The sequence below is a fragment of the Arachis stenosperma genome, chromosome 5 (genome assembly GCF_014773155.1).
Source record: "Arachis stenosperma cultivar V10309 chromosome 5, arast.V10309.gnm1.PFL2, whole genome shotgun sequence".
NCBI classification, from domain to species: Eukaryota; Viridiplantae; Streptophyta; class Magnoliopsida; order Fabales; family Fabaceae; genus Arachis; species Arachis stenosperma.
Window position 1 is genome coordinate 111497683 of NC_080381.1, and position 66408 is coordinate 111564090.

A 66408-nucleotide genomic window follows, 5' to 3' on the forward strand; every position below is an offset into this window, starting at 1 on the left:
GCATTTCTTTATGTATAGTTGTGTTTTGGAGGAGCTAAGGGTGAGAGTTCCTTTCAGTGATTTTGAGTGTAAAGTTTTGAAGCAGTTGAACTGTGCGCCCTCATAGCTTCATCCCAATGGTTAGGCCTTCCTGCGGGCGTTTGAGATTCTTATGGAATATTTGGAAGAGAAACCGTCAGTAGAGTTATTTTTCTCACTGTTTCAGGTGAAGGGTGTTTGGAAGGGTGGCTGGGTGAATTTGAACAGCTCTCCGGGGTTTGCTTTGTTCAAGTTGTACAAATCGTCTTTTAAGAATTTTAAAGAAATGTACCTTAAGGTCAGTAGCTGTGAGGATGATTTTCCATTCTATGTGGATGAGCATCTGGGGAAAAATTTCCTCTCTGGTGGTGTTCAGAGCCTCAAAATATTTTAGGGCCTGAGATTATAAGTCTGAAAGATGAGTGCATAATTGAGTTTTTAACTGAAGGGGTTGATCGAAAGGAGTTGATTTCTGTTTATGATCTCCTGCAGTGGGAGGAGAATAAGGCTGCTGTGATAGATTATCTGGGTAAGATTTTGAATTGTGAATGTTGTGCCATATTTGAGGTTTTTTGAGTAGGTTTATATTTTCTTTGTTTTTCAAGTGGTAAATACCCTGGTATATCTGCGGCGAGTTTGAGGTCTCGGGTGAAGAGTAAAGGGTTGGAGAAAGAAGTATTTTCGTCAAAGGCGGACAAGGTCGACGCTGGTGAGGTTGATCAGCCAAGGCCAGGAAGGAGGAAAGTTATTGCTAAGAAGAGAAAAGGTGATCTGGTTGATTTGTCCAATGTTTTTGATGATGAGAAAGATGATGTTCCAATGGAGGAGGTTCATAAGTTTTGTGATAACCAAAAGAAGTTGCATGGTTTTGTTGAGCGGAGTGAGGGGTCATCGCTTTGGGGAAAGGATTATCCTTTTATGATTACTGCTGATGAAGTTTGCCAAACCCTTGCCGATGTTAATTTGGCTGAAGAGGTGGGGGATGTGGCAGTTGATCAGTATATGCAGGTAATCTTTTACCTTTTATTTGATAATATTGTGGGTGATCACGTTTTAATTCTGTGTTTGTTTGTTGAAGGTTGTGGGTCTGAGGCTGGCCAGTTTAGGGCGGAGCTGAGAGAAGAAACATCGTCAAGTAGCCGAGCAAAAGCCAGACTTGGAGGAACAATTGAGGCTGAAGGCTGCCAAGGTTTCAGATTTGGAGAGTAAGCTAGCTCGGGTTGAGAAAGATTTAAAATTGATGAAGGAAAATTATGCCAAAGAGGTGTTAAAAAGAAGGAAGCGGATTTGTCTAGTATGAGTGCTCGGGTAGTGGAGTTGACTGCAGAATTGAAAAGCTTAGAAAAGAGCAAGGAGACAGCGATCCTGGACTCCTTCATTGAGGGATTCGAAAGAGCTTCTCTACAAGCCAGGTTCTTGGCTCCTAATGTTGATCTTGATCAGATGGACCCTGGTAAGATTGTTCGTGATGGGGTTATGGTTGAAGATGATGGTGCTGAAGAGGAGGAGGATGAAAATAGTTGATTTAGTGTGTATGTTTGGTTAAAACATGTATTTTGTTGGGTTACTTTGCTCCTGTAGTGAGCTTTTGACTGTGCTGTCTATGAAACAGTTTTATTTCGTTTTTGGTTATGTTGACTTTGATGAAAACATATATATTGATAGGTGGATTTTGCGTAGTTTCTGATTGGCGTTTATTCCGAATGATATGGCTTTCGATTAGTATCGAATGTTTTGTATGGTAGATAAATTTTGAATGATTGCGTGTTAAGCATAATTGGAAAATTTTTGGGAAAGTTTGAAATATCGGTTTCCAATTTGGATGGGAGTTTTGTGTGAATGATTGGATTCCTATGTAGATCGAGTATGTATAAAAATTTTGTTTTTTGATGATCGACTTCTGAAGTAGATCGAATAGACTGTGTTGGCGGATTCCGATTTAAAGTCGGTAGTCGTTTTGACTGAGTGATAGATTTCGTTCAGATTTGACTGATTGCGTCCGAGTTAGTCGGATTTCGTTTTAGGTCGGCAGTCAGATTGATTGTTTGATTCCGAGTTAATGGGATTCCGTTTTAAGGTCGGCAGTCGGATTGACTGTTTGCTTCCGAGTTAATCGGATACCGTTTTAAGGTCGGTAGTCGGATTGACTGTTTGCTTCCGAGTTAATCGGATTTCGTGTTAAGGTCGGCAGTCGGTTTGACTGATAGGTTCCGAATGACCTATTTTATTATTTGATCAGTGTTAATAGTATCTGATTGGTCGGACTGATAGTATAGGTGGAAATGATATGTATATTAAATGAAATGGAAACTATGAAATGGAAAAAATATTGATGTGATAAAGTAGGGGATCTACTTATTAAAGAACCCTTGATGTCTAGGGCCCAGGTAGGCTAGCCTCGTTAAAACCTCTCCAAGCAAAACCCTTGTGGGAAAAATCTTGGCAGTAGGAAAAATAGTACCCGCCTGTCCCTGGTATTAGCTGTAATATAACTTTAAGGAAGATACATTCCAAGTGCTAGGGAGATCTTTACCCTCTAGTGTTTGTAGTCGATAAGCTCCATTGCCGATTACTTCTATGACGCGGTAAGGGCCTTCCCAATTAGCTGCTAGTTTGCCATGTGTTGTTGGTTTCCTAGTTTGTTCTGTTTTTCGTAGTACGAGGTCGTGGACTTGGAAAGACCTTAGTTGAGTTTGTTTGTCATATCTTCGGGCAATGTGCTATTGCATGGCTAAATGTTTGATTGCTGTGGATGACCTTATTTCTTCAATAAGATCAAGTTCGGTTTGCCTGGCTATGTCTTGTGTAGTTTGGTCGGCCAACGCTGTGCGTAGTGAGGATTGGGAGATCTCCACAGGTATCATTGCGTCTGAGCCGTAGACTAAGCGAAAAGGTGTCTCCTTTGTGGTTGAGTGTATTGTTGTATTGTATCCCCATAGGATTTCTGAGATAAGCTCGGCCCAAAGGCCTTTTGCATCGCCCAGCTTCTTTCTTAGAGCATGTAATATTACTTTATTTGCGGCTTCAGCTAGCCCATTTGTTTGTGGGTGCTCTACTGATGAGAAATGGTGTTTGATTTTCAAGTTCTGCAAGAAAGATGTAAATTTTTGATTGGCAAACTGGCGACCATTATCGGTGATAATGTGCCGGGGAATGCCGAATCGACAAATAATATATTTCCAAACAAAAGAAAGCATTTGTTGTGATGTAATTTTGGCTAGAGGTTGTGCCTCTATCCATTTGGAGAAATAATCAATTGCTACCACAAGGAATTTAACCTGACCTGCTACTGTGGGGAAAGGTCCGAGGATATCTATACCCCATTGGTTGAACGGCCAACTAACCTCAGAGCAGTGTAGGGGTTTAGCCGGGAGATGTGTAATCGGACCGTGTTTTTTGCAACTGTTATAGCTTCGAACTTTTGCTTGGGAATCTTGTCGTATTGTCGGCCAATATAATCCAGCTCTGAGGATTTTTGAATACAGACTTTGGGCTCTGAGGTGTGTACCACAAATCCCTTCATGTGCCTCTGCAAGTGCAAGCTCGGCTTCTGATCTGCAAAGACACTTGCGTAATGGATGGGAGAATCCCCGTCTATATAGGCAATTATTATAAATTGTAAAAAAGGAGGCTTGTCGGCGGAAATGGCGAGCATTTTCGACGTCGCCTGGCAAGACCCCTGTCTGGAGATATTGTATGTATGGGGATCTCCAATCTGCTTCCTGTGTTATACTTAAGACATGCGTTAGTTCAATGCTTGGATTGAGTAGTGTTGACTGATAAAGCGATGACCTATTTGGTTGAGTACTGGCGAGCTTAGACAGAATGTCAGCTCGGCCATTGCTCTCCCTTGGTATGTGCTGTATTTCATATTTGGTAAATTTTGAAAGTAAATTATGTACGACATCCAGGTATTTAGAGAGTAAGGGGTCCTTTACTTGGTATAGGTTGTTTACCTGTTGGACGACAAGTAAGGAGTCGCAATATACCTTAAGTTCGGTGATGTTAAGGTCGGCAGCGAGTCTAAGGCCGGCAATTAATGCTTCATACTCACTTTGATTGTTGCTCGCTTTAAATGAGAAGTTGAGGGAATGTTCGATGACGTTGGCGTGGCCATCATCAAGTATAATACCTGCGCTACACCCGTGAGGGTTGGAGGACCCGTCGACGTATAACGACCATTCGATGTAATCTTCAGTTATATTTAGTACTGAGAACTCGACAATAAAGTGGCCAGAAACTGTGATTTGATGGATGCTCGGCCTTCGTACTTGATATCGAATTCCGATAGTTCCACCGACCATTTGACTAGTCGGCCAGCCAGTTCAGGCTTCTGCAGCACTTGTCGCAAATGTTGATATGTTCTAACATGGATTTCATGGCTCTGAAAGTATGGTCAGAGTCTTCTGGCTGAGAAGACAAGCGCGAGTGCCATCTTCTCAATGCTCGGGTAACGAAGCTCGGCGTTCTATAAGGTCTTGCTGGTGAAATAGATTGGGAATTGTTTCTTCTCCCTTTCTGCAACAAGAGCAGAGCTTATAGTCCAGTTAGTGACAGACAAATATAAGAATAGTGGCTCCCCTTGTAGGGGTGTGTGTAAAATTGGTGGTTTTGAAAGAGTTTCTTTTAAAGTTGTAAATGCTTGTTCACATTCATCAGTCCATTGGAAAGCTTTTTTTGTTTTTAAAGTTTGGAAAAAACATGAAGATTTAGAAGCTAGGCAAGGTAAGAATCTAGAAAGTGCAGCAAGTCTCCCTGTTAACCGCTGGACTTCCTTGATGGTTTGTGGGCTTGTCATGTCTACAATAGCGCGGCATTTTTCAGGATTTACCTCAATACCTCGGCTAGTGAGCATGAAGCCGAGGAATTTACCACTTTGAACCCCAAATGTACACTTTTCGAGATTCAACCGCATGTTGTATTTTCTTAGCTGTCCGAAGATTTCTGTGAGGTCGTCAAGGTGGTTATTGCCGATCTTTGTCTTGGTGACCATATCGTCTACGTAGACTTCGATGTTCCTGCCGAGTTGTTTGGTGAAGACTTTGTCCATCAGACGCTGGTATGTCGCACCTGCATTCTTAAGGCCAAATGGCATGACTTTATAACAATAGTTTCCATGTTCAGTAATAAAGGCCGTCTTATTTTGGTCGGATGGGTGCATTTGGATCTGGTTATAACCATAATAGGCATCCATGAAGCTGAGTTTTGCAAAACCAGAGGCATTATCAACTAAACAATCAATAGAGGGTAAAGGGTATGAATCTTTGGGGCATGCTTTGTTGAGATCGGTGAAATCAACACACATGCGCCATTTATCGTTATGTTTTTTAACCATGACGATGTTCGCCAGCCATGTTGTAAATCTGATTTCTCGGATGAAGCCCGCGTTGGTGAGCTTCTTGGTTTCTTCTAGGGAAGCTTGCTTTCGGTCGTGCCCGAGATTTCTCTTTTTCTGTGCTACAGGTCGGATAGATGGGTCTAATGCTAACTTGTGTGATATGATGGATGGATCGATGCCTGGCATATCAGCTGGGGTCCACGCAAACAAGTCGGCATTTTGTTGTAACAATGCTCGGAATGAAGATTTTTCTTTTGAAGATAATGTTGAGCCGACGTATGTGAACTTATCCGTGTTTTCTGTGAAGTAGATTTTATCTAGGTCTTCTGTTGGAGTCGGCCTTTCCAGTGTTCCTGCTCTAGGATCAAGGTCGGCCAGCATGTGTTGGTTGTTCGTGTTGCCGATATTGTGGACATGGGCTTTTGTGTGACGGTGAGGTCTTTTGAGACTATTGTTGTAGCACTTCCTGGCCTCTCGGGCATCACTATGAATGGTTGCAATTGTGTTGTCCTGCAAAGGGAACTTAACACAAAGATGAATTGTAGATACTATAGCGCCGAACCTATTTAAGAAAGGTCAGCCAAGTATAATATTATAGAGACTGAAGCAATCAACAACTAAGTATTGAATGTCTGAAGTTTTTGACGAAGGGAACTTACCGAGTGTGGTTTGTAACCACACAGAGCCCATAATCGGGACTCGCTCACCTGAGAATCCTACCAAGTCACCAGTGGAAGGTTGGATGATGTTATCGCTCAGTTTCATTTTCTGGAAAGTCGAGTAAAAGAGAACGTCGGCGCTGCTGCCTGGGTCGAGCAACACTTTTTTAATTAGGAGATCTCCGAGCTGTAGGGAGATTACAACGGGATCATCCAGATTTGCTACGCTGTTGTCATGATCGGCTGTCTGGAATGTTATCTGTGGAGATGTGGGCGGCGACTGTTGTTGACTTTGATCGGCGTTGATGGAAAAGATAGCTCGGTAAGATCTTTTCCTTGCCGAACTTGTGGCTCCTCCACCTGCAAAACCTCCGAAAATACAGTTAATTGTACGTGTTGGTAGTTCAGGATGATTATTGTTCGTCGGTCTCTATCTCGGTTATGTTGTGTAGCCGAGCTTTGGTCTCCTGGAGCAGGTGCTCGCCGCTGCATGTGGCCACTGATAAATTTGTCCAGATGACCTTGCCGAGCTAATCGCTCCAGCAGGTCTTTGGCGATGACGCAGTCGTTGGTATTGTGTCCGTGCTTCTGGTGGAAAGAGCAGTATTTTGATCGGTCAGTGCCTTTTGAATCTGGGTAATTGCCAGCTTTTCGTAGTGGCTTGATTAATTTTGAATTCAAGATCTCCTTGATGATGTCATCGCGCTTGGTGTTGAATTTGGTGTAGGTCTCATATCGTGGGATTGGTTTGAAATTCTTCTTGCTGTCCCTCGGTTTGTCGTCGTCTTTATAGTGAGGTTTTTCTATTTTTCGAGTTGGTCGGAGCTCTTTGATGTCAATCTGTCCTTTAGCTTTTTCACGGTATTCGGCCATAGTTTTTGGTTTGGCCACAGCAATAGTCTCCTGGAACTTTCCTGGTCTTAATCCACTTTTTATGGCGTGTAGTTCTACCTCCGGGTGGAGGTCGGGTATACTTATGGCTATTTTTGTGAAGCGTGTCATGTAGTCCTTGAGGCTTTCATGCTGGCCTTGCTTGACTATGTTCAAGTAATCGGAATCATGTAGGTAGATGGCTGATCCAGCAAAGTGCTCCTCAAAGGGCCTTGATATATCTCAAAATCGAGAAATGGAACCTGCAGGCAAAGAACAAAACCAATCAAGTGCAGGACCGTCTAAGTAAGATGGAAAACAACGACATAAAACTTTATCAGATGCACCGTTTACTATCATTATGGAGGTGAAATTTTTGATGTATTTCTTCGGATCGCCTAATCCATCATAGGGAGTTAGGGTGGTTGATAGAGTAAACCTTCGGGGTAGCACGAAGTTCATTACTTCTGCCGTGAATGGTCCAGGGGAGCTTTCCTGATCGTCATTTTCTATGTTTTTCTGAGCTTCCCCATTGTGTTCGGGCTGTTCCTCTTCTTGTCGAGTAGTGTCTGAGACATGTGTTGGCCCTGACTGCTGCTCGGCTTCTTTCGTCCGTTCTTGTTGGTCATTATTTTCGGTCACTGATGAGCGGATAATTTGTACATTTTTTGGCATTATTTTTAGTATGTTTTAGTTAGTTTTTATTATATTTTTATTAGTTTTTAGTTAAAATTCACTTTTCTGGACTTTACTATGAGTTTGTGTGTTTTTCTGTGATTTCAGGTATTTTCTGGCTGAAATTGAGGGACTTGAGCAAAAATCTGATTCAGAGACTGAAAAGGACTGCAGATGCTATTGGATTCTGACCTCCTTGCACTCGAAGTAAATTTTCTGGAGCTACAGAAGCCCAATTGACGCGCTCTCAACGGCGTTGAAAAGTAGACATCCTGGGCTTTCCAGCAATGTATAATAGTCCATACTTTGCCCGAGATTTGATGGCCCAAACCGGCGTTTTAAATCAGCTCAAAACTGCCCGGCGTTAAACGCCGGAACTGGCACAAGAATGAGAGTTAAACGCCCAAACTGGCACAGAAGCTGGCGTTTAACTCCAAGAAGAGTCTCTACACGAAAATGCTTCAATGCTCAGCCCAAGCACACACCAAGTGGGCCCGGAAGTGGATTTTTCTGTCATTTACTCATTTTTGTAAACCTTAGGCTACTAGTTCTTTATAAATAAGACCTTTTGCTATTGTATTTTCATCTTCAGATCTTTGAATCTTTGGATCCTTGATCATTTTGAGTCTTTTGATCATGTATTGGGAGGCTGGCCATTCGGCCATGCCTAGACCTTGTTCTTATGTATTTTCAACGGTGGAGTTTCTACACACCATAGATTAAGGTGTGGAGCTCTGCTGTACCTCGAGTATTAATGCAATTACTATTGTTCTTCTATTCAATTCAGCTTGTTCTTATTCCAAGATATTCATTCGCACTCAAGAACTTGATGAATGTGATGATTATGTGACGCTCATCATCATTCTCACTTATGAACGCGTGCCTGACAACCACTCCCGTTCTACAAGCAAACAAGGCTTGAATGTTTATCTCTTGGATTCTTTAATCGGAATCTTCGTGGTATAAGCTAGAATTGATGGCGGCATTCAAGAGAATTCGGAAGGTCTAAACCTTGTCTGTGGTATTCTGAGTAGGATTCAATGATTGAATGACTGTGACGAGCTTCAAACTCCTGAAGGCTGGGCGTTAGTGACAGACGCAAAAGAATCACTGGATTCTATTCCAACCTGATTGAGAACCGACAGATGATTAGCCGTGCCGTGACAGGGTGCGTTGAACATTTTCACTGAGAGGACGGGACTGTAGCCACTGACAACGGTGATGCCCAACATACAGCTTGCCATGGAAAGGAGTAAGAAGGATTGGATGAAGACAGTAGGAAAGCAGAGAGACGGAAGGGACAAAGCATCTCCATACACTTATCTGAAGTTCTCACCAATGAATTACATAAGTATCTCTATCCTTGTTTTATGCTTTATTCATATATCATCCATAACCATTTGAATCTGCCTGACTGAGATTTACAAGGTGACCATAGCTTGCTTCATACCAACAATCTCCGTGGGATCGACCCTTACTCGCGTAAGGTTTATTACTTGGACGACCCAGTGCACTTGCTGGTTAGTTGTGCGAAGTTGTGTTTATACCATGGTAGTGAGCACCAAGTTTTTGGATTCATTATCGGGGATTAATTGAGTTGTGAAAAGTAGTGATCACAATTTCGTGCACCAAGTTTTTGGCGCCGTTGCCGGGGATTGTTGAGTTTGGACAACTGACGGTTCATCTTGTTGCTTAGATTATGTATTTATCTTCAGAGTTCTTAAGAATGAATTCTAGTGTTTCAAGGTGATGTTCTTATCATCACCAAAGCTAATTGATTCTCATCAATTTAGCTCTTGAATGCAATGTCCTGCTGAAGCTTGGCTAGCCATATCTAATTTCTTTAGACTGAAGCTTTAGACTAACATTGCATGATTCCTGGATTTCTCATTAAGAATTTTGATACCTTTATGTTCTTTTCCACTTAATTTTCGAAAAATCCAAAAAAAAAATTTCAAAATCATAAAAACCAAAAATGTTTTATGTTTCTTGCATTTATTCATGTGTCTTAACTGATCTTCAAGTTGTTCTTGATGATTTCCTTATTCTGATCTTTAAATTCTCTTGTCTTGTGTGTTTTGTTGTTTCTCATATGCATTCTCATTTTGTTAGTGTCAATAGTATACAAACTTCTAAGTTTGGTGTCTTGCATGCATTGTTTATTTGATCTTAGTCTCATTTTGATTATTTCTCATTATTAAAAATCCAAAAAATTTTTAATTTGTGTCTTTTCAAGTCAATAATACAGAGAATTGAAGATTCAGAACATACAGCAGAGGAATTACACAAAAAAAGGCTCGGCGTTCAAAACACCCAGTGAAGAAGGCAAACTGGCGTTTAAACGCCAGCCAGGGTGCCTGGCTGCGCGTTTAACGCCCAAAAGGGTAGTACTTTGGGCGTTAAACGCCAGAATGTGCACCATTCTGAGCGTTTAACGCCAGGATGGCACAAGAGGGAAGATTCTGTTTTCAATTCAAATTTTTTCAAGTTTTCAAAATCTTTTCAAAATCAAATCTTTTTCAAATCAAATCTTTTCAATCAAATCTTTTTCAAAATCAATTTCTTTCCATTTTCAAAAATACTTGCTATCAATTAATGGTTTGATTCAACATTTCAAGTATGTTGCCTTTTCTGTTGAGAAAGGTTTAATGTTTGAATCATATCTTTTCTTGTTAGCCAAGTCATTAATTTTTAAAATCAAATCTTTTTAAATTGTTTTTCAAATCATATATTCTCAATCACATCTTTTTAAAACCAAAACTTTTCAATCATATCTTTTAATCACATCTTTTTCAAAATAGTTTTCAATCAAATCTTTTTGATTTCTAATTTCAAAATCTTTTTCAAAAATCACTTGATTTCTTTTCCACTCTTGGTTTTCAAAAATCAATTAGTGTTTTTCAAAATATTTTCAAAATCTTTTACTTAATTTTCGAAAATTTCTTCCCCTCTTCTCACATCCTTCTATTTATGGACTAACACTATTCCTCAGGGAACAATTCGAACTCCATCTCTCTTGATAAGTTCGAATTCTTTTACCTTCTTCCTTCTATTTTTCATTTTCTCTGACACCTCAAGGAATCTCTATACTGTGACATAGAGGATTCCATATTTTCTTGTTCTCTTCTTTTTCATATGAGCAGGAGCAAAGAAAAAAGCATTCTTGTTGAGGCTGATCCTGAACCTGAAAGGACCTTGAAGCGAAAGCTAAGAGAAGCTAAGGCACAACTCTCTGTAGAGGACCTAACAGAAATCTTCAAAGAAGAAGAACCCATGGCAGCCGAAAACAACAACAATGCCAACAATGCAAGGAAGGTGCTGGGTGACTTTACTGCACCTACTCCCGACTTCTATGGGAGAAGCATCTCTATCCCTGCCATTGGAGCAAACAACTTTGAGCTTAAGCCTCAATTAGTTTCTCTAATGCAACAGAATTGCAAGTTCCATGGACTTCCATTGGAAGATCCTCATCAGTTTTCAGCTGAATTCTTGCAAATCTGTGACACTGTCAAGACTAATGGGGTTGACCCTGAGGTCTACAGACTTATGCTATTCCCTTTTGCTGTAAGAGACAGAGCTAGGATATGGTTAGACTCACAACCTAAAGAAAGCCTGAACTCTTGGGAAAAGCTAGTCAATGCCTTCTTGGCAAAGTTCTTTCCACCTCAAAAATTGAGTAAGCTTAGAGTGGAAGTCCAAACCTTCAGACAGAAGGAAGGAGAATCCCTCTATAAAGCTTGGGAAAGATACAAACAATTGATCAGAAAGTGTCCCTCTGACATGCTTTCTGAATGGAGCATCATAGGTATCTTCTATGATGGTCTGTCTGAACTATCCAAAATGTCTTTAGATAGCTCTGCTGGAGGATCTCTTCATCTGAAGAAGACACCTGCAGAAGTTCAAGAACTAATTGAAATGGTTGCAAATAACCAATTCATGTACACTTCTGAAAGGAATCCTGTGAACAATGGGACAAATCAGAAGAAAGGAGTTCTTGAGATTGATACTCTGAATGCCATATTGGCTCAGAACAAGATATTGACTCAGCAAGTCAATTTGATTTCTCAAAGTCTGTATGGAATGCAAAATACACCAAGCAGTACTAAGGATGCTTCATCTGAAGAAGAAGCTTATGATCCTGAGAACCCTTCAATTGAAGAGGTGAATTACCTGGGAGAACCCTATGGAAACACCTATAATTCTTCATGGAGAAATCATCCCAATTTCTCATGGAAGGATCAACAGAGACCTCAATAAGGTTTCAACAACAATAATGGTGGAAGAAACAGGTTTAGGAATGGCAAGCCTTTTCCATCATCTTCTCAGCAACAGACAGAGAATTCTAAGTAGAACAACTCTGACTTAGCAACCATGGTCTCTGATCTGATCAAAACCACTCAAAGTTTCATGACTGAGACAAGGTCCTCCATTAGAAACTTGGAGGCACAAGTGGGACAGCTGAGCAAGAAAATTACTGAACTCCCTCCTAGTACTCTTCCAAGAAATACAGAAGAAAATCCAAAAGGAGAAGTACAAGGCCATCAACATGGCCGAATTTGGAGAGGATGGAGAGGTAGTGAACGCCACTGAGGAAGACCTCAATGGACGTCCACTGGCCTCCAATGAGTTCCCTAATGAGGAACCATGGGAATCTGAGGCTCACACTGAGACCATAGAGATTCCAATAGATTTACTTCTGCCATTCATGAGCTCTGATGAGTATTCTTCCTCTGAAGAGGATGAGTATGTCACTGAAGAGCAAGTTGCTAAATACCTTGGAGCAATCATGAAGCTAAATGACAAGTTATTTGGTAATGAGACTTGGGAGAACGAACCTCCTTTGCTCACCAAAGAACTGAATGACTTATCTAGGCAAAAATTACCTCAAAAGAGATAAGATCCTGGAAAGTTTTCAATACCTTGTACCATAGTCACCATGACCTTTAAGAAGGCTCTGTGTGACCTAGGATCAAGTGTAAACCTCATGCCTCTCTCTATAATGGAGAAGTTAGGGATCTTTGAGGTACAAGCTGCAAGAATCTGACTAGAGATGGCAGACAATTCAAGAAAACAAGCTTATGGACTTGTAGAGGATGTTCTGGTAAAGATTGAAGACCATTACATCCCTACTGATTTCATAGTCCTAGAGACTGGGAAGTGCATGGATGAATCCATCATCCTTGGCAGACCCTTCCTAGCCACAGCAAAGGCTGTGATTGATGTGGACAGAGGAGAATTGATCATTCAAGTGAATGAAGAATCCTTTGTGTTTAAGGCTCAAGGATATCCCTCTGTCACAATGGAGAGGAAGCATGAAGAGCTTCTCTCAAAACAGAGCCAAACAGAGCCCCCACAGTCAAACTCTAAGTTTGGTATTGGGAGGCCACAACCAACTTCTAAGTTTGGTGTTGAACCCCCACATTCAAACTCTAAGTTTGGTGTTGGGAGGTTCCAACATTGCTCTGAGTATCTATAAGGCTCCATGAGAGCCCACTGTCAAGCTACTGACATTAAAGAAGCACTTGTTGGGAGGCAACCCAATGTTATATTTAATCTATTTTCCTTTGTTATTTTATGTTTTCTGTAGGTTGATGATCATGAGAAGTCACAAAATCAATTGAAAAAGCAAAAACAGAATAAAAAATAGAAAGAAAAATAGCACACCCTGGAGGAGAACTTGCTGGCGTTTAAACGCCAGTGAAGCTAGCAAATGGGCGTTTAACGCCCAGTCTGGCACCATTCTGGGCGTTTAACGCCAGAAAGGGGCACCAGACTGGCGTTAAACGCCAGAAAAGGGTAAGAAGCTGGCGTTAAACGCCAGAAATGGGCACCAGCCCGGCGTTTAACGCCAAAATTGGCACAGAGAGCAATTTTGCTCGCTGCTTGGTGCAGGGATGACTTTTCCTTGACACCTCAAGATCTGTGGACCCCACAGGATCCCCACATACCCCACCACCCTCTCTCTTCTTCTTCACCCATTCACCAATCACCTCAACACCTCTTCCCCAAAAACCCTTCACCTATCAAGTCCCATCTTTCTCTTCACCACTCACATCCATCCTTCATAAAACCTCACCTACCTTACCATTCAAATTTAAACCACTTTCCCTTCCAAGCCCACCCTCCCATAGCCGAAACCTACCCCTCTCTTCACCCTATATAAACCCATCTTCACTCCTTCATTTTCACACAACCTAAACACTACTTCTCCCCCTTTTGGCCGAACCACAAAGCCACCTCCATCTCCTCTATTTCTTCTTCTTCTACTCTCTTCTTTCTTCTTTTGCTCGAGGACGAGCAAATCTTTTAAGTTTGGTGTGGTAAAAGCATTGCTTTTTGTTTTTCCATAACCATTTATGGCATCCAAGGCCGGAGAAACCTCTAGAAAGAGGAAAGGGAAGGCAAAAGCTTTCACCTCCGAGTCATGGGAGATGGAGAGATTCATCTCAGGGGTGCATCAAGACCTTGTGGCCTTGAAGAAGGTGATCCCCGAGGTCCCTTTCAAACTCAAAAAGAGTGAATATCCGGAGATCCGACATGAGATCCGAAGAAGAGGTTGGGAAGTTCTTACCAACCCCATTCAACAAGTCGGAATCTTAATGGTTCAAGAGTTCTATGCCAATGCATGGATCACCAAGAACCATGATCAAAGTGTGAATCCAGACCCAAAGAATTGGCTTACAATGGTTCGGGGGAAATACTTAGATTTTAGTCTGGAAAATGTAAGGTTGGCATTCAACTTGCCCATGATGCAAGGAGATGAACACCCTTACACTAGAAGGGTCAACTTTGATCAAAGGTTGGACCAAGTCCTCATAGACATCTGTGAAGAGGGCGCCCAATGGAAGAGAGATTCAAGAGGGAAGCCGGTTCAATTGAGAAGGCATGACCTCAAGCCCGTGGCTAGGGGATGGTTGGAATTTATCCAACGCTCAATCATTCCCACTAGCAACCGGTCTGAAGTTACTCTAGACCGGGCCATCATGATTCATAGCATCATGATTGGAGAAGAAGTAGAAGTTCATGAGGTTATAGCCCAAGAACTTTATATGGTGGCGGAGAAGTCCTCTACCTTGGCAAGGTTAGCCTTTCCTCATCTCATTTGTCACCTCTGTTATTCAGTTGGAGTTGACATAGAGGGAGACATCCCCATTGATGAGGACAAGCCCATCACTAAGAAAAAGATAGAGCAAACAAGAGATCCCACTCATCATGAAATCCCTGAGATGCCTCAAGGGATGCACTTTCCTCCACAAAACTATTGGGAGCAAATCAACACCTCCCTAGGAGAATTGGGTTCCAACATGGGACAACTAAGGGTGGAGCACCAAGAACATTCCATCCTTCTCCATGAAATTAGAGAAGATCAAAGAATCATGAGAGAGGAGCAACAAAGGCAAGGAAGAGATATTGAGGAGCTCAAGCACTCCATAAGATCTTCAAGAGGAAGAACAAGCCGCCATCACTAAGGTGGACCCGTTCTTTAATCTCCTTGTTCTTTGCTTTCCTGTTTTTCAAAAATTTATGCCTGTGTTTATCTATGTTTGTGTCTTGTGATCATTAGTGTCTTAGTGTCTATGCCTTAAAGTTATAAATGTCCTATGAATCCATCACCTTTCTTAAATGAAAAATGTTCTTAATTGAAAAAGAGAAGAATTGCATGAATTTTGAATTTTATAACAGATTAATTATTTTGATGTGGTGGCAATACTTTTTTTTTTTGAATGTATGCTTAAACAGTGCATATGTCTTTTGAATTTGTTGTTCATGATTGGTTGGCTCTTGAAAGAATGATGAAAAAGGAGACATGTTACTGAGGATCTGAAAAATCATAAAAATGATTCTTGAAGCAAGAAAAAGCAGTGAATACAAAAAAAAAAAAGAGAAGAAGCGAAAAAAAAGAAAAAGAACGAAAAAAAAGGGGAGAAAGAGAAAAAAAAAGAGAAAAAGAAAGAAATAAAGTTGTGATCCAAGGCAAAAAGAGTGTGCTTAAGAACCCTGGACACCTCTAATTGGGGACTCTAGCAAAGCTGAGTCACAATCTGAAAAGGTTCACCCAATTATGTGTCTGTGGCATGTATGTATCTGGTGGTAATACTGGAAGACAAAGTGCTTTGGGCCACGGCCAAGACTCATAAAGTAGCTGTGTTAAAGAATCATCATACTTAACTAGGAGAATCAATAACACTATCTGGATTCTGAGTTCCTATAGAAGCCAATCATTCTGAATTTCAAAGGATAGAGTGAGATGCCAAAACTGTTCAGAGGCAAAAAGCTAAAAGCCCCGCTCATCTAATTAATACTGATCTTCATAGATGTTTTTGGAATTCATTGCATATTCTCTTCTTTTTATCTTATTTGATTTTCAGTTGCTTGGGGACAAGCAACAATTTAAGTTTGGTGTTGTGATGAGCGGATAATTTGTATGCTTTTTGGCATTGTTTTTAGTATGTTTTTAGTATGTTTTAGTTAGTTTTTATTATATTTTTATTAGTTTTTAGTTAAAATTAACTTTTCTGGACTTTACTATGAGTTTGTATGTTTTTCTGTGATTTCAGGTATTTTCTGGCTGAAATTGAGGGACTTGAGCAAAAATCTGATTCAGAGACTGAAAAGGACTGCAGATGCTGTTGGATTCTGACCTCCCTGTACTCGAAGTGGATTTTCTAGAGCTACAGAAACCCAATTGGCACGCTCTCAACGGCGTTGGAAAGTAGACATCCTGGGCTTTCCAGCAATATATAATAGTTCATACTTTGCCCGAGATTTGATGGCCCAAACCAGCGTTCCAAATCAGCTCAAAACTGCCCAGCGTTAAACGCCGAAACTGGCACAAGAATGGGAGTTAAACGCCCAAACTGGCACAGAAGCTGTCGTTTAACTCCAAGAAGAGTCTCTACACGAAAATGCTTCAATGCTCAGCCCAAGCACACACCAAGTGGGCCCGGAAGTGGATTTTTCTGTCATTTACTCATTTCTGTAAACCTTAGGCTACTAGTTCTTTATAAATAAGACCTTTTGCTATTGTATTTTCATCTTCGGATCTTTGAATCTTTGGATCTTTGATCATTTTGAGTCTTTTAATCATGTATTGGGAGGCTGGCCATTCGGCCATGCCTAGACCTTGTTCTTATGTATTTTCAACGGTGGAGTTTCTACACACCATAGATTAAGGTGTGGAGCTCTGCTGTACCTCGAGTATTAATGCAATTACTATTGTTCTTCTATTCAATTCAGCTTGTTCTTATTCCAAGATGTTCATTCGCACTCAAGAACTTGATGAATGTGATGATTATGTGACGCTCATCATCATTCTCACTTATGAACGCGTGCCTGACAACCACTCCCGTTCTACAAGCAAACAAGGCTTGAATGTTTATCTCTTGGATTCTTTAATCGGAATCTTCGTGGTATAAGCTAGAATTGATGGCAGCATTCAAGAGAATCTGGAAGGTCTAAACCTTGTCTGTGGTATTCTGAGTAGGATTCAATGATTGAATGACTGTGACGAGCTTCAAACTCCTGAAGGCTGGGCGTTAGTGACAGACGCAAAAGAATCACTGGATTCTATTCCAACCTGATTGAGAACCGACAGATGATTAGCCGTGCCGTGACAGGGTGCGTTGAACATTTTCACTGAGAGGACGGGACTGTAGCCACTGACAACGGTGATGCCCAACATACAGCTTGCCATGGAAAGGAGTAAGAAGGATTGGATGAAGACAGTAGGAAAGCAGAGAGACGGAAGGGACAAAGCATCTCCATACACTTATCTGAAGTTCTCACCAATGAATTACATAAGTATCTCTATCCTTGTTTTATGCTTTATTCATATATCATCCATAACCATTTGAATCTGCCTGACTGAGATTTACAAGGTGACCATAGCTTGCTTCATACCAACAATCTCCGTGGGATCGACCCTTACTCGCGTAAGGTTTATTACTTGGACGACCCAGTGCACTTGCTGGTTAGTTGTGCGAAGTTGTGTTTATACCATGGTAGTGAGCACCAAGTTTTTGGATTCATTACCGGGGATTAATTGAGTTGTGAAAAGTAGTGATCACAATTTCGTGCACCAGTATCTCTATTGCGGCCCGCTGGTTCAAGTAGTTAATGAGTAGTTGGAACTTGGAAGTTAGTTATTTAATTTGGGTTAACTTGAAGAGGAGTAAAATACTTAATTAAGTCTAACCAAGTTCAATGATTTTAAATTCAAGTACGAGCGCGTTTCTATCTATAAGAATTTAAATTTAGAATGCATTAAAATTTTTTAATGATAATAACATACAAACAAATTCAGTTTAAAATTCAAAACAAGCTTAGATCAAATAGAATTTGGATTCTCTAAATTTTAGATTTTTACTTTAGAGGATAAAGTAAAATATTTTATTATTGAATATTTGCTCTCTCATATTTTCTCTTAGTTCCGCATATGAAATAAATGGTAATAGATCATATTTTATCCCCTAAGATAAGATTCAAAATTTAGAGGATCCAAATATATATCAAAGTACTTTATTTAAATCCAAAATATACCAAAATTACTTAATGATAATTTAAAACTCTTCCTCATCTTTTTTCTTCTCAATTATCATCATCTTCTTTTTTTATTATTCATCTTTTCATTTTTGGTTTTTCTTCTCATAATTTTTTTTATTTTACTCTCTTAACAAGAATAAAAACAAGAAAAAATTAATCAAAGGAGAAGAAATACATAATACTGCAAAATCAGTAAGAAGATGAAGAACTTACATTTATTCAATTAAATAAAATTACAATATATTTTAAACATGTTCATTCAAGTCTAATATGAGAAGCAATGCTCCTAAAAAAAGAAATAAGAACAACAGAAAAAAAAGAAAAAAAAGTAGAAAAAAATGCAGCATTAAAAAAGACATTTTTAATCATAAAAAAGACATTTTTATACTTTTATAACAATTTTTTTTAACAAACAAGGTCAACACAATAAAGTGGAGCGAAAAGAAGAATTAAGCTACAAAAACCAACACCTAATGTAAAATAAAATTATTGAGTTTAGAAAACTAAACTATGATTAAGATAATGACTAAACATTATTGGACTATTATCTAATTGGTTGTGTAATTTGTTTTGTTTAGTGTGCAAAAAATTGGGCCAAGAAGAAATAAAACAAGTTCCAATGACATCTACCCCCACACAAACATAATCATGACTCAAGATTTACTTGCTACCGTCACATATTTTCTTCAAAGATAAAAAGAATGCTATAGAGATCAAAGAAAGAAAGTGAGTCCAACAAATTAATGAAACCCAATATTGATTCAAACAAAGCACTCGCATCATATATTCTATTTAAAGAATGTGTAAAAGTGAAAGCAAGCAATTTGATCAAAAACAAAGAAGGAACAAAAATTGGCCCAAGAACATAAACAAGCCCATATCCAAACACAAGTCCAATGGTAGTCAACATTTAAATTTATTCATTCATTTTGATGATAACTAAGTGATTCAAATTCCATTTCATTTGAACCATTCACTTCACGTACCGAACCAAAATTCTTTCTTCTCTCCTCTCTCTTTCGTTCCCATCACATCAAGTCACTAAACCGAGAAAGAAAAAAAGGAAAAGATCTAAGGCTAGGGTTCGACGAATAACTAAAAAAATTTTTTAATTTCAAGTTAGAAGAAGAGCTACAATAAAGAAGCAAATCTCATTCGAACAAAACATCTTTAAAAGTTACCTTCCCCTTTTGCACTTCATCAAGGATTGTTGAAGAAATCTTCTGTGTCACAAACACTATTTCGGAAACTATGAAGAAAGTGAAGTTAATGGTGCTCTGCTGTGAATCAACGATAAAAAATTAAACTTGGAACCAAAGTAAGAACGCATGGCTCAAATTCAAGAAGCATGAAGAAAATAGTTAAAAGAGAAGATTGAAGGTATGATTGCATGTCACTGCTTCTACCCTCTCTTTTCTCTGTGAACGCCGCTGCTGCATTTGTGTATTGGGAGAAGAGAACCAACATGTGTTGAAGTAAGATTTCAGGCCCTGGAAGCTTCAATCCTCTATAATAGGGGTGAACGACCAACGATTGGAGCAAGGAGTGAGAGCACATGTTTGGGTTTCCATAGCTCTATGAGCTGTTTATTCTTCTCCTTTATGGTTTTCATTGAGTATTTCTTTTTCTCAGTTTAATATTTCTGTTTTTCATTGGTAAAAGGCAAAATGGTGAAATTTGTAAGAAAAAGTCAATGAGTGAAAAAGGGGGAGAGTTAAACTTGCAAAAAAAGTCATAATTATCTTAGAAATTCTTTGTATATATTTCTATTTTGTTGTCATGATCCTAAGGGGATTCCCTTACAAGTTGGGTTAACACTTTGTAGTTAAAAGTTAGGGTGAGTTATAGTCAAGTTCAGGTTGGGTTAGAATCTGGACTTGTCCCAGATAGGATTGGATAGATCCTAGGGAGAATTGGTGAATGTAATTCCGTTGAAAGATAGAGAAATTTTATCATTGTTTTGAGAGAAATTGGATGTATGTTACATTGTACTGAGTAGCTAAATCAGGATATATCTATGTGTCATTCTCTATTCTCTTCTCTATTTCTGGTTCTGCATTATAGAAGACAAAATAGAAATATCTCCTATCACGTTAAGAGACAAAACCATAATCTATCATGTTTTCTACTCAAAGTTTCTCTACTGAACTCAATGTTAAAAGTTAAAGAAAAAGGAGGCTAAGATTCAAACCCCCCTTTTCTTAGTCACTGATAACTATAAAAATAAAAGATATCACCAATGTCATTTTCCTATTACCATTAACAACAAAAGGGATCTACACTGCTTCACGCTTTATAACTAGTAACTGATCTATGAAAAGCTTCTACATCTGTTTTCTTGTTATGAAATATCTACGTTTCTTTCGGTGTCAAAAGTAAGATATTTATGTTATTGTTAACAAATTTTGATATTAATTTTTTGATAATTATGTATAATTCAAAATTTTTCGTCTTTTTTCTCTTTATCTTCTGTTGTTTCTTGTTTTTATTTTTCATTTTTTCTTCTTATTTTATTTTTTTTTTTTATAATTCTTCTTGTTTTATTATCTTAAGAGGAATGAAACCAAAAAAAAAGAAAAAAACTGTAATATTATATGAAGAAGAAGATAAGAAGAAGAAACAAAATAAAATCCAACAATATCAGCACCAATAGAAGAAGGAGGAGGAGGGGCATGAAAAAATACGAAGAAAATGACATAATTTTAAGCGCATGTTGTGTGAGTGGGTTTTGGTGAGTCATGAATCATGATGATTGTAAATCCCGAGTAATTAGTGGTAAATAATTAGCGAATAAAATAATTATTAATCAAGAAATTAGAAAATAGAATTTTATAGTTTAATAGAGTGAAAAAAATTAAAATAAGAATTTTGATATTAATTTTAAAAAATTTAACCTAAAATAAGCGAACCGGACTCGTATTGGGCCCAAGACCCAACCCAACAATATTTAAAGGAAGAGCACAGCTCTTCTTCCCCAAAGAAAAAGGGGAAAGCACGCTAAGCATAGGAGAATGGGAAGCATGAACATGCAAACCTTGGTTCCGAAATTCAACCTCAAATAACTTTTGATTCGGAGCTCCGATCGTCGCACCGTTTGCGGCCACACGACCAGCGCGTCGAGCTCTACAAAGTCTAGTAATTAATTAGGTATGGAACCCACATCCCAGCTTCAGATTCTTTACTTTCCAATTTTAAAATTTAATATGTATTCATGTTGAATCTTGTTTAATTTCGGTGTTTAGGTTTGAGTTAGCTTGCGGGTTTTGTTGGGTTTAGCTCACTTGAGCTCTGGACAAGGTAAGCTTTCTCAATTTTCTTGTGAAATGTTGAGTTAGAAAATTCTATGTTAATTATAGTGGTAATTATGTTGTTAGATTAGAAATTGGTTGAGAAGTGGAATTAATTTGAGGATATGGGAGCTTGAGATCGATTTTGGAAGCTAGGTTTGTCGGTGAGGGGCCGTATTGATAATCTTGTGGTGCAAGAATGCTTGAGTTGTTCCGGATTTATCGGAAAATCGGCCAAGATATGGTTTTGGTTTCTCGTAAATAATATATAATATGTTGTGAAAACTTAGGCTAGATGACCATAGGATAGGTATGATTGCATGAGTATGATAATTGCCTAGCACCTTTGATGATAATTGTTGATATAGATTGAGTAATTATTGATGAATATTATTCATGATGAGAGTAGGGTGATAAATGATGGATTAATAATGATTGATATGTTGATAATGATAAATATGATTAGATGATGGATTGTTGATGATTTGTTGGTAAAATTGTGAAGTCCATGTATGAGAATCATGTAAAATTAAGGTATGGTTGATTATGGTAGGATGTGAAGGTAGTGTGGCTGTGATAAGGTGTGTTGGTGGGTTGTTCGTAAGCATAAAATGTTGATTGAGTTTGATTTTTTATGAAAATAAAGGTTTGAGGATTTTGTGAAAAAAAGTTGATTTTTTACTGAACTTTGATAAGCCATAATTTGACTTTCGAACTCCCAAATTATTTCAAGCTTGTTTCAAATAAAAATTGGGTTCATGAAGTTTACACCGTTCAAAAAACGGATGAAAAATGTTTTAATACGAAAAAGTTATGCGCGTCGAAAGTTTGAAGGGTAAGGATGAAATTCTGCAGCATTCAAAATTTTTGCTAATCTGCAGGTCTTGTGTACGCGACCACTGCACGTGATTCGACCAACCTCTACGGGTTGGGCATCTCATGTACGCGAGCAGGGTGCTTGCGTACGCGAGGAAGAAAAACACGCTGACGCGTACGCGTGGCCCACGTGTACGCGTGACCCCTGAAATCAGCAAAGTGAGTTTTGTATTTTAAAATATAATTATGAACATCTAAACCTCTATTATCACTCTTTTTGCCCCTAAACCTTAGATGTATACTTAGTGATAAGGTGAAGTTAGGAAGAGGTGATAGCTTGCAAGAGAAAAAAGTTTGAAAATATGATGAATCTTGATTGAGAAGTGTGAAAGTGTTATGGAATTGATGAACATTTGCGATAATGATATGATGATTGATGATTGAATTGATTTGGAATAAATGAATATATGTTTGAGATACTTGGGCAGTAATAAGAACTGCGGTTTGTCCTACTTGCTCCAGGTCAATGCTTGAGATACATGGGTAATAGCAAAGATGGTGGTTCGTCCCGCTTGCTCCAGGTCAGAGATTGTGACGCCTGGGCAATAGCAAGGGTTGTGGTTCGTTCCACTTGCTCCAGGTTGAGCTTTTAAATACTCGTCTGGGTAGTAGCCACAGTAATGATTACCACTGGCTCTGGGTTAAGCAGGTAGTAGTAAGGGGGTTGTAGTTCAAACTCACTTGCTCTGCAATGGGTGTTTCTGTCCATGGTTAGCTATCATGACGTGTCGAGTTGGCTATATAACTGACAGATGATATAATCAGTCATAAGACAGGCATTCATCATATGTATTTGTATGTTTTATTTGAGTGTGCATTATCTTGGCTTGATTAATTGTTTATTCATGTTAATTGCTAACTGCCAACTTGTTATATAAGTTTTCTGTATGTGCTTGACTTGTCTGTTTTGCTTGTCTATGTACTGGAGTTGGAGGACTGGAGAAAAGACGGAGGATTGATGGTTTTGATTAGATGTTGATCAAGTTTAGAACATTAGAGACCTACCCTCGTTTATTGTTTCAACTTTATTACCTTTAAGTTTTATAATTTGAGTGTCGGCGGTCTAGGATTGCCTCTGGTTTTTTCGGGACCTTATTTATTATATATGTGGGCACCTTAACCATACTGAGAACTCTCAGTTCTCACCCGATATGATATTGTTGTTTTCAGATGCAGGTTGAGATGCACCTCGATGAGCGTCTGGAGTTCCCTCTGCAAGCAAAGTTGGTTATCCTAGGATTACTATATTTTGTTTTATGCTATGTATATATGTATATAGTTTCTCCACCCTTGTGTTTTGTATTTTGTCTTTCCTAGAGGTTGACTTGGAGACATAGGTGTTTTGTCATATATTTAGGGTTACTCTTTTGGGTTATATATATATTTGCTTTGGCCAGTTTTAGTTTTAATTTCACAAGCCAAGACAGAAGCCTTGCTATATGTATCTTTGGAATTCTTCTCTCATATTTATCTCTTACGCGAGTGATGCGATTCTCTGTTAAAGGCTTTGCTTAACTTTTTTTCACAGGCTTCTAGTTAAAATTCCTTTCAACTATTATTACATATATATTTTTTTTTACTTTTAGACGTCGTAATACTTTACCACCTCAGTTTTATGATTTAAGCATAAGACTCTGTGTGGTAGGGTGTTACAGTGATCAACCAGTTGGACTAAAAATTGAGAGCATCAAATGTTAAATCGTGATCATTTATTATCAATAAATTAAATCAATGATTATAAATTTAATACGGACTTCAAAGCCACATCTACAATAGACACCTCCTTTTTTCTTCCTGTTACTCGATGCTTTTTCTTGTATTGATGAACTATTTGTTGTTCTAACTTGTCATGCGTTTTCTCTTTCAAATTGTTGAGTGAATCTTGCTATGTATTTTTTTCCCCGTTCTTTCTTAAACTCCCAAATAAGTTACTGAATACTGATTGATGCTTGTAAATCATTGCTTTCATATATTTGTTTTCCCATTCTTGTTATGCAAATACATAACAATTTGGCACAACAATTCTGTTTTCTTAGTGTACAATACAATGAGAATAAAGCATTCTGATATCTATGAATTTGAATATCCAAATCTTCTATAAGCATACAGATGCAGACCTCCATCCAGATGCAGAGTAAGTGAAGTTCTATAATGTATTGATTTGTGTTCATCAACCAACTTGAATTTGTAGCTGCCTAAGAGGATAGCAGAGAAGATTTTCATCTGTCTGTATGAGAAATCCTTCCCAAGACAAACTCTTGGACCTGCCTGTGGAATCAACAACCAAAATATATATAAATTTCTATTCTTTCAACGTTTTTTGTTCGCTAAGAAAACTATTTTGAAGTGATATCATATCAAGCTCTGACCTGGAAAGCTGTGAATTTGAAAGGGCTTTCTTGCTGAAACTTTCCATCTATGTCAAGCCACCTTTCTGGTTTGAACTCTTCAGCATCATCACCCCACAATGATTTCATCCTTCCCATGGCATAAGGTTGGTATGCCACAACATCACCTTTCTTCACATAGAATCCATCTGGCCACACATCATCTGAGAAACAAATCTTTGCGTCCTGCCATACAAGCATTGAACCAAATCGTTAAAAAAATCGAATCCCAAACATACTATAGAAGATTAGGCAACCATTTTTCACTCTCTAAAGATTAAGATCACTAGCAAAATTACCCCAGAAAGATTGATAATTATCCCGTCGTACCTAAAGGGTTGATTTCAACAGCTAAAATGGTGGTATACTTGTTACTAAAATCAAACATTTTAATCTCTTGATTACCACGGCATAATTATCAATCTTTGCAGAAAAATTTTGCTAGAAATTAATCTTTCAAGGATAAAAAGGGTGCCTTAGTCTGATTGTTTTAAAAAAGAATCTTTTCTTCTTTTCATGTGGTTATGTTGTATCATTCACCCATGGAACAGCAGGGTAGAGTCTTAGTGTCTCTGTCAAAGCTGCATGTAGATACTGCATTTTTTCAAGAGCTTCTTCAGTTATATTAGCTGCAAACTCCTCAGGCTTTGAAAAATCTGATAACCCTGTTGCATCTTTGACTTCTTGTGCAATCTTTTCCTGCACATGAGGAAGCTTGGATAGCCTGTAAAGGAACCATGAGAGAGTAGTGGCTGTTGTATCTTTTCCAGCTATGATGAAACTCAGGATGATGTCTTTCAGGTACTTCGGATCGGTCTCATCCAATTCTAAAAACCTTGACAAAAGGTCTTTCCTCACCTGACAAAAGAAAACATGTAGTGCCAATGAATATCTTCAATGATTTTCTATAACTATCAACAAATAAGTTTTTGTCTTGTGAATTTATTTACTTACAGGCTTATCATCTTGATTATGGACTTTTTCAGTCTTGCTTTTAATCACATTATACACAAATTCATCTACAACTCTGACATGTTTCTTTAGTAAAGCTTCTTGTCCTATGTTCAAAAACCGCTTTGCCTTCCAGAAAACGTCGATATACCTAAGTATAGTAATTGCACTTGCATCATCAAAAGAACTAGAGAATTTGGTGCCTTCTTCATATGTTCCACCCATAGTGTCCAGTTCTACACCAAGTATTATATTAAATACTGAGTCCATGGTTGATTTGAAAAGTAAGTCCTGCCAATAAGAACTTTTCTTACATCAATGTGTAACAAACTCAAATAATAACCAAAGTCGTTTAAATAAATGTTATAGAAGTATATCTATCCATTTGAAGAGTCCTACTTGGATTTCAATTGCTTGATTTGAGATTGCTGCTTCAGACACTATTGCAGCAAGTTTTTTAGCATTCGCTTTGAAAACTGAACTGCTGTAATCTCTCAAAAGCTTGGAGGAAAATTGATAGCTTGCTGCCTTTCTCTGATGTCTCCACTTTTCTCCATCCACTGTGAATATCCCATCTCCCAATAGGTCCCTCAGTATTTCATACTGATGTCGTCCCTGAAACAAGTTATAGGAACTTTCTAGACTCAAGCATCGAGACTATGTCACGGATTCAACAATATATTGTATTTTCCAGTATAGGTTGGGGAATAGATATTTCATATGTTCATCAAGAAGATATGAAATATTTAAAATGTAGGAATTAACTAGGAATTGCATAATTTGGAACCTTAAGTCTGACTTCTGAACTTCCTCTCCTTCCAGGTTTATGCTATAACTATGCAAACTTAAATAACCAACTTTTCTTTCTAGCCACAAAATTATCATATATCTGAACTTGTCTAGTTCTGTTTTTGAATAACTAATTCTTTTATAACTGATTTTGATGTAAAGTATTTATGTTTGGTTGTAACTATTCTGAAAGTAAAAAATATCACTTTTGCAAAAGAAACAATTCTAGAGGCTAGAACTGATTTTGCAAATTAGCAAACATGCACAAAAATAACCAAATATTGAGGATCTAACTTTGACACTTTGTAGAGTTGATTTAGTACCTTGCCATAGTTTGAAAAATTTGTCTTGAGGATATATTCCACATTTGTGGGGTCTGAAGTGTACACTTCACTGCTTGATAAGCTAAGCAGCCTATAACTGCTGTGCTTTCTTGCAAGATCTGTCATGTAATCATGTAGCCTGTTGAAGTTGACAAGTTGGTGGAAAACAGTTCCTGCAATGGGGTGGCGTTTTCTTCTCCGGCCATGTTTTTTGGCAACTAACACTGCTATAATTAAGGCTAGAACTGCTGCAGCTAGATATTTGAAATCAAGGCTAAAATAATCTAACATTTTGGCTCAGCAGAAGACTATTTACTACAAAATTTTGATAATGAAGAAACTAGAATACTTATAACAACAGAATTATTTATAATATTTTTCATAGAAAGGTATTTAAACACTATGTTTGTCACCTACTGTTCTACCACCCTGTCATTTTATAATATTTTGTTTCAAGGTCATAATTTACATACTGGTATCGTGCTAGCTGCAATTACAGACAAGAAGAAAACAATGAAAATTCATAAGGGATAACGCAGTGTGAAACCATATTTTATTAGTAAGGCACTCACATGGTCAAATTTTTTAAGTGTGTGAAGACAACATTGGATGGTGGTGCAAGATAGTTTAATCTATAGGATCATTTTCATATCATTATATAGTTCTGTTATTTTATAATATCTTGAGAGCTACCTGGAAAATATTTGTACTACTTGGACTAGATCAACATAGAAACATGCATATGATTCACACGTGTATGATTCAGTATTAATAATGCCAATGGTAACTTCATAACTTCAGAGTACAATATAAATTGCAGCCATAGAAAGAAACGTTCCATATATATAATATATTAAATATTTTAATTTATTGAATAAGGACATACAAAGTTGTCTTTGTGAACATAGTTTTATATAACTGATATATGAAAGCTAATACATCTTCTGCAATGCAAGATTTTGTTCTTACTTATCCTTATTTTTTCTTAAATTAAGAATCTACGAAGCATATTAAGAATATTCCAAACATAAATGATCGTAATGTAGTAGTAGCACATAGTGGACCCTATCTGTGGGAGGCATGCACATGAAGACCACCATCAATGTGCAGAGTCAGCATAACCATATAATTAACTTCTTCGTTTTTGAAAGCAAGCTTGAATTTGTAGCCATGACAAAGAACAGCAGCAAAAACCTTCATCTGTCTGTAGGCAAAATCTTTTCCTAGACATATTCTTGGTCCTGCCTGCATAATGACAAGAAGAAAATCAAACTTTGAGAATTCAAGAAAAGATTGTTCTGTAAAATATATCATACTTTGCACTAGCTAACCTGAAAGGCTGTGAACTTGAAAGAACTCTGTTGTTGGAAAGCTCCATTCTGATCAAGCCATCTCTCCGGACGGAATTCCTCGGCATCATTTCCCCATAGGAATTCCATCCTGCCCATGGCATATGGTAAATAAGATACCATGTCACCTCTCTTCACACTGAATCCATCTGGCAGAGTTTCATCTGATAAACAAAGTTTACCATCCTGTAACAGCAACAAAGAAGAAATTTTCAACAATTGTGATAGCAAACATGTTTTTTCACTATGTTATTTTGGAAATGAAAGGTAGTTCTATATATATTGCATAGGTTCATCACCACAGGAACAGCCGGGTAGAGTCTAAGTGTCTCGGTCAAAGCAGCATGCAAATAGTTCATCTTTTGAAGAGTCCCTTCAGTTAAGGCATTTGTAATTTCATCAATATTACAAGTGTTCTTCAACTTTGTAGTATCTCTGACTTCTTGTGCAATTTTTTCTTGGACATGAGGATTCTTGCAGAGCAAGTAAAGGAACCAGGAAAGAGTAACAGCTGTTGTGTCTCTTCCTGCAATTATGAAGCTAAGGATAATGTCTCTTAAGTACTTTGGATCTGTCTCTTCCAATGCCAGAAACCTTGACACCAAGTCTGCTTTTATCATCTGTCATGAGATGTCATTTTTCAATGTAGAATTGTTATAGAAACTTTGAAAGTTAAGTGATGCAAGAGGGAAGTTTTTAAGTCCTACTCACATGTGAATCATGTTGAGGCTTTTGGATTTGCTCAGTCCTTTTTCTGATAAGTTCATACACAAATTCATCAACAACTTTAATTCGGTTCCTCAGTACTGCTTCTGATCCGATATTGAGGAACCGCTTGATCTTCCATAAGATATCAACATACCGGTATAGGGTTAGGCCACTCGCTTCATCAAAGGCATTGGAGAATTTGGTGCCTTCTTCATATGTTCCACACATTGTGTCCAAGTCTACACCAATGATGATCTTAAACACTTGGTCTAAGGTGGCTTTCATAAACAAATCCTGCCAATAAAAATCATGCAACATGAGATTAATAAGTAAGTTCCTTTAAAATGGATTAAATTAAAAACCATGTACCAAAATCTTACTTGGAAGTCAATTGCTTTATTTGATATAGCAGCTTCTGAAACAACTCTTGCAAGTGTTACTGCATTAGATTGAAACACTTGAAGGCTAAAATCTTTCACAGCTTTGGTGGAGATTTCTTGGGTTGCCACTTTCCTCTGATGTTGCCACTTTTCTCCATCTACCGTGAAAATTCCATCACCTAAAAGATCTGTCAAAATACCATGGTGGTACCACCCCTGCAACAGAATAGAAACTCAAACATTAAGAAATTCGGTTTTGGTTGAATAACTGCATAAGGCAGAATAGACATATTTTATTTTAATCAGTAGAGAAATTAAAAAATAAAAAATTATAGAATGTAAAAAGGAAAGAATTTGATGAAGGCCTATATCATAGGAATTCGACAGAGTTTTACATCAGTTGTCAAAGGCCTATTATAACTTTCTTCTTTGATCCAGGTTTAGGACTGACTATCTCTAACAATATCATCCATGTCTGAGGCAAAACAACTGTTGTTGCAAGCTTGAAATGATGCAATTTCATATAATAAAGTGTTGTACCAAAAACAAAATTGAATTATACCAAAATATGCAATACCTTCCCATAGTTTGCAAAGTTTGTTTTGAGGATATACTCAACATTCACAGGGTCTGCAGTGTAAACCTCATTCCTGAATAAGCTAAGCAACCGATAAGTCTTGTGTTTTTTTGCATGGTCAGTCATGAAATCATGCAGCCTATGGAAGTTGAAAAACTGGTCTAACACAGTGCCTCCAATCACATGCTGCTTTCCTTTCCTGCTATGGAACCTTTTGAAACTAGTTTGCAGTGCAAAGAATATTAAAGCTATAGTTGCAACAAGTGCTACAGCTGCAGACACAGGTTCAGAATGAAAATTTAAGAATCTCATAATGTAATAACTACACAGAACTTAATAGGATCAAGATACTTTGCAAGTGGGAGGTACCTAGCAGGTTATCTCTATATATAGAGGGATAAATTATTTATCTAAATAAATGAGTAATTAAGCATTGCTTATTTTTCTTTACTTATTTTCAGTAGATATTATGATAATTCCAGCATGCTACTTTGTTTTTAATGTCTTTTTTCTTTCCAGAATTGTATGTACTAAAAGCTTTTACTCCGACAGATAAGTACGCAGATATTTTAGGCACACAAATAAGGTTTTTCATAAGCCTGAAAAACTCATGTGGAAAGATACAAACCATTCATCCAACTTGTATTCCCCTTATTGTGTTACCTAATCAAATGTGCCTGCTTGAGAGGATAAAATAATTCTTCTAATAATTTGTAAGACAAGTCAATATGGTTGATTTTGATTGTCATTGAAAGTATGAATTTTTGTGACATGAAGAGAATGTCTGTAATTCTTTGTGTGAAAATAAGATAAAGCAAGTATTTTAGAATGGTTTATATTTTAAGTTATTAAACTATTAATTTTATTTAGTAAGTAAAATGGACCTAAAACTTTATTTAACCTAATATGAAAAATATAACTATTTTTTAAACTATTCTGGCTATCAGAATTTTGATAAATGATGAAACTATGATATAGGCGAATGATGTTAAATAAATTCCTGTTTTGTTGTATCAAAAATCTAAATAAAAAGTAGAGTAATTTTTTTTGTTCAATTTTAATTAATCTATTTTGTCTTCTATTTATCTTGAGTCCTTATCAAAATGCAAAGTTAAAAGATATGTTAATGAATTGTTATCATGGTATAAATATCTTTGTCTTAATGCACATGTTGAGCAATGAACATTAGCCGCCAGGCCTACTAATTGTTGGCCTAATAGGTGATAATGACAAGCTGTCTAAAATTCAATGTTGTTTGATATTTGCCATCACAACTAACAACAAAACTTAAGTACTTAACTGTCTCCTCTTTTAGCATACTTGATCTATTGTAGTTATTGCCTCAGATTATAGTCATTTTCTGCCACCAGATGGTTATGCATATAACAACTTCCATTACCAATACATGGTGAGTGAATATGAAAGCAAACACAACCCCTTTTTTCAAGTCCAATGGATGAGGATTTCATCAAGAAAGAGTTCATAACACAGAAGCAATGCTATTCAAAATAACAAAACTTAAGGTGGCCATAATCATTAAAACAATCACACATTCTGCTGTGACTGATAATTACACTCTGCAGATTTCTTCGTATAACCAATGAAAGTGTGCATCTTCAGATATCATGTCTTCATCTCATTACTTAATTTACTTAAGACAAATACTAATTCTTTCGTTAGAAGTTCAGATGATCTTCCAACTGAAAATTCATGAACCACACCGTTGATTTCAATCATGCTACACCCCGGGATTTCCTTTTTAATTCCTCTTTCTTTCATTAAGTTTCTAATTCTTTTGGCAGCATCAAACCTGCCAGCTTTTCCATATATGTCACACAAGTTCATATAGAAAGCATGATTTTCAGGTTGCAACTCTATCAAATGCAGAGCAACTCTTTCTCCTAATTCTATATTCCCATGCATTTGACATCCTCCAAGTAATGCACCCCAGACATAAACATCCGGCTTCATTGGCATGCTTCTTATGAGCATCTCCGCCTCCTCGAAGAGCCTGGCTCGACTAAGAATATCGACCATGCAAGCATAGTGATACACTTGTGGTTCAATCGAGTAAACATGTTTCATTATATCGAAGCATCGCCGACCTTTATCAACCAAACCAGAATGAGCACAAGCTGACAATAATCCAACAAATGTCACATGGTTAGGCCTCACTCCAGCTCTCTCCATCTCTGAAAAGCAGTCAAGAGCCTTCCAACCTAATCCATGAAGAGAAAATACCGAAATCATAGCTGTCCATGCCGACCCATCCTTTTCAGGCATTTCCTTGAAGATCTCAAAAGCTTCCTGCACGTGCCCACACTTTCCATACATAGTGATAAGAGCTGTTCCAATTACCACATCACACTCTATGATACTTCTTCTCAGGTAACCATGCACCCATTTCCCATGGTCAATAGCTCCAAGTTGAGCACAAGCTGAAAGGACACTAGCCACTGTAGTCTTGTCAGGTTTATCGGAATCATCATTTGAAAACAGCAGCATCTCATGGAAAAGTTCCAGTGACTCCATTGCCCTGCCACCTTGAGCCAACCCAGTAATAATCGAATTCCATGTTATGATATTCTTCCTCTTCATCTTCCTAAACAAATCCAATGCCATATCAAGTTCTCCATTTCTCAAACACCCTATAACCATTGAGTTCCAAGTGACAAGATCTGTAACAGGCATTTCATCAAACAACTTGCTGGCATTTTTCAACAGGCCACATGCCATGTACAATCCTATCAAAGAATTCCCAACAAAAACATCATTCAAAAACCCAAACTTGATCACTTGGGAATGAAGAACATGGCCAGTGGAACCATCCAGCCTCCTAGTGCAAGCCTTCACAAGGAAAGGGAAAGTGAGTGAATTAGGGTCAATGTTCCTGCAAAGCATTTTCTTATACAGCATCAAAGCCCTGCAAAAATGGCATCCATTACCTCCTTCCATGTCAGCATATGCTCTGATCATGATGTTATAGACACGAATATCAGGGTTCTTGATCATGTGAAAAACATTGCTGGCGTAGCTGAAAGAACCCCAATTTGAAAAGGAGCAAAAGAAAAGAGCACGGGTAATGAGGTGATACTGGTCAGCATTCGATAAAGTTGGTGACTTTAGAATGTGGGTGTGGATTCTTTTGAGCTCTCTTAAGTTCTTGCATTCTTCGATCATTCTGGAAAGTGTGTTCTTCATTATTAAGTACATATGATTGTTCATTTTTGAATTTTGGGAATAATTTCCTCAATGTTATCTCCCAACTTAAACATTCTTAACTTATGTTAGTCATAACCGTGGTTTTGTCATAGAACGACATAGTAAAATGAACTTATGAAGACCAATTTGACTTTGATGACCAAATTAAAAGGCGAGTATAATTTTATCGGTTATTTTTTGTGTATATTAAAATTAGTTATTAAAATTAAATATTAGTATCTATTTATCTATATATTATAGGAGAGTAGTAGTTGATTGTTCAATCGACAAGTGGTGCGCTGAGTGATTGACACGTGGACAACATAAAAAATTGTAATGTCATATCTATTGAACCTGAAATGAAGAATAAAAAATAATAGTTATTAAATTATCAAATCTCGAAATGAATAAAAAATAATTGTTATTAGAATGACAGAAACAGACATTTTATGTCTTTGAGATTCAGACTTCACTATAAAAAGGAGCATGCATCTAATGTTCATACTTCAATCTTTCTACACATCACTTCTTCCAGTTTGAAAAAAGTGTCAAAGGCTAGCTGATTGTAGTGTTTCTCCTTTACCAAGCTAACCATGGCTGAATCGTTTGATATGTTGATGGATGTCAGTCCGAAAAAGCTTGCATGGAACTTTTTGGTCCATGTTGTTCGTTTGTGGAAAGCTCCTAGCCGGTACAATCCTAAGGAGATCAATAGCATTGAAATGGTTCTTCAAGATAGTCAGGCAAGTAATATTAATTAAATATAAACTACATGATCTTATACATTCACATATGCATTCCAAACTGAGCTGTATTTACTATCTTACAGGGAGGGAGGATCCAAACTTCGGTCCCTAAGGCGTTGGTACGTAGATGGAATGATAACATTGATGAGTTCAAGATGTATAAAATGTCAAATTTCATTGTTGTAGACAAGAGAGAAAAAACCAAGACATCTATGAATCGGTGGACCTTAAATTTCTCTCACCGAACTGTGGTGCTCTTGGTGGAGAATCCAACTTTTCCACTTCAAGCGTTTCGATTAACGTAAATTTCAGAATTGTTGAATGCTGACAGGATCAATGACTCTCAATTAGTAGGTGAGGCGAATACATTTTCACTTCCTTAGGGTATAACTCATAACTACCTAACAATAAGTTGGAAATCGCAGATATTATGAGTGAAGTGGTTGGAAAGGAAGATCCCAAGGAACTCATCACAAGCAAAGGGAAGGAAACGAAGCGTCTAGCTATTTTGGTTGAAGATCTTGAGTAAGTTGTGTTCGTGAATTATAGTGACATAATATAGGTTGTGTTATAATGATAATAAGGGTTAAACCTGTTTAATCACACTGATTTGCAGTAATTATCGTATTGGGTGTGTGTTGTTTGGGGACATGGTTGATCAAATACTACCATACCTAGATGATGGAAGAGTTGAACCATTGATAGTGGTCTTGCAGTTCTTCCGACCGAATAGATGGAATGGTATGAATCTAAACCCTTTATCCTATACTATATAAATACAATGTACACATTAAGTGATGTTAGAAATACACAATTCTTTGTATTTTTAAAGAGTGTTAACTAAATTAAAAACGTTATATATTATGAGCCCAAAGAGTTTTTTTTTTTACAAGTTAATATTATAGTTTAGTAGAAAAAATAACCACCAATATAAGCTTAACCCGAAAAAATTTTCTAACTGAATGGTATCATAATATTATATAATTTTTGGCAGAACTTATATATATATATATATATATATATATATATATATATATATATAGCTAAAATTTTGTTATTTGGTGATACTAAATTTTATAATTTTCTTTCACACATGAGTTAATTAAATCGTTTCATTATTTTAACTTGGGGTCAAATCTAATTTTTTTATGGGGGTATATATATGCACACATTTACTGTCTAACATTTTTTAAGAATGATAGTATGGGTACTTGATCCCACAAAAATTCACATAGATGCATAATTAATTTTAATATATCTTTAAATTGTATCCCAAGTAAAGGTTGTTTCTTAAAAAAAGTGATAATACCATGAATGGTTAACCGATTTAGACCACTTATCTGTAAATTCGAAAGTGGACAACAGTTGGATTCAATTATATTTATATGTGGTAGCAGGTAAAGCAAAATCTCTATCACACATATAGGAGAAAATATGCATACAATGATAAAAATGTCACCCGTCTACAACTATCAAAGGACATGATTAAAGCTGTCTTAATGTTTTAGTGAAATGCAGGACTTTGTTCAAAGTCGGTTTCTTTGGGAAACGATTAAAGAAAGCCTGGACTATCCTGAGAGTTTAAATGATGATTAAGGTAATAGTAGATAGGGTGGCTCATTTTGACACACATCAAGAGCCTCAACATTTTAAATCAATGCTGATCAGATACGCTGCACTTAAATCTGAGGTATCAACTTGACACATCATAAGATATTTCAAAGTGACTAAAGCTCAAAATGGTGAAGTAGGATTGAAATGAAGCATTTTTTTTCTGAAAAATTTCAATTAAATAAACGAGTTGAATGCAGTGAGTTGGTATAGTCTGAATTAGACAAAATGGCACACCTTCTTATAATATAACATGATAAATAAAGATGAATACTTCATCGTAAATCTGTCAAATTTAAGCAATTATCTGTATATTTATCCCCATCTTTGTTTACATGGGGTTCTGTTCAAACAAGACTGCTATTACCTTTTTTGAAAAGAGACTTTGTCCAAGCCAAAATTATGCAAACTAATGATGTGAAACACAATTAGTGCATTGACCCAGTAAAACCATAAGGACCATCGAAAAAAATGCAATGTTGATATGTTCCCAGGATTTGCATTAATTCACTAACAAAGAGAAGGCAAAAATGCATTTTATCGGGAATATAGCAGCAGGCAATATTTAAATAAATATAAAAAAAACTCAACATAAAGTAGGACATTGCAACATGAGATAATGTAGCACCTTATGAATCATACCTGTTGAGGTATGTAGTCAAATAAGTTGTCATTTCTATTTGTGCAACTGTAAAAGAATAAAGAGGTGTGTGATCTCTATTTTTGTATTTAGATACTTTTAAGAGATAAATATAAATTGTGGATCATGATTAACAAGGCATACAATACAGTCGGGCTTTCAGTTACATGAGAAGACTTAACATTATAAAACATATTCCACTAAAAAATTATTTCTCATACCAAGTTATAAAACCAGTAATGGTGAACCTTATCTAGCAAATGCCAATAATATCCAATGGTCATTCAATTATGATGCAATAACATATAATACACAATGGGTATGACACATACATAGGCTAATGACACATAGAATGAAAAACAGGTCACCAATCTATTGAAAGAACTTGATTAAAGATTTCGTGATTGATTAACCAAATATAAGACTCATTGGAGAACTTATTCACAATCATAGGTTCTAAAGTGCTGCTTCCAATACACCCTTAGCAGTTTCTAATAGAAGGAGTTTAGGTGCCGAAAGAGTGCCCAAGAGAGAAGACTTATAGTTAAATACTTTAATTAGCTAATGTCCCTAATATCCAATGGTCATTAAATTATGATGCAGTAACATGTAATGCAAAATGATTATCACACATGCATAGGGTAACGACACATATAGAGAATGATAAAAATCTCATCAATATAAAGAACTTTTTTAAAGTTTTCTTGATGGATTAATTAAATGCAAGACTCATGGCACAAGTCATACACAAAATTAGGTACTACTCTGTTGCTTCCAATACATCCTTAGCAGTTTCTAAAAGAAGTATATGAGGTGCCCCAAATAGTGCACAAATGACAAAAAGTGTAGATAAATACTTTTACCCATTAATGTTACTAATATTCAATGGTCATTAGATTTGCATGGATGATAAAGCAATTGGCTTGTGTTTATTATAGTAATCACAAAGCAATGTCTATTCATGCATAGAGTCAATATAATCTTATTTAAATATTTAATATAAATATCTTATTTTGCAGTTTGTTGTCTTACCCATTGCATGACACCTTCTAGATGTCAATATAAGCTATTGATATTCTCATTCAAAACATATATATGTCATGAGTTGTGAGAAAGGTTACAAGAACCATAATTTCTACTCAAAAACACTAAGAGCCATTAGCGGCTCCGTAATAAACTGTATATCTAGAATGAGTGACACTCCACCCAATATGAAAAAACTTCCACACCTTAGTGAGGATCTTATCTGGAAGATCATGGTGAAGGCAGATCCTAAGACAGTTGGACAGTGCAGAACGCTAAGCAAGGGTTGGAATTTCAGGCTGTGTACTAATTTGTTCGTGAAGGCAAACTATAAGGAAAACAAAGATCGAAGCAAGAGTGTGATCGTAGGCATTGGCTATCCCCCAGGTGATTACAACTCGATTTGGTTCGTTCGAGCGTATCTTCATTCGGGTTGCCAGGTTCAGTTCAATGTCCCAATGGATGCTAACCAATATGGCTTCTATTCAATCATTGGGTCTGAGAACGGAATCATATGCATAAAGATCTCATTGGGTGGCCTTAATTCTCGGCTTCTTATATGGAATCCAGTATCGGATAAGAGGCGGTACGTAACCGATGAAGCAAGCAAGCATTCCGCTCATGCCGTTTCTCTATATGCGTTTGGTTTTTTGGAGGACGAAATCGAGTACCGTATTGTGCATGTCTACAAGCATGCATTTAGACAAAGAAATATGTCATGGTCTCTTTACACTTCATTTGAACGAGAATGGACTCATTCCGGTATGTTTAAGAGTGATGTCCAGAAACTTGGGCCCAAATATATAGTGCACAATGGGATAGTCTATTGGATTGGGTGGCAGGGAGCTAATTTCTTTGAGCCAGCATCCATAGTCACGTTCAACCTCCGCATCCAGATGTTCCATGAGGCAAAGATCCCCCCAGACGTGCCATTTGATTACAACTCATTAACTTACTTCAACGATGGTGTCGGGTATATTTCATACCGTAATCTTGCATTCAGCAGGCAAGTCCTGGTCTGGCAAATGAAAAGAAATGGTGATCACAGCATCCATTGGGAGAGGATGATTAGAGTTTCTGGTCTTGGAATCCAATACACTCCTTCATTGTTCTTAGGCAATGACATAATAATAGTCATGGAGTGCAGAGACGGGTCAGGAAGTGCAAATGATGCCGTGCGAACAGACTTCCTGATTTCGAGGCTAAAATATATGGAATCAAGAAGGGAGCATTTGGTTCAACGCACATGGCAGGAACATGTTAACGTGAAGACAATTACAATGCATTCAGATGGGCTATACATGGTTTAGAGTTCTATGATCAATTTAGATGATCTTCCTGAGTTTTAAATGCAATTTATTTTGTTTAGTTTGCTTATTTAGACAATAGGGTAAAATATATGTAGTTAGATCCCTTGTGTTTCAATATAACCATCTATTGGGTTCGTTTTGATTTTGAAAGAGTTATCAATGTTAGTTTGTTAATCAATGTTATGCACTCTTCTAAATTTTGTAACAACTTAAAGGTTTAGGGTTTACAGGTTTCTTTATCATTTTATTTTTGATATTAAAGTCGTAGTATTGGTTGTAGCAGGTAATATATATGGTTAACTTCCTATATATACCCATTTGTATATACTTAATTTTTACATATTTATCTGTAAATTTATTAAGACATGCCACCTTAATTTAATATCCCTAATACTAAGTTGACAATGGTTATCTATTATCAATAATAAATACATTACCTAGATCTAACTAAACAGAATTGATTGATTACACTAATATCATTTTAACATAAAAAGTATATTCGGCTCATAAACAAGTTATCATATACTGGACTTTATAAATTTTGTATATGACATATTCACACCCAAGGCTAAGAATGACTTTAAACTACGGTTTGTAGACATGTACAATAACTAGGCCTTATAAGTACGATACCTGGGTTTTATAGAAAGAAATCATTGGCTGTGGATGATTTGAAAAACAGATAATATATTATGGATCATCTTTAAAAAGAAAGTTAGAATGCCTTGTGGAGGTGTGTTTAGTAATAGGTTGCTAAAATTAGTCTGATTTAATGACTATAAAAAAGATGCTACATAATTCATAATATATACCAATGATAGCTAATAATAGGGTAGTAAAAAAATGATTTCTAATTATATATCATATGAATTTAGTCTTACAGCATGGTATTTAACCGGTTTATATCAATAAAGGTTTAATATCATGATAGATGTGGAATAAAATAGTAACAATGAGGCCAATCAATGAACAATATAGTATTTTAAATTTTCACATAGGTTTGTAAGATCAACTTAACCGTATTAAAATTACCTGGCACACCCACACAACCATTATTACCAGTTAATTGTTACAGATACCAAAGCATAGCATGTGAAGAGAAAGAGAGATAAAAAAAAAACTAGACACAAGTGGAGCCTCCCACGGCAAAAGTGCTCAACAGTTAAAGCTGGGGAAGAAAACCTAACGCAATACAATCATCACAAGGACTAAATGCAGATATAGTTATGAGCGGAAGGCTACTAAAAGATATCCCACTGAACTCAAGGTCAAAAGGTATAAGTAAATGTAGATTTATTTTTCATAATGAGTTTTAGAATACAAAGTCAAAATATCTTGGTTCCATTTAGGTTAGTACGAATGGAACAAAGTTTAGTGTATACAGATCGAAGTACAATGATTTCTAACATAAATAAGACATGGTTTCTGGCATACATGTTTCTTTTGCTTATATTCTCTATGTTTGGAATATTAACAATCATGTTTAATCTGAAATGTGCAGAGATGGAGGAAAGAAACACGCTTAAAAATAAGAGAAAGGTTGATCAATTTTGTATGAATGAATGGTCAAGCAACAGAGAAATTCAAGGTACGAAATATGGATAACATGCTTTCATTTAACATAATATAAACGAACTTATTTTCATCACAGTTGGAAAATAGCTTATCCACAATAAGGTAAATTTCAGTTATAGTGTGTATACCACTACAAGAGTACCTTGAATATCTCTAAATAGTTGTATAAAATGGTGTTATAAGTGAGAAAGGTAACAAAAGTATCATGGTAGGGACTTTGTCATCAACATTATTATCGGCTGACTGGAGTCAGCCAGTTGATGATATGCAATGCAACAAAGGGGTTCAGATTAGCTCTAGCAATACCATTGGCAACTTTAGGTATTTTACCGAGAATAACAACCTACAAAACGATGAGATCTGGGAAAGCTTGGGAACAAAACCATATGTTCTAGCAGATATAACTAACACAGGTAATCTTATATTTTAGCAAAATAGAAATCAAAATCTTACTTAGATTATGGATAGGTAAACTAGAAAAGATCTTTATATGACAGATACTGCAAGACATGCTAGGATGGAACGAGCTAACAAGCTAGCCAAGAAAAAACAACGTGCAATAGAACATATACCTCAAGGTAAAGCCTGAATAAATAATGCTTTATTTCAGCTCTTGCTGCTATCCAATTATTAATGTGTAAATCGTGATCTAATTGTAAATCTGTGTGAATGGTGTGGGAAGGGATCTAACTGAAAACAGTTTGTGAAAAAATTATATGTATAGACCCAACTTAAGTTACATAACTATATACAAAGTGCAATAATAATTAATTGAATTTGTTCTTAAATCACTATAAGGTAATTATTGTTCACTTATGCCAAGTGTATTTTACTATTGCTTAGCGGCAAATTCAGCTATAGATTGTGTCATCACAGGGAATGTAACAGCTACTCTAGCAGATTGCACACTCTATCCAAGTATTGTTATGCAAACCATGAAGAGGGATGAATACAGTAACTTAGAAAACAACCAAAAATGGATATTGCTGCCATCAAATCTAGCAACACAAGACAATTTAAGAAGTATAGGTAATGGACTAATAGTAACAAACTACACATCCGACTAATTTATGCATTCTAAATATAGTAATTTAGCAAACATCTTTCATTGATAGACAATGCTAGGCATGCTAGGATGGAACGAGCGAACAAGCTAGCAAAGAAAAGACAACATATGGGAACGTCTTCCCCACAAGGTAGGAATTATAGAAAGTATGTTGTAGAATAACTTGCTTATTCCACTTGAGTTATAATAGGTACAGTTCAGAGTTACTATATATGAATCTGTGTGTCCTAACTTAGTCTGAGTTATCTTTTTTTGTATTAATTTATATGTTTTCTAACATGATAAAATTTGTAGTTGAGTTGGTTAACATTCAGAAGCAAAGGTTGATTGTGAATAAGGAAAACAACATATGTTCAAATGAAAATCAAGTGAATTGTGCTCCCAGAAATGGCCCATTTAAGGGTCAGTTTTATTTAATTATGGTCTATATATATATATAGGCTTGATACACAAATGGTAATCGAATTAGCTAATGAATCATACCAACTAACAAGTACTGTAAGATAAGTGCAAATCAAAGTTATATAACTTATCAAATTTGTATGTAAACGAAGGTACTAACGTTGGTCTCCATCCTTGGCCGATCATTCTTTCTCTCAATTTCCCCTTTCACCTATGCCTCCCACAGAGACACTGACTTTGTGCCTTCCAACTCTTCCCAATTTGCCATTTTTTACCACTCTGCTCAATCTTACCGCATTAGCATATGTCTATATGTTAGAAAATAATTAGACTTGATGTCCAAATACATACCACAGAAATCCTTGAATATTTAGGAAATAGCTTCCAATTAAATAGCTTGATCCACCTTCCCATAGTTATCATTTGTAGTGTATTATAAGATTTGTGGCAGTGTACCCAACTGGATCAAAATATCATAATTAGGGAGCACCCAAAATACATGTTATATTCAGTAAAATAGAAGACATGATTATTCAACAAATACTAAGCTAAAGTTATAAATCAGTCGTGCTTAAATTAAAAAAAAAAACTTATGGAACCCACACAAACATTCAATTCAAATGCCAACATAGTTGAAAGATTTTGTTCAAAGTGATAGTTTTCATACTAGATAATATCAAATAAGACTAGATAAGAGCAAAATATTATTCTACTACATTAATCAGGAGCCATGGGTTGCAACACTACTAAACGCAAAGAAATTCCACAATAGATAAGCTGCACATACTGTTAAAATTCATGAATAATTAGGAAATAGCTTCCAACCAAGCACAGAATCCATGCTAATGCTAAAATATACAAATCATACAAAGAGTATATGAATCTGTATAACAGTAAAAACTTACAGTAACCTATTTTACTTCATCAACCGAAAAAATTGTTCTATAGCACAAGTTTTCTGTCATAAAAGTAGGTGGGATCTGTGAATGGGTGAGTATCTTGAATAAAATTAGTACCCACTTTTATGTACTCATTTAAGAATCCCTCTATCATCTACTCTAGAGAGGTCAATCCCTTCAATTCATGAATCAATATATGATTCAGATTCACAAATTCAGTGAATGTTATCCTGTATTCATTTTGTACCAACTTTAAAGATGATATTTATTGAAGTCAAACATTTATACTAAGATGATATATATAAGTCAAACATTTATACTAAGGTTCACAACAACCCAAGATTAGATAATTGTAAGAAATATTTTAAATATAACAGTGTAGCAAATAAGTTATTTTTTTAAGTGTTTTTACTCCTCCCTTATATAAATTAATTCTATCCTCCCTTAACAGAAACCCGGGAATATTTAACCGACACCTTCGAAAAAGAGAAAAAAAATTGGCAGGACTGAAGTAATTAATCTCCAACACTTTGAAGCATCCATTGAAAGTTGAAACTTTTACTAAGTTTTCTAGATTCATAAAGTCATAGCATTAACCTGAAGGATGGTATCAATTCCATATTCTTTTCTCCACCTTAAGATGTCTTCCCACATTTGAATAGTCTTCTCAATGTCAAAGTCCTTTGCTTTCAGAAACCTACCACAGCCATAGTTAGCAATTTTTACATTCAGCTTGATCCACTGTTCCATAGTTAGCAGTTGTAGTTTATTACAAGATTTGATTGAGTATACCCAATTGGATCAAAACATGATAATCAAGGAGCACCTAAATACATGTGAATATATGTATAATAACAGACAAATGATGAACTAAGTTAAAGTTATAAACCAATTAAGCTTAAATTCAAGTATATATATTCTTATAGAACCCGCAGAAACAACCAATTCAAATGCCATCATGGTTGGGAGATTGTATTCGAAGTTATAGTTATCATACTAGCTAATATCAAAGAAGACTAGATAAGAAAAAAATGTAATCCTTAACACAGACATAGTTACTTTCGATGTGTTTGTATGCTTAAATGGTCTTATTCATTAATTAGGAATTATATCTAATAGCAAACTACCATGAAGTTTCCAGCTAGAAATATATGCTTAAATGGTCAATCTTATCGCATTAGCATATGTCTATATGTAAATCTCGAAGCCCTTGGAGATATTAACTCTGTGCCCTTTAACTTTACCCAAGTTGCCAGCTTCAACGACTCTGCTCAATATGTCCGATCTGCATTTGCCTACATTAATATGCGAAACTATAAGGCCTGCACCTTAATCTTTGTTTGCAGAATAAAACTTCAAAATCATGAAAACTACTAAATTCATATATGAGGTTTAAAAGTTACAACCAGAGAATTTAAACCCCCTAAATACTAAATAGATATAGAATACATGACACTTAAGCATTGATGTATGGTCCTAAACTCAATATCAACCAAGATTAGTTTATTATATGTGTTAGATATTTTTGTCATATCCGTTTATAAATAATGAAGAACTGCTTTTTGCCCCATTGTAAAATGGATGCAGAGCAGTCAAGGACTCGCAAAATAGGAATCACTGTCATACATCGACAAGAAAATAACAAAGGTACGATATTAAATGGCTATGAATTTCACTATCCAAAAACTGAATAGTTTACAAGTTCACTTAACTACAAAATTTAAGCCATTCTTAGCAATATACATCAGAATTAGGGAAAGATATTTAATAATACATATTAAATTTTGTCAAAGCCGTTCTAATAATGAAATGATCTTCCAATGCATGACACAGGTGGAAGGGCTTCAACAAGGGATGCTAGAGTTGCCAGTTGTAAGGAGCAGGCAAGCAAGGGTATGTTGAGAGATATTCAAAGGATAAATTTATTATTAAAACTGCAAATTATATTTATGCATGTAATTAATGGATTCTTCCGTACATGTTAATATTGAAATTTTAGAGTATTTGCACATGGGAGATGCAATGTATATATGCGAACACTGCTATGCCCTTTTTTGGTACGATGAAAGGATAAACAAAAGTTATAACACAGACCAACCAAAATTTACAATGTGTTGTAAAGGAGGTCAAGTCCAACTGCCACACCTACCAGAAGCACCAAAAGTTTTGTATGAGTTGTTGTTCAATAATAACCCCAAGAGCAAGCATTTTCGTGATAACATCAGGTCATATAATAGCATGTTTCAATTTACTTCAATGGGTGCCAAAATAGACCGCGGTATAAATACTTCTAGAGGTCCACCTACATTCATTCTTTGTGGCGAAAACTACCATCTAATAGGTAGCCTAATTCCACCAGAAGGGAATAATGCGAAATTCGCCCAATTATACATAGTTGATTCACAAGATGAGGTGCACAACCGGATGTCAGCTATCAGGCAAGTATCTATAACCTTTTTATTTTACTTAAAATATTTTCAAGGGTTTAGATCAAACTAATTAACCTTATATAATTGAGCGTTGTTTAAAAAACTTGACATTATTTAAAACATGCAGGGGTGAAGATAACAAAAACATAGATGAAGACATTGTAAGAGATCTTAAGAAGATGCTAAATGAAAAGAATGTGTTGGTGAAGGCATTCCGCATGGTTAGGGATTCAATGGGCAAAGAATCAAATTCAACAATTAAACTTAGACTATTGGGAAAAAGGGGAAAGGATGGTAGAAGATATAACTTACCATCAACAGATGAGGTTGCTGCATTGATTGTCGGTGATTTTGACATTGACAAGACAGACAGAGACATTGTTGTGGAGACACAGAGCGGAAGATTACAAAGGATTAATCAACTCAATCCAGCATATCTGGGATTACAATATCCCCTGCTATTTCCTTATGGCGAGGATGGATACAAGAAAGATATACCGCTAAACAAAAGACACCATAACCGTGGTAAAGGACGACAGGAGGTGTCAATGAGAGAATTTTTTGCTTTTCGTATACAAGAAAGACTAGCCGACGGATCTCCACTGTTATACTCAAGAAGACTCTTTTAACAGTTTTTGGTTGATGGGTACTCCATGATTGAGTCATCAAGGCTAAACTACATACGCAGTGACCAAGAGAAATTAAGGTGTGAGATGTACAAGGGAGTAAAGGAAGCAGTACTGAATGGAGAAACAACGCCGTCATCATGTGGCAAGCGTATAATATTGCCTTCGTCATTCACAGGTGGACCAAGATACATGATACAAAACTATCAGGATGCAATGGCAATATGTAAGGTTGTTGGTTATCCAGACCTCTTCATAACCTTCACGTGCAATCCGAAGTGGCCTGAGGTTGAAGACTTTTTGAACAATAGAGAGCTGAATCCACAAGATCGACCCGACATTGTTTGTAGGGTTTTCAAGGCAAAATTAGATACACTAATTAAAGATGTCCGAGCAAACAAAGTTTTTGGTAGAGTTGCTGCAGGTATGTCCAATCAAAACCAATTATGTCATGGTTCAAGTTTCCAATAGCAATAGCTGTAATGTTTTATGTATGATAGTCTATTTGTCATGGATTTGAATTTTTCATTATGAATCTTGCAGTGGTATACACAATCGAATTCCAGAAACGTGGGTTACCACATGCACACATTCTACTATTCTTACACAAGGATGACAAATTTCCCACTGCCGAAGATATTGATAAGATTATATCAGCTGAGATACCCGATAAAAAGATAGACCCGGAATACTTTGATGCAGTCGAAAAGCACATGATGCACGGTTCATGTGGAGTGGCAAGGAAAGATTCACCATGTATGGAAAATTCTAAATGCATTCGACACTTCCCTAAGAGGTTTGTTGAGAGTACTACTATCGACGATGATGGGTACCCGGTATACCGACGAAGAGAAGATGGAAAGACTATCAACAAATCAGGAGTCGCTCTTGACAATCGTTATGTTGTACCACACAATAGGTGTCTACTCATGAGATATGGTGCCCATATTAATGTTGAGTGGTGTAACCAGTCAAGATCTATTAAGTATTTGTTCAAATATGTGAACAAAGGTCATGACCGTGTAACGGCTTCATTTTATAAAAGTGCTGCAGACAAAGAGAACATGGATGACTATGATGAAGTCAGTATGTACTATGATTGCAGGTATATTTCTCCGTGTGAAGCTGCTTGGAGGATCTTTGGTTACAACATACACTACAGGGATCCCTCGGTTGTTCGTCTAGGATTTCACTTACCCGATGAATAAAACTTAATCTTTAAAGATAATGAAAAGCTCGATGATGTGATCCGAGAAGCATCTGTCAAGGAGTCTATGTTTCTCGGTTGGTTTCAAGCCAACAAGATCTACTCAGAAGCAAGGTCGCTCACTTATGCAGAATTTTCTACACATTTTGTGTGGAAGGCAAAGGAAAGGGTGTGGTTGCCTCGGAAGAGCCATGCTGTAATTGGAAGAATCTTCTTTGTGCATCCTGGATCTGGTGAGAGATATTACCTAAGGCTACTACTCAATTACGTTAGGGGACCAACTTGCTATGAAGACATTCGAACTATAGACGGTGTTGTATACTCATCATTCAAAGATGCATGTTATGCACGTGGTCTTTTAGATGATGATAAAAAATATGTTGAAGCAATAGTGGAAGCAAGTTATTGGGGCTCAGGTACATACTTAAGGAATCTTTTTGCTACATTGTTATTTTCCAATTCAATGGACAGACCCGAACATGTATAGGAAGAAACATAGACTTTATTATGTGATGACATACTTCATAGACAGAGGAGACTACTCGATAATCAAGGTATATATAAACTTTGTGGCATTATAAGAATAGTGTGATTAATTATGACATAAGAATTAACAGCTACATATTTATTGGTAGAATTTTTAAAATACAAGTGTATATCAATTTATGTACAACTAGCTATGGCTTGCTTAAACATATAACTTCATAATTAATAATAAATAGTATGAATAAAGAGGATATGAAAATAAGATTTAATAGACATGGTATTAGATTTATTAGTGATTTGGACTCATTTTATTAGATTCACTTTATTAAAGAAAATAAAATTTCAAAAAATTTGACCAATTGTTGGAAGCAAGGTTTTGCAAGTGTTTACGATTTGAGTTAACAATTTTTTCTTAATCATATACATGATTTGACATATATGTTGCTATTATGTACACAGAGTTAATCCTCACAGAAGACGAGATCAAAGATTTGACCCTAATGGAGATTGAGAATATACTTAACAAATACAACAAGAGTCTGAAAGATTTTCCACCAATGCCAATGCCAGATACAAACCAATGTAACAATTTATTGTATCCCAATGACATGAATAGGTTAATTTGCGATGAACTCAGATACGATCGGCAAAAACTAGCTGCAGAGCATGTAACCTACTTAGGACTATTAACTGATGAACAAAAAGAAGTATATAACAAAGTCATCACTGCAGTTCAAACCGGCAAAGGTGGAGTATTTTTCCTTTATGGGTACGGTGGGACAGGAAAAACATTTGTTTGGAAGACACTAGCTTCTGCATTGAGGTCTAGATCACATATTGTTCTAACAGTTGCATCTAGCGGGATAGCATCACTTTTGTTGCCTGGAGGCAGGACAGCTCACTCACGTTTCGCAATACCGCTTAACATAGATGAATTCTCAACATGTAATATTAAGCAAGGGAGTGCACTAGCTGAGCTTTTGATTAAGACAAAGTTGATAATTTGGGATGAGGCACCTATGGTAAATAGATTCTGTATTGAAGCTCTTGATAGGACCATGCGTGACATATTAAGGTTCAATAACAAAGATAGCTTGGAGCAGCCATTTGGAGGCAAGACAATTGTTTTTGGGGGAGATTTTCGCCAAATACTTCCATTCATCCCGAAAGGGTCTAGGCAAGAAATAGTCAATGCCACTATCAACTCATCATACTTGTGGGATGACTGCAAGCTTTTGACACTTTCAAAGAACATGCGCTTAAAATCAAGTGATTTAAATTCAAGGTCATTTGAGTCGAAAGAATTTGCTGATTGGATACTCAGTATTGGTGATGGCAGCCAAGGGTCACGATCGAATACAGGTGAAAAGGTTGTCATTCCTGATGACATATTGGTTTCCGATTGGGTAGACCCAATTGAAGCAATATGTAGAGTAACTTATCCTGAAAGCTTTTCAGGAAGAAATATTGACCAACAGATTGAAGATCGAGCTATCCTTGCACCAACACTACAGTTAGTTGATGAGATCAACAACTACATGATGAGTTTAAATCCGGCTGAAGCGCAAACATATTTTAGCTCTGATAAGGCATGTCCCACAGAGCCTAATAACGATTTATTGGCTTCAATACACACTCCTGAACTCCTAAACACAATCAAGTGCTCAGGTGTCCCTAACCATGAGTTAACACTAAAAGTTGGAACACCAATTATGCTGTTAAGAAACATTGACCACTCCGCAGGATTGTGCAATGGAACACGATTGGTTGTTACTAAACTTGGAAAACACATAATTGAAGCACGAACGTGTGCGGGCAAGAATAAGGGGCAAAAAGTGTTTATACCAAGGATGACACTAAGTCCTTCTGACCATCGAATACCATTCAAATTCTAACGGAGACAATTTCCTATTATGGTTTCATATGCGATGACTATAAACAAGAGCCAAGGTCAGTCATTATCAAAGGTTGGATTAATATTGAAGAAACCCGTATTCACACATGGCCAGCTCTATGTTGCTATCTCCAGGGTGACAAATAAGGAAGGACTCAAGATTTTGTTGTGTCATGATGATGATCAAAAGAAAGAAACAGAGAATGTCGTTTTCAAAGAAGTATTCAGAAACATATGTTGAACATTACAAGTATTCCAGGAAAAGATCCAGCAGTCATTGGTTACACAAACGAGGTACTTGCTCCTACCAACTAAGTTGTTGTTTCATGTTACAATTTTCTTAAAAAGCGATTTTAGGTGTAGAGAACTAAATCAGTATACAATCAGTGCCTTTGGCAGGATTTAACGAAAGTAAAACTATTCTGAAAAATATGTTTTGCATTATAGGAACTATATTACCTTTTTTGTCCAGCTAGAAGGTTTATTGGGGTGATATGCAATCTGATGTCCTCATTATAGCCCCACCCTGAAGTCAAACAAATGAGTAGTGTTACAAATAATGCCCATCGAGACCCTGTATAACTCTCAGTTAGCTACCGACACAATTTCAGTATAACAAACTAATGACAGTTGGATCTGTGCTTAATAATTTAGATACCTCTATAGAACAAATTTAATTTCATTGTACCATCCCTTTGATTAGGAAAATAATTAGACTTGATGTCCAAATACATACCACGGAAATCCTTGAATATTTAGGAAATAGCTTCCAATTAAATAGCTTGATCCACCTTCCCATAGTTATCATTTGTAGTGTATTATAAGATTTGTGGCAATGTACCCAACTGGATCAAAATATCATAATTAGGGAGCACCCAAAATACATGTTATATTCAGTAAAATAGAAGACATGATTATTCAACAAATACTAAGCTAAAGTTATAAATCAGTCGTGCTTAAATTAAAAAAAAAAAACTTATGGAACCCACACAAACATTCAATTCAAATGCCAACATAGTTGAAAGATTTTGTTCAAAGTGATAGTTTTCATACTAGATAATATCAAATAAGACTAGATAAGAGCAAAATATTATTCTACTACATTAATCAGGAGCCATGGGTTGCAACACTACTAAACGCAAAGAAATTCCACAATAGATAAGCTGCACATACTGTGAAAATTCATGAACAATTAGGAAATAGCTTCCAACCAAGCACAGAATCCATGCTAATGCTAAAATATACAAATCATACAAAGAGTATATGAATCTGTATAACAGTAAAAACTTACAGTAACCTATTTTACTTCATCAACCGAAAAAATTGTTCTATAGCACAAGTTTTCTGTCATAAAAGTAGGTGGGATCTGTGAATGGGTGAGTATCTTGAATAAAATTAGTACCCACTTTTATGTACTCATTTAAGAATCCCTCTATCATCTACTCTAGAGAGGTCAATCCCTTCAATTCATGAATCAATATATGATTCAGATTCACAAATTCAGTGAATGTTATCCTGTATTCATTTTGTACCAACTTTAAAGATGATATTTATTGAAGTCAAACATTTATACTAAGATGATATATAAGTCAAACATTTATACTAAGGTTCACAACAACCCAAGATTAGATAATTGTAAGAAATATTTTAAATATAACAGTGTAGCAAATAAGTTATTTTTTTAAGTGTTTTTACTCCTCCCTTATATAAATTAATTCTATCCTCCCTTAACAGAAACCCGGGAATATTTAACCGACACCTTCGAAAAAGAGAAAAAAAATTGGCAGGACTGAAGTAATTAATCTCCAACACTTTGAAGCATCCATTGAAAGTTGAAACTTTTACTAAGTTTTCTAGATTCATAAAGTCATAGCATTAACCTGAAGGATGGTATCAATTCCATATTCTTTTCTCCACCTTAAGATGTCTTCCCACATTTGAATAGTCTTCTCAATGTCAAAGTCCTTTGCTTTCAGAAACCTACCACAGCCATAGTTAGCAATTTTTACATTCAGCTTGATCCACTGTTCCATAGTTAGCAGTTGTAGTTTATTACAAGATTTGATTGAGTATACCCAATTGGATCAAAACATGATAATCAAGGAGCACCTAAATACATGTGAATATATGTATAATAACAGACAAATGATGAACTAAGTTAAAGTTATAAACCAATTAAGCTTAAATTCAAGTATATATATTCTTATAGAACCCGCAGAAACAACCAATTCAAATGCCATCATGGTTGGGAGATTGTATTCGAAGTTATAGTTATCATACTAGCTAATATAAAAGAAGACTAGATAAGAAAAAAATGTAATCCTTAACACAGACATAGTTACTTTCGATGTGTTTGTATGCTTAAATGGTCTTATTCATTAATTAGGAATTATATCTAATAGCAAACTACCATGAAGTTTCCAGCTAGAAATATATGATTTAACTACTAGCAAAATAACATGTACTATATGTATCAGATAGCCGTGGTATACTTAGATACATCTCGAACCAAATCTTTTTGGATTGGATTCTACCCATTTCGGCGACCTTTGCCCCAAAGAGAGGATGGAGTGATACGTAAAAATTTAAGTTTCACGTATAACCGGCAAGTATACCGGGTCGTATCAAGTAATAAAACTCACAAAGAGTGAGGTCGATCCCACGGAGATTGGTAGATTAAGCAACTTTAGTTAATGGTAAATTTAGTCAAGCAAACATAATTTTGATTTCATGAGCATTTTGATTTTTGAACATAATTGCAAGAATGTAAATGACACAAAATGTAAAGAACTAGAATAGAGAAATAAAATGAAAGTAAATGACGGAAACTTAAAGTGCAAGAAACTTAAATGACATCAAAGATAAATGGCAAGGAATTAAAGGTTGCAGAAATTTAAAGAACATAAGAGTAAATAACAAGAATTAAAGGAACAAAATGTAAATGACAAGAATAGTAAATTGACAGAATGTAGAAGGGACTTGGGTTATGGGTAATCAAACAACTAGAAGCAAAAGAAATAAGAATTGATGGTAGAGAAGATCATTAGGGATCAGAGATGCAAGTGTTCATGAATTGATGTTAGTCAAATCCTTCTCAATCATGGGCATAGATCCATGGCAAGTGGGTAATTGAATCCCAATCTCTTGGTGATTCAATTTCTCTCTACATATCCAAATGCCACTCTCGTGATCTATTTGTTCATGAGAAGAGATGAAGCTCAAATCTAATCCAGCCACACAATTCCCATAATCTCAACCAAGGAGAGTTACATCTCACATACTAACCAAGGTGTATTGATTAAGGAAATCATGAAAGGATGAACTCTAAACTGAATTATGTGACTCATTCCTCAAATTCACCACATAATTCATATAGATTAACCCCTCTCTCGATGGTGGTTGAATCTTTGAAGAACAAGAGTTCCCTCTTTAGATCAACCACTAAAATTGAGGAGGACAAGATGAATTCACCAATTCATTCCAACAAGCAGAGCTCCTCCCCCTAATGAAAGTGGGGTTTAGTGAGTCATTGCTCCAATTTCAACAACAATTTCCATCAACAAAAATTAAACTAAGTGTAAAAGAAAGATGAAGAAGAATAAGGAAATGCTTAAAGCTTCAGAAAATGAAGAAGAGAAGTTCCAAGAAGAACCCCAAAAGATGCTCTCGGGTATACTCCCGGAAGTACCAAAAGAGTTCAAAAATAAAAGTCTAAGAGTCTAAAATTCTAAGTGTCAAAAAGTAAAGTAAAAAAGTTTCCTACAAGTACAAACTCAATCTCTATTTATACTAGTCCCAAAACTCTTTCAAAGATCTTGAATTGGGTTAGCAATATGGGCTTCCTCTTTGTTGAATTCTTGGCTCAATTGGAAGTGTTGCTAGACTTGGAAAGGAAGAGTTCATTCATCATGCTTCTGGCCCATTGGCTTGGCGTTATTGGCACTAACTCCAGGTCAAATGCACGTTGGCAACGTGCAAGACATTTTCCTGGAAGTGAAGTATGAGACTTGGGCGTTGCTAGCCCAAGTTGTTGCCAACAACTTGCTTTTCCTCTTCTTGGCTCTACTTTCATGCTAAATGTAGCCCAAAATTTGAGTGTCAACCTTCAGCCTCAATATGGACTATTATACATCATTGGAAAGCTCTTGATGTCTATTTTCTAATGCCACTGGAATCACCTCAATTGGACTTTCCTAGCTCAAGTTATGATTCCTCAAAGAAGGTAAGGTCAAGCTGCCAAGTTGTTGCCAAAAACGCACCCTCATTCCCAAGTTGGCAACGTGCTCGTGCCTAGCCTCCCAAGGCAGGGGCTTGGGGCTGGCGTTGTTGCAAAACACGCCCCCTATCCAGCACGTTGGCAACGTGCTCGTGCCACACTCCAAGGCTAATCTCTAGCCTTCTTGAATTTCACTTCATGTTCTTGTTTTTAGGGCCTAAAGATGACTCTGGTTTGGCTTCAATTTTGTGCTCCACCATAGACTATTATATATGGTTGGAAAGCTCTGAATGTCAGCTTTCCAATGCAACTAGAAGCACTCAATTTGGATCCCTGTAGCTCAAGATATCTTCCATTGAAGAGGACATGGTCAGGCTGCCTTGTTGGAGTTGTTGTGGATAACGCCCATTCATTCCAAGTTAGCAACGTGCATCACAATTTCCTCACCATCCTGGCGTTATTGCCAAACACTCCTTCTCTTCAGCACGTTGGCAACGTGCTCGAGCCCTTCTCAAGGCTCCATGCTTGCTTTCTGGCGTTGGCAACGTGCATGGCAAGGCTTATGGGCGTTGGCAACGTGGTTGGTGCGGCATATGGGCGTTGGCAACGTGGCTGGTGCGGCACATGGGCGTTGGCAACTTGGCTGGCACCCAAGACTTGGTGCCTAGCCAAGCACCCATTTCTGGCGTTGCCAAGGATAACGCCAATGATAGTGGCGTTGGCAACGCCCTCGAACTTGTTTCCTATGGTGCCAAAGTTGCTTGGCGTTGCCTTGAATAACGCCCATAGTTCTTGGCGTTGGCAACGCCCTCGAGCTCCACTTCAAGGCTTCATTCTTGCTTGTGTGCGTTGCCAAGGAACACGCCTTCATAACTCGGAGTTGGCAACGTGCATCTCATTTTCCTGGGCCAAGTTTGCTTGTGTGTGGCGTTGGCAACGCCCTCCTCAAGTTGGCAACGTGCTTCACTTCATCCAGGGCCAAGCTTGCTTGTGTGGCGTTGCCTTCAACAACGCCCATAGTTCTTGGCGTTGGCAACGCCCTCGACACTCCTTCATGGCCCAAGCTTCTTGCTTGTGTGGGCGTTGCCTTCAACAACTCAGCCTATTCTTCAAGTTGGCAACGCCAACTTTGCTTCCAAGGCTGCCTGGCGTTGTCCTCAACAACGCCCTCTCTTCCCAAGTTGGCAACGCCAACTCTTCTTCTTGGTAGCCTGGCGTTATCCTCAACAACGCCCTCTAATCCCAAGTTGGCAACGCCAACTCCTCTTCCTGGCGTTGGCAAGAACAACGCCCATTATATCCAAGTTGGCAACGCCAACTTCTTGCCCAGCTTGCATCATTCTTGCTTCCATGCTTCCTTGTTTCATCACCTATCATCAACAAGGGAAATAGCTTCAAAGTCTTACCAATTCATGCAATAAATTTCATGAGATTCATTCATACTCATTCATATATGCATTCCTTAAATCATTTGCATGAATTGGCTAGAATCAACATATTCCTTGGTATTCTCATGCATGGAAACAAAATTCATAAAAGGACTTGTTTATTTAGAGAAAATGAGTGAAATTAAGCTAAAACTAACTAAACTAACTAACTAATAAAGCAAATATGCATTTGCATCACAACACCAAACTTAAAGTATTGCTTGTCCTCAAGCAAAATATAAAGGACTTTGTCACAAGAATCTAAGATGTAAGACTTGAATGTTCTTCCAGAGAGTAATTTTTCATTGAGCATGTCATCCTCACTTGTGTGGTCATTAATTTATTGTAATTGAACACAACTATTCAACTTTTTCAATTAAAATGCTTGCTTCAATACTAAATTGATTAACTTCACTAGACTTCCTTTTATACCTTAGCACATGATCCTTGAACCAATTTTTCTTGATGCTTCTCTTCCTTTTTTTTTTTTATATTTCCCCTTTTTTTTTTCATTTTAAATGAGCTCGAAATCTTGTCTTAAGGCGGCTCTTTAGCATAAGCTTTCAATCAACAATCCCAAACCAGTTGGTTCAAGTTGTTAAGTGTTGAGACACTCTTAAAGATTTACTAACTCAAGCCTCTTTCCTTAACACATTCAGTCACAGGCATATAACATTGAAATTTTGTTTGGATAGTGGTGTCCAGCACCTCTTTGGGTTGCTAAATGTTCTGTTATAGAGCTACTCTTGATTGTGGGTTTTCAATCGATAATCCCGAGTTAGTTAACTCAAGTTACCGGGTGATGAAGCACCCCTCGGATTTACTAGCCCAAGTATGTCTCTTAACATCAATCACCACAGACACATATCCAAATTTTGTCATTGATGCCTAGCCTTTCATTCTTTGTATTCTATTTCTTTATTGTCAAGGTTATTTGTGCTATTACTGATAAAGTCTTTGTGATCCTTAACCAAACTAGTCTTGTATAAGCAAGCATTCTTTTGAGTTCATTGAACCTTGATTCTTTCACAATAAATGCATGTATGCTAGCACTTTTCTCATGGGACAGCATGCTTCTTTTAAGCTAGAATTCTCTCTGTTCTTGCTCAAACTACATCTTTTAGTCCAATGACAAGTAAAAGTATTAAAGACAAGCAACCATTCCAAATCTGTGAGTGGTGATGCATGGAATGGGCAACATAAAAGATAATGCTTCAAAAGGAAAAATGCATCCTAGAAGGTATACCATATTTCAGACATACATCTTCTTTATTTAATAAAACATAAAGAAAAACATAGGAACTTCACCACCTTTAGTCTTCATGTCCCTTTTCCTTTGCTTGATTCTCCTTGCTTTCCTTTGCCTTTTGGATCTTCTTTCTTTTTCTTTCTCAGCTCTCCTTGTTGTTTTGTTGTTGAATCTCCCTTTGGATCTTCTTTCTTTTTACTTCTCCGTTCTCCTTGTTGCTTTGTTGTTGCATCCCCCTCTTCTTGCCAAATTCCTGAGCTTATCATTGTCTCCTTTAGCCTCTGTTGATTAAATCTCACCCTTGCAAGTTCTTGCTCTTCAAATATTTTGCGAGCTTCATTAAAGGTTTTAATTTGTGGGTTGAGTAATGGGGGTGTGGAGCAGAGGTAACTGAGCTTTTCTTGGGTGCATATATCATAGTCAAGTCTGTCCTTATGCCTGGCTTCCCTGAACATTCTGCTTTCATTGAAGTCTTTGTGAAATGCATCATGTCTAGCATCCAACCTATGGAGAAGCTCCCTTTGCTGAGCTTGCTCTATCCTTAATTGAGCTTGTTCTTGTATTACTTTCTCCATGGCTCTTTCATGTTCCATAGTTGAATTGTTGATGGCTTCCTGCATCTTGGCATATTGTTCTTGTTGTAACTCCATCATGTGTGCTTGGTACTCATTTTGTTGGTTCATCCATTGAACTTGAACCCCTCTTTGTTGATCCATCAATTGCCAAAGGTCCCTTTGTTGTTGTGCTTGTTCCTCTTGGCTTCTTTGAATTTGTGAATATTGCCCAGAAATCCCTTCCAAGGCGGCTTGGAGTTGGTTCATGTTTAAAGTGTGGGGTTCTTCCATTTCTTGAGGCTCCTCCTCTTGTCTTACTTCTTTCCTTTTCTTCCTTCTTGCTAAAGGTTGCCTTTCCAATTGGGTTGTGGTGATGAACTCCAACCTTTCTTTGGTAAGAGGTTTCCCAACAGAGACCACATCAGTTTCTTCAAATTCTTCCAGAGGCACTCCAGCTTCTTCACATAGGCGCAGAATAGTACTAGGATATCCTAGCCAGCTGTCCTGTTTGACCTTTTGAGCTATGTCAATGATGTTCTTGGCTATAATGTCTCCAACATTGATTTTCCCTCCTTTCATTATGCAATGGATCATTATTGCTCTATTCACTGTTACCTCAGAATTATTTGAAGTGGAGATCAATGACCTCCTCACTATGTCATGCCATCCTTTTGCTTGAGGTATGAGATCACCTCTCCGAAGTTTGAGTGGTTGTCCATGTGAATCCAACACCCAATCCGTGCCTATTCTGCATAAGTCACTCACCACATCCACATATCTTGGGTCATTTTCAACCCTTTCTTCATAGCTAGGTCGTTTGAACTGTTTTGCCTTGACTTTAGCACCCTGTTGATGGTGTCCGGGCTAAAATCAACAGTCACACCTCTTACATAACTCATGTAAGGTTCTTCATCATCATATTCTCTTATCACATTAGTGTAGAACTCATGGATGAGAAGCATGCTCACTTCTTGAGGTTGGTCACAGAGAAGCTCCCATCCCCTTTTTCTGATTATTTTTTGTATTTCAGGGTATTCATCTTTTCTTAGCTTGAAAGGTAGCTCCGGAACAACATCTTTGCTTGACATCCAACTAAAGATCCGCTCATTGTGTTTGGATTTGAATCTTCTTTGATCAAATTCATCTTCTCTCCTATCCCTTGATGATGAGGCCATTGAAGTTCACTCGCAAGGGTTGAATCTTCCACACCAAACTTAGATGAATGCTTGTCCTCAAGCATAAAGAAAATAGTTGTGAATGAGAGAGGTTTATGATGAGCACGGTGACTTAGAGAAGAGAGAAAATGATGGTGAAGGGGGGTTGAGGGTTTCGGTTATGTGGAGGAAATGTGGTGCTTCATGAGTTTTGTTGGGTAAGATTAGGCTCAAGGCTAGAATTTGTGAAGCATGGAATAGGTTGGAGGTTGAGTATGAGTTCGGGTAATGAAATGAGGTTATGGGGGTAGAAGAATGATGATGAAGAATGAGGTTTGATGAATGTGGTTGAAGTATTTAAAGTGAACTTTGGTGAGGATGCATGGTTCTAGTGGCATTTAAGGCTCGGTCATGGCATGGGGAGCATGCTTCCTTGTGCCCAATGCATGATGAGTTCACTTCTTTCCAATGCACAAAGTTTAAGACTCATGTGACTCCAATGCATCCGTGATCTCTCTTCCAAGATTCCCATCACTTCTTTCTTTCATTATATGCTTCCAAGATTCCCCATCACTTCTTTCTTTCTTTCCTGCAACAAAATTCCAAAAGCTTGAGATTCTTAAAGTGACATTAATAGCTAACAACTTATGATGATATTCCTATGCAAAATTGACTAATTCTCAAATTGAAATTTATGAATTGATTCCCTAATCTATTTTTCTAGCATTATTAATGTAAGTAAAGACACCAAACTTAGTTTGTGACTAAGTGTTCTATGGAATTAATTCCAAAGATAGCCACACCAAACTTAGTATTTTACCTACATTATATGCTATTTCTCGTTTTTTCTTTTTTCTTTTTTTTTTTTTGAATAACTAAAATGATGACTATGCTTTCATAGTCTAGCATGTTCGTGTATGTATGGACACCAAACTTAGTTTGTGGCTAAGTGTTGTAGAACACACTTTTGCCATTACTTCAAGATTGGCCACACCAAACTTAGTGCCTTGCATACACCATGTACTAGTCTACTTAATCATTATTGACTACTAAAGTATGAAAATAAAAGACTCCCTGTGCATGGGTTGCCTCCCATGAAGCGCTTGTTTATTGTCCTTAGCTTGACAATGCAGCTTATTTGCTCATGTTAATAGTTGCACACTCTCTTCCTTGCTCCAAGGGCCACCAAAATAGTGCTTCACCCTATGTTCATTAGCTGTGAAGGTTTGTTTTGAGGCTTCATCAAGTAATTCGACATAGCCATGAGGTGATACTTTGGTGATGGTGTATGGACCAGTCCATCTAGACCTCAGCTTCCCAGGGAAAAACTTCAATCTTGAATTGAATAACAACACCCTTTGGCCTGGTTCGAATGTTCTTTGAGAGATCCTCTTATCATGCCATCTCTTTGCCCTCTCCTTGTATATTTTGGCATTGTCATATGCCTCCAATCTGAACTCCTCAAGTTCATTGAGTTGTAGCAACCTCTTCTCTCCTGCTGCTTGAGCATCTAGATTCAGAAGTTTGGTGGCCCAAAAGGCCTTATGTTCAAGCTCCACAGGGAGGTGGCATGCCTTTCCATACACCAACTGGAATGGAGATTTTCCTATGGGTGTCTTGAAGGCTGTCCTATATGCCCAAAGTGCATCATCCAGCTTCCTAACCCAGTCCTTTCTTGTTGTTCCCACAGTCTTCTCCAAGATCCTTTTTAGCTCTCTGTTGGCAAGTTCAGCTTGCCCATTGGTTTGTGGGTGATATGGTGTGGCAACTTTGTGGGTAACACCATATTTGTGGAGTAGAGAGTTTAGTTGCTTGTTGCAGAAGTGGCTTCCCCCATCACTTATGAGTCCTTTGGGCACTCCAAATCTAGTGAAGATGTTCTTCTTGAGGAATTGCAAGACCACGTTGGTATCACATGTGGTGGTGGCTATGGCTTCCACCCATTTGGAGACATACTCTACTGCTACCAAAATGTATTTGAATGTGTAAGATGGAGGGAAGGGTCCCATGAAATCTATTCCCCACAGATCAAAGAGTTCCACTTCCAAAATGAACTTTTGAGGCATCTCATTTTTCTTTGACAAACCCCCTGTTCTTTGACATTCATTGCAATGGCTCACAAACTCTCTAGCATCCTTGAAGATTGAAGGCCAATAGAAACCACTTTGAAGGATCTTTGCAGCCGTCCTTTCAGCCCCAAAATGACCACCATAATTAGAGTTGTGACAATGCCATAGTATGTTTTTCATCTCATCCTCTGACACACATCTTCTTATCATGCCGTCTGGGCATCTTTTGAACAAGAATGGGTCATCCCAGAAGAAGAACTTAGCCTCATGCAACAGCTTCTTGACTTGTTGTTTTGTGTACTCTTGTGGAATGATTCTCCCCGCCTTGTAGTTGGCCATATCTGCAAACCAAGGGACATGTTGAATGTGCAAGAGGTGTTCATCTGGAAACTCTTCATTTATTGATGGAAGGTTGTCTTGGTATGCATCTTGTGGTACCCTTGATAAGTGATCAGCAACTTGATTTTCACTGCCCTTTCTATCTTTGATCTCAATGTCAAACTCTTGTAGGAGTAGCACCCATCTGATTAGCCTTGGTTTGGCATCCTGTTTTGACATAAGATACTTAATAGCAGCATGGTCAGTGTACACTAAGACTTTAGATCCAATCAAATATTGTCTAAACTTATCAAAAGCATATACCACGGCTAGTAACTCTTTCTCTGTTGTGGTGTAGTTTCTTTGAGTTTCATTCAATACCTTACTTGCATAGTAGATAATATGAAGCTTCTTTTCCTTCCTCTGCCCCAACACAGCACCAATTGCAAGATTGCTTGCATCACACATGAGTTCAAAAGGTAGTCCCCAAGTTGGGGGTGTGATGATTGGTGCTGTGGTGAGCTTAGCTTTTAGAGTTTCAAAAGCATGTTTGCATTCATCATCAAAGATAAAGGATTTTCTACCACCAGCAATTGCTTAGTGGCTTTGCTATTTTGGAAAAATCTTTGATGAATCTCCTATAAAATCCAGCATGTCCTAAGAAACTTCTAACAGCTTTCACACTAGTTGGCAAATGAAGTTTTTCTATAATTTCTACTTTTGCCTTGTCAACCTCTATACCCTTTCTTGAAATTTTATGACCAAGAACAATGCCTTCGGGTACCATGAAATGGCATTTCTCCCAATTCAAAACTAAATTGGTTTCTTGGCACCTTTTCAAGACTAGGGTTAGATGGTGCAAGCAAGTATTGAAGGAATCACCAAAAACAGAGAAATCATCCATAAAGACTTCAATAAATTTTTCTACCATGTCTGAGAAGATTGATAGCATGCACCTTTGAAAGGTAGCTGGGGCATTACACAGTCCAAATGGCATTCTCCTATATGCAAAAACTCCAAAGGGACAAGTAAAGGAAGTCTTCTCTTGATCCATGGGGTCAACCACAATCTGGTTATACCCAGAATATCCATCAAGAAAACAGTAATAAGCATGGCCAGCCAACCTTTCAAGCATCTGATCAATGAAAGGTAGAGGAATGGTCTTTTCGTGTGGCATCATTCAGCCTCCTATAGTCTATGCACATCCTCCACCCTGTCACTGTTCGTGTTGGAATAAGCTCATTCTTCTCATTAACAATGACAGTCATCCCTCCTTTCTTAGGCACTACTTGCACTGGACTGACCCATGGGCTGTCAGATATAGGGTAGATGATCCCAGCCTTGCACAACTTCAGAACTTCCTTTTGAACAACCTCCTTCATTGTGGGATTCAATCTTCTTTGGGGTTGTACCACTGGTTTGGAATTCTCCTCTAAAAGTATCTTGTGCATGCATACGGCAGGGCTTATGCCTTTCAAGTCATCAATGGTCCATCCCAACGCCTCTTTGTGAGCTTTCAAAACCACAAGGAGCTTTTCTTCTTCCTCTGCATTCAATGTGGAATTGATGATCACTGGGAAGCTATCCTTCTCCCCAAGGAATGCATATTTAAGATGAGGGGGTAGTGGTTTCAACTCTTGTTGTGGTGCCTCTTCTTTGGTAACTTCACTTGGTTCCTCTGATGCTTCCAATTTGTTCTCTTCTTGTCCCTTGATGTTATGGACTTCCTCTTGTTGCATTAGATGGTTTGTGTCAAGCACTTCTTCAACCAAAGAATCTAATACATCAATCCTCATGCAATTTTCTTTCTCAACAGGGTGTTGCATTGCTTTGAAGACATTTATGGTCATTTGCTCATCATGCACTCTGAAAATCATCTCTCCCTTTTCCACATCAATGATTGTTCTAGCTGTAGCCAAAAAGGGTCTACCAAGAATGACTGAATTGTTCCCCTCTTCATCCATGTCTAGGACCACAAAATCAGCTGGGAATATGAAGTTTCCCATCTTCACCAAGAGGTTCTCAACTACTCCATTTGGTATTTTGATGGATCTGTCAGCAAGTTGGAGTGACATCCTTGTGGGTTTGAGCTCTTCAATCATCATTTTCTTCATCATGGTGAGGGGCATTAGATTAATGCTTGCTCGCAGGTCACAAAGTGACTTGTCAACGGCCATGCTCCCAATCGTGCAAGGTATGAGGAAGCTGCCAGGATCTTTGAGTTTTGGAGGTAACCCTTTTTGAATGATGGCACTACACTCTTGATTGAGAATCACGGTTTCTTTTTCTTGCCAACTTCTCTTCTTGGTGATCAATTCCTTAAGAAACTTTGCATATAATGGCATCTGTTCCAGAGCTTCTGCCAATGGGATGTTGATTTCAAGTTTCTTGAAGATCTCTAAAAACCTTGGGAATTGTTGGTCCTTTGCTCCTTTGTGTATCCTGGTTGGGTATGGAAGCTTGGGTACATAGGCTTTTACTCCTTCTTGTTGTGGATTCACACTCCCATTGCTATCACGGTTGCTTCTTTGTCCAGTGGGTTGCTTTGTGGCTTGACAACTTCTTTGCCTTTGTTAGATGTTGAACCCTTTTCTTCATCTTTCCTTTCCACATGTACTTCCACTGTCTTGCTCTTTGGGTTTATTGCTTCTTTATTTGAACTTTCACCAACTACCTTGCCACTCCTTAACTGCAAAGCCTTACATTCTTCTCTTGGGTTGGGTATTGTGTCACTTGGGAGAACATTGGTTGGTTTCTCGGCTTGTTTGGCTAATTGTCCCACTTGTCTCTCAATGTTCTTCATAGTGACCGCTTGTTCCTGTTGTCCCTTAGCTAAGGCTTGAGTGGTTTGAGCAAGTGCTTGCAAGGTTGCTTCCAAACTTGAGATTCTGGCCTCATGATGGTCAATTGGAGGTATGATGGGGGTTGAATGTTGTTGGAAGTTGTTGGGTGGATTAGTGTGGTAATTTGTGAGTTGGATGTTGGTGCAGGAAGTTATTTTGGTGAGTTTGTGAGTTATGATGGGGGTGTTGATATGTGTTTTGTGTTTTTCTATATTGGTTAGTGCTGTTGGCATGGTGGTTTTGGTTGTTTGTGTTACGGGTGTGATTGTGGTTGTTGTTCTTTTGCCAATGGTTTTCTCCCCACTTTAAATTGGGATGATTCTTCCAAGATGAGTTGTATGTATCACCATGGAATTCATCCTGAGAATTTGAGGTATTCTGCATGTATTGAACTTGTTCTTGTGGTTGTTCAACCGTGATCCCTTCACCTTGGCTCCATTCAAGTGATGGTTGATTGTTGTGTTCACTGATGCAAGTTGCATACCATCCATTCTCTTTGTTATCATCTCCATTTGTTGTTGGATTTGTTGGTGCATTAACTTGTTTTGTGCCAAGATAGCATCAACACCTTCAAGCTCCATTACACCTTTCTTTGGGGGTGGATTGTGTTGCCTCTCTGATGAGTAATAATATTGTTTGCCACAATCTCAATGAGGTTTTGAGCCTCCTCGGCAGTTTTCATCATGTTGAGTGATCCTCCTGATGAGTAGTCTAGTCCCTTCCTTGCTTCTAAGCTTAAGCCTTCATAGAAGTTTTGGAGCTTAACCCAATCACTAAACATGTCAGGGGGACATTTTCTCATTAGTGCCTTATATCTTTCCCAGGCTTCGTACAATGACTCCCCTTCCATTTGCCTAAAAGTCTGAACCTCTGTCTTCAACTTGATGATCTTTGAGGTGGGTAGAACTTTGCTAGAAATTTGCTCATCACTTCATTCCAATCATTGAGGCTTTCCTTGGGGAATGATTCTAGCCATTGAGTGGCCTTGTCCCTCAAAGAGAATGGAAATAGCAACAACTTGTAGACATCTGGATGCACTCCATTTGTCTTCACTGTATTGCATATCCTCAGAAAAACAGATAGATGTTGATTTGGGTCTTCAAGAGGTCCCCCTCCATAAGAGCAATTGTTCTGTACCAAAGTGATGAGCTGAGGTTTTAACTCAAAGTTATTGGCCTGAACATTGGTGTAGCATACTGCTCCCACAATGTCTTGGGTCAGGGATAGTATACGAGGATAACACCCTTCTAGCTTGTCCACCATTATTGTTGACCCCTCCAGGAGGATTTTGCATCTCATCCTCCATGACTTGGTCTTCTCCCTCTGATTCCTCTGACTCCTCTTCACCAACTATGAACTTTCCTCTTTCTGCTCTCCTTATCCTTCGGAGGGTTCTCTCGTCCTCAATATTACGTCTACTAGCTCCTGACATACACAAACAAAACCAAAATCACAAGTGAGACACTCTAGAACTAGAGTGAAATTGGGGTTAGTGAAACAAAATATCAAACAGTTAATGGGCTTAACAAAAACACACAAAAAAAAAATTGCTTAATCTAAACCACCTTTCACTTAATCATTGTCAATCTTTCCAATCCCCGGCAACGGCGCCAAAAACTTGATACGTAAAAATTTAAGTTTCACGTATAACCGGCAAGTATACCGGGTCGTATCAAGTAATAAAACTCACAAAGAGTGAGGTCGATCCCACGGAGATTGGTAGATTAAGCAACTTTAGTTAATGGTAAATTTAGTCAAGCAAACATAATTTTGATTTCATGAGCATTTTGATTTTTGAACATAATTGCAAGAATGTAAATGACACAAAATGTAAAGAACTAGAATAGAGAAATAAAATGAAAGTAAATGACGGAAACTTAAAGTGCAAGAAACTTAAATGACATCAAAGATAAATGGCAAGGAATTAAAGGTTGCAGAAATTTAAAGAACATAAGAGTAAATAACAAGAATTAAAGGACAAAATGTAAATGACAAGAATAGTAAATTGACAGAATGTAAAGGGACTTGGGTTATGGGTAATCAAACAACTAGAAGCAAAAGAAATAAGAATTGATGGTAGAGAGATCATTAGGGATCAGAGATGCAAGTGTTCATGAATTGATGTTAGTCAAATCCTTCTCAATCATGGGCATAGATCCATGGCAAGTGGGTAATTGAATCCCAATCTCTTGGTGATTCAATTTCTCTCTACATATCCAAATGCCACTCTCGTGATCTATTTGTTCATGAGAAGAGATGAAGCTCAAATCTAATCCAGCCACACAATTCCCATAATCTCAACCAAGGAGAGTTACATCTCACATACTAACCAAGGTGTATTGATTAAGGAAATCATGAAAGGATGAACTCTAAACTGAATTATGTGACTCATTCCTCAAATTCACCACATAATTCATATAGATTAACCCCTCTCTCGATGGTGGTTGAATCTTTGAAGAACAAGAGTTCCCTCTTTAGATCAACCACTAAAATTGAGGAGGACAAATGAATTCACCAATTCATTCCAACAAGCAGAGCTCCTCCCCCTAATGAAAGTGGGGTTTAGTGAGTCATTGCTCTAATTTCAACAACAATTTCCATCAACAAAATTAAACTAAGTATAAAAGAAGATGAAGAAGAATAAGGAAATGCTTAAAGCTTCAGAAAATGAAGAAGAGAAGTTCCAAGAAGAACCCCAAAAGATGCTCTCGGTATACTCCCGGAAGTACCAAAGAGTTCAAAAATAAAGTCTAAAGTCTAAAATTCTAAGTGTCAAAAAGTAAAGTAAAAGTGTAAAAGTCTCCTACAAGTACAAACTCAATCTCTATTTATACTAGTCCCAAAACTCTTTCAAAGATCTTGAATTGGGTTAGCAATATGGGCTTCCTCTTTGTTGAATTCTTGGCTCAATTGGAAGTGTTGCTAGACTTGGAAAGGAAGAGTTCATTCATCATGCTTCTGGCCTATTGGCTTGGCGTTATTGGCACTAACTCCAGGTCAAATGCACGTTGGCAACGTGCAAGACATTTTCCTGGAAGTGAAGTATGAGACTTGGGCGTTGCTAGCCCAAGTTGTTGCCAACAACTTGCTTTTCCTCTTCTTGGCTCTACTTTCATGCTAAATGTAGCCCAGAATTTGAGTGTCAACCTTCAGCCTCAATATGGACTATTATACATCATTGGAAAGCTCTTGATGTCTATTTTCTAATGCCACTGGAATCACCTCAATTGGACTTTCCTAGCTCAAGTTATGGTTCCTCAAAGAAGGTAAGGTCAAGCTGCCAAGTTGTTGCCAAAAACGCACCCTCATTCCCAAGTTGGCAACGTGCTCGTGCCTAGCCTCCCAAGGCAGGGGCTTGGGGCTGGCGTTGTTGCAAAACACGCCCCCTATCCAGCACGTTGGCAACGTGCTCGTGCCACACTCCAAGGCTAATCTCTAGCCTTCTTGAATTTCACTTCATGTTCTTGTTTTTAGGGCCTAAAGATGACTCTGGTTTGGCTTCAATTTTGTGCTCCACCATAGACTATTATATATGGTTGGAAAGCTCTGAATGTCAGCTTTCTAATGCAACTGGAAGCACTCAATTTGGATCCTTGTAGCTCAAGATATCTTCCATTGAAGAGGACATGGTCAGGCTGCCTTGTTGGAGTTGTTGTGGATAACGCCCATTCATTCCAAGTTAGCAACGTGCATCACAATTTCCTCACCATCCTGGCGTTATTGCCAAACACTCC

The 66408-nt window shown here is 37.3% G+C and overlaps 4 protein-coding genes across 6 annotated transcripts; 1 reads left to right on the top strand and 3 right to left on the bottom strand.

Annotated features, from left to right (window-relative positions):
• Positions 1-24224: 24224 nt before the first annotated feature.
• LOC130979317 (cytochrome P450 704C1-like) lies at positions 24225-27070 on the bottom strand. Its single transcript, XM_057902735.1, has 6 exons — positions 26716-27070; positions 26003-26218; positions 25607-25894; positions 25193-25510; positions 24635-24838; positions 24225-24533 (listed from the first exon to the last, which is right to left on the bottom strand). Exons 1-6 carry the CDS (start codon positions 27004-27006, stop codon positions 24336-24338), a joined length of 1515 nt encoding a protein of 504 aa, XP_057758718.1. The 5' UTR covers positions 27007-27070; the 3' UTR covers positions 24225-24335.
• Positions 27071-27584: 514 nt separating this feature from the next.
• On the bottom strand, positions 27585-31049 carry LOC130979960 (cytochrome P450 704C1-like). Of its 3 annotated transcripts, none has more exons than XM_057903532.1 (7): positions 31030-31049; positions 29730-30001; positions 29153-29368; positions 28776-29066; positions 28364-28684; positions 28047-28250; positions 27586-27960 (listed from the first exon to the last, which is right to left on the bottom strand). In XM_057903532.1, exons 2-7 carry the CDS (start codon positions 29853-29855, stop codon positions 27781-27783), a joined length of 1338 nt encoding a protein of 445 aa, XP_057759515.1. In that variant the 5' UTR covers positions 29856-30001; positions 31030-31049; the 3' UTR covers positions 27586-27780. The 3 variants fall into 3 exon arrangements, with proteins under 3 accessions (XP_057759513.1, XP_057759515.1, XP_057759514.1); XM_057903531.1 differs by lacking the exon at positions 31030-31049 and adding an exon at positions 30099-30185; XM_057903530.1 differs by lacking the exon at positions 31030-31049 and having other exon boundaries at positions 27585-27960; positions 29730-30088.
• Positions 31050-31115: 66 nt separating this feature from the next.
• On the bottom strand, positions 31116-33014 carry LOC130979958 (pentatricopeptide repeat-containing protein At5g66520-like). Its single transcript, XM_057903529.1, has one exon. It carries the CDS (start codon positions 32952-32954, stop codon positions 31353-31355), a length of 1602 nt encoding a protein of 533 aa, XP_057759512.1. The 5' UTR covers positions 32955-33014; the 3' UTR covers positions 31116-31352.
• Positions 33015-40040: 7026 nt separating this feature from the next.
• Positions 40041-48845, top strand: LOC130981064 (uncharacterized). Its single transcript, XM_057904701.1, has 13 exons — positions 40041-40248; positions 40333-40413; positions 40679-40864; positions 40951-41031; positions 41196-41303; positions 43790-43849; positions 44036-44095; positions 44202-44640; positions 44759-45173; positions 45264-45681; positions 45801-46343; positions 46482-46880; positions 47410-48845. The coding sequence occupies exons 1-13, from the start codon at positions 40041-40043 to the stop codon at positions 48843-48845; spliced, it is 4434 nt and encodes a 1477-aa protein (XP_057760684.1).
• The last annotated feature ends 17563 nt before the right edge of the window (positions 48846-66408 follow it).

Coding starts and splice junctions, on each gene's coding strand:
- LOC130979317 (XM_057902735.1), bottom strand. CDS start 27,006: ATGTTAGATTATTTTAGCCTTGATTTCAAATATCTAGCTGCAGCAGTT. Junction 25,895..26,002: donor ATCAAGCAATTGAAATCCAA/GTAGGACTCTTC, acceptor TCTTATTGGCAG/GACTTACTTTTCAAATCAAC. Junction 25,511..25,606: donor ATAATCAAGATGATAAGCCT/GTAAGTAAATAA, acceptor TTCTTTTGTCAG/GTGAGGAAAGACCTTTTGTC.
- LOC130979960 (XM_057903530.1), bottom strand. CDS start 30,041: ATGAGATTCTTAAATTTTCATTCTGAACCTGTGTCTGCAGCTGTAGCA. Junction 29,067..29,152: donor ATAAAGCAATTGACTTCCAA/GTAAGATTTTGG, acceptor TTTTATTGGCAG/GATTTGTTTATGAAAGCCAC. Junction 27,961..28,046: donor TCAAGTTCACAGCCTTTCAG/GTTAGCTAGTGC, acceptor GTCATTATGCAG/GCAGGACCAAGAATATGTCT.
- LOC130979958 (XM_057903529.1), bottom strand. CDS start 32,954: ATGAACAATCATATGTACTTAATAATGAAGAACACACTTTCCAGAATG.
- LOC130981064 (XM_057904701.1), top strand. CDS start 40,041: ATGGTAGGGACTTTGTCATCAACATTATTATCGGCTGACTGGAGTCAG. Junction 45,174..45,263: donor GTGGTAAAGGACGACAGGAG/GTGTCAATGAGA, acceptor CTCTTTTAACAG/TTTTTGGTTGATGGGTACTC. Junction 45,682..45,800: donor TTTTGGTAGAGTTGCTGCAG/GTATGTCCAATC, acceptor TGAATCTTGCAG/TGGTATACACAATCGAATTC.